Genomic DNA, 72,089 nt, shown 5'->3' with positions numbered 1-72,089 from the left:
ATATGGTGAGAAGGGATTGGGGGATATGGTGAGAAGGGATTGGGGGATATGGTGAGAAGGGATTGGGGGATATGGTGAGAAAGGATTGGGGGATATGGTGAGAAGGGATTGGGGGATATGGTGAGAAAGGATTGGGGGATATGGTGAGAAGGGATTGGGGGATATGGTGAGAAGGGATTGGGGGATATGGTGAGAAAGGATTGGGGATATGGTGAGAAGGGATTGGGGGATATGGTGAGAAAGGATTGGGGATATGGTGAGAAGGGATTGGGGGATATGGTGAGAAGGGATTGGGGAAATGGTGAGAAGGGATTGGGGGATATGGTGAGAAGGGATTGAGGGATAGGGTGAGAAGGGATTGGGGGATAAAGTGAGAAGGGATTGGGGGATATGGTGAGAAGGGATTGGGGGATATGGTGAGAAAGGATTGGGGGATATGGTGAGAAAGGATTGGGGGATATGGTGAGAAGGGATTGGGGGATATGGTGAGAAGCGATTGGGGGATATGGTGAGAAGGGATTGGGGGATATGGTGAGAAGGGATTGGGGGATATGGTGAGAAGGGATTGGGGGATATGGTGAGAAGGGATTGGGGGATATGGTGAGAAAGGATTGGGGGATATGGTGAGAAGGGATTGGGGGATATGGTGAGAAGGGATTGGGGAAATGGTGAGAAGGGATTGGGGGATATGGTGAGAAAGGATTGGGGATATGGTGAGAAGGGATTGGGGGATATGGTGAGAAGGGATTGGGGGATATGGTGAGAAGGGATTGGGGGATATGGTGAGAAAGGATTGGGGATATGGTGAGAAGGGATTGGGGGATATGGTGAGAAGGGATTGGGGGATAAAGTGAGAAAGGATTGGGGGATATGGTGAGAAAGGATTGGGGATATGGTGAGAAGGGATTGGGGGATATGGTGAGAAGGGATTGGGGGATATGGTGAGAAGGGATTCGGGGATATGGTGAGAAGGGATTGGGGGATATGGTGAGAAGGGATTGGGGATATGGTGAGAAAGGATTGGGGGATATCGTGAGAAAGGATTGGGGGATATGGTGAGAAAGGATTGGGGATATGGTGAGAAGGGATTGGGGGATATGGTGAGAAAGGATTGGGGGATATGGTGAGAAGGGATTGGGGGATATGGTGAGAAGGGATTGGGGGATATGGTGAGAAAGGATTGGGGATATGGTGAGAAGGGATTGGGGGATATGGTGAGAAGGGTTTGGGGATATGGTGAGAAGGGATTGGGGGATATGGTGAGAAGGGATTGGGGGATATGGTGAGAAAGGATTGGGGATATGGTGAGAAGGGATTGGGGGATATGGTGAGAAAGGATTGGGGGATATGGTGAGAAAGGATTGGGGATATGGTGAGAAGGGATTGGGGGATATGGTGAGAAAGGATTGGGGATATGGTGAGAAGGGATTGGGGGATATGGTGAGAAGGGTTTGGGGATATGGTGAGAAGGGATTGGGGGATATGGTGAGAAGGGATTGGGGGATATGGTGAGAAAGGATTGGGGATATGGTGAGAAGGGATTGGGGGATATGGTGAGAAGGGATTGGGGGATATGGTGAGAAAGGATTGGGGATATGGTGAGAAGGGATTGGGGATATGGTGAGAAGGGATTGGGGATATGGTGAGAAGGGATTGGGGGATATGGTGAGAAGGGATTGGGGGATATGGTGAGAAAGGATTGGGGATATGGTGAGAAGGGATTGGGGATATGGTGAGAAGGGATTGGGGGATATGGTGAGAAGGGATTGGGGGATATGGTGAGAAGGGATTGGGGGATATGGTGAGAAGGGATTGGGGAAATGGTGAGATGGGATTGGGGGATATGGTGAGAAGGGACTGGGGGATATGGTGAGAAAGGATTGGGGGATATGGTGAGAAGGGATTGGGAGATATGGTGAGAAAGGATTGGGGATATGGTGAGAAGGGATTGGGGGATATGGTGAGAAGGGATTGGGGGATATGGTGAGAAAGGATTGGGGGATATGGTGTGAAGGGATTGGGGGATATGGTGAGAAGGGATTGGGGGATATGGTGAGAAGGGATTGGGGGATATGGTGAGAAGGGATTGGGGGATATGGTGAGAAGGGATTGGGGGATATGGTGAGAAGGGATTGGGGGATATGGTGAGAAGGGATTGGGGGATATGGTGAGAAAGGATTGGGGAGATGGTGAGAAGGGATTGGGGGATATGGTGAGAAGAGATTGGGGGATAAAGTGAGAAAGGATTGGGGGATATGGTGAGAAGGGATTGGGGGATATGGTGAGAAGGGATTGGGGATATGGTGAGAAGGGATTGGGGAAATGGTGAGAAGGGATTGGGGATATGGTGAGAAGGGATTGGGGGATATGGTGAGAAAGGATTGGGGATATGGTGAGAAGGGATTGGGGGATATGGTGAAAAGGGATTGGGGGATATGGTGAGAAAGGATTGGGGGATATGGTGAGAAAGGATTGGGGGATATGGTGAGAAAGGATTGGGGTGTATGGTGAGAAGGGATTGGGGGATATGGTGAGAAAGGATTGGGGGATATGGTGAGAAAGGATTGGGGGATATGGTGAGAAAGGATTGGGGGATATGGTGAGAAGGGATTGGGGGATATGGTGAGAAGGGATTGGGGGATATGGTGAGAAAGGATTGGGGATATGGTGAGAAGGGATTGGGGATATGGTGAGAAAGGATTGGGGAATATGGTGAGAAGGGATTGGGGGATATGGTGAGAAGGGATTGGGGTGTATGGTGAGAAGGGATTGGGGAATATGGTGAGAAGGGATTGGGGGATATGGTGAGAAAGGATTGGGGGATATGGTGAGAAAGGATTGGGGGATATGGTGAGAAGGGATTGGGGGATATGGTGAGAAAGGATTGGGGGATATGGTGAGAAAGGATTGGGGGATATGGTGAGAAAGGATTGGGGAATATGGTGAGAAGGGATTGGGGGATATGGTGAGAAGGGATTGGGGTGTATGGTGAGAAGGGATTGGGGGATATGGTGAGAAAGGATTGGGGGATATGGTGAGAAAGGATTGGGGGATATGGTGAGAAAGGATTGGGGGATATGGTGAGAAGGGATTGGGGGATATGGTGAGAAAGGATTGGGGGATATGGTGAGAAAGGATTGGGGATATGGTGAGAAGGGATTGGGGATATGGTGAGAAAGGATTGGGGAATATGGTGAGAAAGGATTGGGGATATGGTGAGAAGGATTGGGGATATGGTGAGAAAGGATTGGGGAATATGGTGAGAAGGGATTGGGGGATATGGTGAGAAGGGATTGGGGGATATGGTGAGAAGGGATTGGGGGATATGGTGAGAAGGGATTGGGGGATATGGTGAGAAAGGATTGGGGGATATGGTGAGAAAGGATTGGGGGATATGGTGAGAAGGGATTGGGGGATATGGTGAGAAGGGATTGGGGGATATGGTGAGAAGGGATTGGGGAAATGGTGAGAAGGGATTGGGGGATATGGTGAGAAGGGACTGGGGGATATGGTGAGAAAGGATTGGGGGATATGGTGAGAAGGAATTGGGGGATATGGTGAGAAGGGATTGGGGGATATGGTGAGAAGGGATTGGGGGATATGGTGAGAAGGGATTGGGGAAATGGTGAGAAGGGATTGGGGGATATGGTGAGAAGGGACTGGGGGATATGGTGAGAAAGGATTGGGGGATATGGTGAGAAGGAATTGGGGGATATGGTGAGAAGGGACTGGGAGATATGGTGAGAAAGGATTGAGGATATGGTGAGAAGGGATTGGGGGATATGGTGAGAAGGGATTGGGGGATATGGTGAGAAGGGATTGGGGGATATGGTGAGAAAGGATTGGGGATATGGTGAGAAGGGATTGGTGGATATGGTGAGAAGGGATTGGGGGATATGGTGAGAAAGGATTGGGGATATGGTGAGAAGGGATTGGGGGATATGGTGAGAAAGGATTGGGGGATATGGTGAGAAGGGTTTGGGGGATATGGTGAGAAAGGATTGGGGATATGGTGAGAAGGGATTGGGGGATATGGTGAGAAGGGATTGGGGGATATGGTGAGAAAGGATTGGGGATATGGTGAGAAGGGATTGGGGGATATGGTGAGAAAGGATTGGGGATATGGTGAGAAGGGATTGGGGGATATGGTGAGAAGGGATTGGGGGATATGGTGAGAAAGGATTGGGGATATGGTGAGAAGGGATTGGGGGATATGGTGAGAAGGGATTGGGGGATATGGTGAGAAGGGATTGGGGGATATGGTGAGAAGGGATTGGGGATATGGTGAGAAGGGATTGGGGGATATGGTGAGAAAGGATTGGGGGATATGGTGAGAAGGGTTTGGGGATATGGTGAGAAGGGATTGGGGAATATGGTGAGAAGGGATTGGGGGATATGGTGAGAAGGGTTTGGGGATATGGTGAGAAGGGATTGGGGGATATGGTGAGAAGGGATTGGGGGATATGGTGAGAAAGGATTGGGGATATGGTGAGAAGGGATTGGGGATATGGTGAGAAGGGATTGGGGATATGGTGAGAAGGGATTGGGGATATGGTGAGAAGGGATTGGGGGATATGGTGAGAAGGGATTGGGGGATATGGTGAGAAAGGATTGGGGATATTGTGAGAAGGGATTGGGGATATGGTGAGAAGGGATTGGGGGATATGGTGAGAAGGGATTGGGGGATATGGTGAGAAGGGATTGGGGGATATGGTGAGAAGGGATTGGGGAAATGGTGAGAAGGGATTGGGGGATATGGTGAGAAGGGACTGGGGGATATAGTGAGAAAGGATTGGGGGATATGGTGAGAAGGGATTGGGAGATATGGTGAGAAAGGATTGGGGATATGGTGAGAAGGGATTGGGGGATATGGTGAGAAGGGATTGGGGGATCTGGTGAGAAAGGATTGGGGGATATGGTGAGAAGGGATTGGGGGATATGGTGAGAAGGGATTGGGGGATATGGTGAGAAAGGATTGGGGATATGGTGAGAAGGGATTGGGGGATATGGTGAGAAGGGATTGGGGGATAAAGTGAGAAAGGATTGGGGGATATGGTGAGGAAGGATTGGGGATATGGTGAGAAGGGATTGGGGGATATGGTGAAAAGGGATTGGGGGATATGGTGAGAAAGGATTGGGGGATATGGTGAGAAAGGATTGGGGGGTATGGTGAGAAGGGATTGGGGGATATGGTGAGAAAGGATTGGGGGATATGGTGAGAAGGGATTGGGGATATGGTGAGAAAGGATTGGGGATATGGTGAGAAGGGATTGGGGGATATGGTGAGAAGGGATTGGGGGATATGGTGAGAAGGGATTGGGGATATGGTGAGAAAGGATTGGGTATATGGTGAGAAGGGATTGGGGGATATGGTGAGAAGGGATTGGGGGATATGGTGAGAAGGGATTGGGGGATATGGTGAGAAAGGATTGGGGGATATGGTGAGAAAGGATTGGGGGATATGGTGAGAAAGGATTGGGGGATATGGTGAGAAGGGATTGGGGGATATGGTGAGAAGGGATTGGGGATATGGTGAGAAGGGATTGGGGGATATGGTGAGAAGGGATTGGGGAAATGGTGAGAAGGGATTGGGGGATATGGTGAGAAGGGATTGGGGGATATGGTGAGAAGGGACTGGGGGATATGGTGAGAAAGGATTGGGGGATATGGTGAGAAGGAATTGGGGGATATGGTGAGAAGGGACTGGGAGATATGGTGAGAAGGGATTGGGGGATATGGTGAGAAGGGATTGGGGGATATGGTGAGAAGGGATTGGGGGATATGGTGAGAAGGGATTGGGGGATATGGTGAGAAAGGATTGGGGATATGGTGAGAAGGGATTGGTGGATATGGTGAGAAGGGATTGGGGGATATGGTGAGAAAGGATTGGGGATATGGTGAGAAGGGATTGGGGGATATGGTGAGAAGGGATTGGGGGATATGGTGAGAAGGGATTGGGGGATATGGTGAGAAGGGATTGGGGAAATGGATGAGAAGGGATTGGGGGATATGGTGAGAACGAATTGGGGGATATGGTGAGAAAGGATTGGGGATATGGTGAGAAGTGATTGGGGGATATGGTGAGAAAGGATTGGGGATATGGTGAGAAGGGATTGGGGGATATGGTGAGAAAGGATTGGGGATATGGTGAGAAGGGATTGGGGGATATGGTGAGAAGGGATTGGGGGATATGGTGAGAAAGGATTGGGGGATATGGTGAGAAAGGATTGGGAGATATGGTGAGAAGGGATTGGGGGATATGGTGAGAAGGGATTGGGGGATAGGGTGAGAAGGGATTGGGGGATATGGTGAGAAGTACCTGGGGATATGGTGAGAAGGGACTGGGGATATGGTGAGAAGGGTCTGGGGATATGGTGAGAAAGAATTGGTGGATATGGTGAGAAAGAATTGGGAGGTATGGTGAGAAGGGACTGGGGATATGGTGAGAAAGGATTGGGAGATATGGTGAGAAAGAATTGGGAGATATGGTGAGAAGGGACTGGGGATATGGTGAGAAAGGATTGGGAGATATGGTGAGAAAGGATTGGGAGATATGGTGAGAAAGGATTGGGAGATATGGTGACATGGGATTGGGAGATATGGTGAGGAGGATATGAAGGACTGTGAGAAGGGATAGGGATATGATGAGAAGGGTCTGAGCAATATTGTTAGCAAGGATTGAAGGATATGATGAGGATGGATTATGGGATAGTGTGAGAAGGAACATAGGAACACAGGAACAGGGGTAGGCCATTCAGCCCCTCAAGCCTGTTCTGCCATTCATTTGAATCATGGCTGACCTGTACATCAATTCCATTTACCCGCATTTACCCTGTGAGATGGAATTTAGTTATGATGAGAAGGGATTGAGGTAAGTGGTGGGATGAGATTGGAGGATGTGTGGAGAGGGTGTCCCGATGCAGTTCAGGTCAATTTAAAAAGGTCCAACATGTTGTTCAAAATTCGAATGTTTTGACACTGCTGGTTGACTAAAGACAAAGTCTTGTTGCTGATCGAGGTGAACAACGTGAATGTTGGGGAATTGTTTCTCTTTATGTGTAAATTGTTCTTTACATGAGAAGTGCTACAGAAGTTAGGTCATAGCTCAGTGTCACTCACCAGCTATGATTCCTACGTCAGGTGCAGCACCGGTTCGATACAGAGTAAAGCTCCCTCTACACTGTCCCATCAAACACTCCCAGGACAGGTACAGAATGGGTTAGATACAGAGTAAAGCTCCCTCTACACTGTCCCATCAAACACTCCCAGGACAGGTACAGCACGGGTTAGATACAGAGTAAAGCTCCCTCTACACTGTCCCATCAAACACTCCCAGGGCAGGTACAGCATGGGTTAGATACAGAGTAAAGCTCCCTCTACACTGTCCCATCAAACACTCCCGGGACAGGTACAGCACGGGTTAGATACAGAGTAAAGCTCCCTCTACACTGTCCCATCAAACACTCCCAGGGCAGGTACAGCACGGGTTAGATACAGAGTAAAGCTCCCTCTACACTGTCCCATCAAACACTCCCAGGGCAGGTACAGGGTTAGATACAGAGTAAAGCTCCCTCTACACTGTCCCATCAAACACTCCCAGGGCAGGTACAGCACGGGTTAGATACAGAGTGAAGCTCCCTCTACACTGTCCCATCAAACACTCCCAGGGCAGGTACAGGGTTAGATACAGAGTAAAGCTCCCTCTACACTGTCCCATCAAACACTCCCAGGGCAGGTACAGGGTTAGATACAGAGTAAAGCTCCCTCTACATTCCTCACTGATGAGCATGAAATTCCCCAAAAAATATTTTTTTAAGTTTTTGAAACGGCATTAGAAAAGACTGTTTCAAAATGAGGTCAGATCAAATAATGTGAAACTCTCAGCTTGCTACTCTCGCCTCTGGGTCAGAAGGTTGTGGATTCAAATCTAACTCATGGGCTTGAGTTCACAGTGAAGGCTGCCACTTCAGCACAAGACTGAGGGACTGTCAGACTGTCGGAGGTGCTGTTCTTCAAAAAGATATCAGACTGGGCCCTGTCTGCAAGTTCAGGAGGATGTTTAAAATCCCACCGCACTATTGGAAGAAAAGCAGGGAATTTCTCTCTCTCTTTTTCTGTCATTGAATATTTTTAAGGCTGAGTTCGATAGATTCCTGATTACCAAGGGAGTCAAAGGTTATAGTAGGTCGACGGGAAAGTAGGGTTGAGGTCACAATCAGATCAGCCATGATCTTATCAAATGGCAGAGCAGGCTCGAGGGGCCGAATGGCCTACTCCTGCTCTTAATTCGCATGTTCGTATGTCAGTCTCACTCCCCTCTTTCTCTCTGTCATTCTTTCGTTCTCTCTCTCTCTCTATTTACCTCACTCTCCTTTCCTTCTATTTTTCCACCTTTCCCTCTCTTTCCCTCTTTCTTTCTTTCCCTCTTTCTTTCTTTCCCTCTCTTTCCCCCTTTCTTTCTTTCCCTCTCTTTCTTTCCTACGTTACAACAGTGACTGCTCTTCAAAAGTACTTCATTCTCTGGGACGGGCTTTGGGACGTCCTGAGGTTGTGACAGGTGCTACGTAAGTGCAATGACTTTCTTTCTCTGTATCTCTCTCTATTTCCCTCTGTCTCCCTGGCCCTCTGTTTCTACCTCTGTCTCTTTCTCTTTCTCTCTCTCTCTCTTTGCCGCTCTGTCTCTTCCTTTCCCTTGTTCGCTCTCCCTTCCCCTCCCTCCCTCTTTCTCTCTCTCTGCCTCTTTTCTCCTCTTGCTCTTCATCTCTTTCAATCTCTGCCTCTTTCGCTCTCTCTCTCCCTCTCTTTCTCTCTTTTCCCCTCTCTGTCTGTCTGTCTGTCTCTCTCTCTCTCCACATCTATCTTCTGAGGTACTGTAGCGAGGCGCCTTCCTTCCCTTGCATTGATTTCGAAGCCGCTGCTGATCTCCCGGTTGGTGCTGAATGCTGATGAATTCCTGGCCTGATCCCCTCACTCGGCGCTGGCTCTCTCGGCAGGGTTAAGCGAGCGAGGACGCAAAAGTGCTGAGCCAGAAAACAGCGGCAGCTTTTTAAAATTTGACGTCCATGCAGAGTGTGACAGCACAGATTAACCCAGCTCCAGAGCCCTGTGATTCTGGCAGATTCTGAAAGCAGAGGCATCTCTCCTTCTCTCTCTCCCCCTCTCTGTCAACCAGCCAATGGCTGTAACCTGAGATTATCCAAACGCTCGTGACTGCCTTTATTTATTCACGCTCTAGTCTGCTCCTCCATAGTAATCCCACGCTGCCCCGTCCCTCTTGCTCCCCGCTCCTCACTGTGTCCCAACCAAAGGGGTGAATTTCCCCCGGACGTCTTCCCGCTCCTTCGCTGTGACTTTGGGTCACGGACACCCTGGAGAAACGGCCTAAACACTGTCTACCCGACTATTCCAGGGTTTTCCCTCGAAATTACGGCAAAGAAATGGGAGAAACCCCGAGAATGATCACATGGTTAGGTGTCAGCCTTGGTTCAGTGGGTAGCGCTCTTGCTTCTGAGTCACAAGGTCGTGGGTTCACAATCCTAGTGCAGAGATGTGAGCCCATAATCCAGGCTGACACTCCAGTTCAGTACTGAGGGGGTGCTGCACTGTCGGAGGTGCCCTCTTTTGGATAAGACGTTAAACCGAGACCACATCTATTCCCTTAGGTGGACATGAAAGATCCCGAGGCACTATTTCGAAGAAGGGGAGTTCTGCCTGGTGTCCTGGTCAATATTTATTCCTCATCGAATATCACTATTCCGTATCTAACCCGTGCTGTACCTGCCCTGGGAGTGTTTGATGGGACAGTGTAGAGGGAGCTTTACTCTGTATCTAACCCGTGCTGTACCTGCCCTGGGAGTGTTTGATGGGACAGTGTAGAGGGAGCTTTACTCTGTATCTAACCCGTGCTGTACCTGCCCTGGGAGTGTTTGATGGGACAGTGTAGAGGGAGCTTTACTCTGTATCTAACCCATGCTGTACCTGCCCCGGGAGTGTTTGATGGGACAGTGTAGAGGGAGCTTTACTCTGTATCTAACCCGTGCTGTACCTGCCCTGGGAGTGTTTGATGGGACAGTGTAGAGGGAGCTTTACTCTGTATCTAACCCATGTTGTACCTGCCCTGGGAGTGTTTGATGGGACAGTGTAGAGGGAGCTTTACTCTGTATCTAACCCGTGCTGTACCTGCCCTGGGAGACTTTGATGGGACAGTGTAGAGGGAGCTTTACCCTGTATCTAACCCATGTTGTACCTGTCCTGGGAGTGTTTGATGGGACAGTGTAGAGGGAGCTTTACTCTGTATCTAACCCGTGCTGTACCTGCCCTGGGAGTGTTTGATGGGACAGTGTAGAGGGAGCTTTACTCTGTATCTAACCCGTGCTGTACCTGCCCTGGGAGTCTTTGATGGGACAGTGTAGAGGGAGCTTTACTCTGTATCTAACCCATGTTGTACCTGTCCTGGGAGTGTTTGATGGGACAGTGTAGAGGGAGCTTTACTCTGTATCTAACCCGTGCTGTACCTGCCCTGGGAGTGTTTGATGGGACAGTGTAGAGGGAGCTTTACTCTGTATCTAACCCGTGCTGTACCTGCCCTGGGAGTCTTTGATGGGACAGTGTAGAGGGAGCTTTACTCTGTATCTAACCCGTGCTGTACCTGCCCTGGGAGTCTTTGATGGGACAGTGTAGAGGGAGCTTTACTCTGTATCTAACCCTGTACCTGCCCTGGGAGTGTTTGATGGGACAGTGTAGAGGGAGCTTTACTCTGCATCTAACCCTGTACCTGCCCTGGGAGTGTTTGATGGGACAGTGTAGAGGGAGCTTTACTCTGTATCTAACCCGTGCTGTACCTGCCCTGGGAGTGTTTGATGGGACAGTGTAAAGGGAGCTTTACTCTGTATCTAACCCGTGCTGTACCTGCCCTGGGAGTGTTTGATGGGAAAGTGTAGAGGGAGCTTTACTCTGTATCTAACCCGTGCTGTACCTGCCCTGGGAGCGTTGATCCTGAGTGTTAAATATAGGAGTGTGTTCCATTCCCCAGCAGTACTGACCCCCCAACACACCGAAGAACGCAAAAATAAATGCAAATTTATTTTTATTTTCTCGGCAAGTATTTTGACAACGGCCGGAGGCCTGGTACAGAAAATAAAATAACGGGCTCTATCGGTTAAAATGTCACCCAATTACCCCGTGACCTGCCGACTCTCCCAGATTATTCCTTGGCTCCGGTCCCTCGTCACAGAGCCGATGATAGTTTGGCGGTTTTCCCTCCTGATTCCAAAGTGCTGCAGCTCCCAGTTTATATTTAGGTTCCCGGGCCGGAATCTGGGCTTGGAACCTGATGGAAAGAATTCTGAAGATATGCAGGCTGCCTCAACGCAATGGAAACCGAGTCTGGCCCCCTCCCCGCGCCCCCCCCCAGCTCTCCATTAATCATTATCTGCACCGTGCTCATCAGGAGCTAAACACTGGCAACACCACCAGATGGAGGAAGAAGTTGCTGAAAGTTCGCCAAACATTTTTTATTTGCTGCAGCAGAGGAGAGATACAGGGCTACGGGGAGAGAGCATGGGGGAGGTGGGGCGGGATTAACTTTGAATCGCCCTAGCGAAGAGTCGGCACAGCCACGATGGGCCGAATGGCCTCCTCCTGTTTGAAACAGTGGAGGTCCAAAGAGAGTTAGGGGTCCATGTACATGGATCATTAAAATGTCATGGACAGATACAGAAAATAATTAAAAAGGCTAATGGAATGCTGGCCTTTATATCTAGAGGACTGGAGTACGAGGGGGCAGAAGTTATGCTGCAGCTATACAAAACCCTGGTTAGACCGCACCTGGAGTACTGTGAACAGTTCTGGGCACCGCACCTTCGGAAGGACATACTGGCCTTGGTCGGGAGTGCAGTGTAGGTTTACTAGAATGATACCTGGACTCCAAGAGTTAAATTACGAGGAGAGATTACACAAACTAGGATTGTATTCCCTGAAATTTAAAAGATTATGGGGTGATTTGATCGAAGTTTTCAAGATATTAAGGGGAACTGATAGGGTAGATAGAGAGAAACTATTTCCGCTGGTTGGAGAGTCCGGGACGAGGGGACAGAGCCTAAAAATTGAGCCAGGACTTTCAGGAGTGAAGTTAGGAAACACTTCTACACGCAAAGGGTGGTAGAAGTTTGGAATTCTCTTCCGTAAATAGCAGTTGATGCCAGCTCAATTGTTAATTTTAAATTTGAAATTGATAGATTTTTGTTAATCAAAGGTTTTAAGGGATATGGGGCTAAGGCGGGTATGGAGTTAGGTCACAGATCGGCCATGATCTCAGTGAATGGCGGAACAGGTTCGAGGGGCTGAATGGCCTACTTCAGTGCAGTAAACTTCTACGGTTCTCCAGGATGCCGTCCTGCGGGCGCAGACAGGCCCCCCCCCCCCCCTTGCGCACGTGGCAACTTCTCGCATACGAGTTCTCACGGTCATCGGTGACCGGCTATTCCACTGTAGAAGCCATCACCGCTGCCATTCAGTCCTTTTCCCCATTTGATGTAACCTGGAAGTTTCCTCTACTCCAACCGAATACAAGTTGGCACTCTTCCCCCCCCCCCTCTCCAAGTCCCTCAGCTCATGCTAATACTCTCTTCTCCCCCCTGCCTAACCTTCACCCTCCCCCCAGTTAGTGCCATATTCACTCCATCTCAGGTAATGCTGGCCTCCCCACCCCTAAAATGCCACTCTCAGCTTCTCCACTTCTTTCCCCCCCAAACCACCGCTCCCAGCTTCTGTCCCAATCCTTTGCACCTTCTTGCCATCCACGTCCTGTCCCTTCCCGCTCTCCTTCATCCCCGTCCATTTTTTTCTCCCTCGTCCCCTCACATCTCTCCTCAGACCTCTCTCCCCTTACTGCCTGGAAAGGCATTCCTACCTCTGCAGGTTACAGGAGGGATTCCCATTCCTGTGAGATTTTCCCCCCTGCAGTGCGGAGGGGCAGAGAGATTCAGGGGTCCAAGTACAGAACTCACTAAAAGCTAGTGGACAGGTACAATAAATTATTAGAAAGGCTAATGGGATGTTGGCTGGAATACAAAGGGGTGGAAGTGATGTTACCGTTGCACAGAGCTCTGGTTAGACCCCCATCTGGAGACACTGTGCACAGTTCTGGGCACCGCCCCTCAGGAAGGATATATTGGCCTTGGAGGGGGTGCGGTGCAGATTCACCAGAATGATACCGGGGCTAAAAGGGTTAAATTATGAGTACAGGTTGCATAGACTAGGCTTGTATTCCCTCAGGTATAGAAGATTAAGGGGTGATCTAATTGAGGTGTTTAAGATGATTAAAGGATTTGACAGGGTAGATAGAGAGAAACTATTTCCTCCGGTGGGGGGAGTCCAGAACAAGGGGGCATGACCTTAAAATTAGAGCCAGGCCGTTCAGGGGTGATGTCAGGAAGCACTTCTTCACACAAAGGGGAGTGGAAATCTGGAACTCCCTCCCCCAAAAAGCTGATGAGGCTGGGGGTCAATTGAAAATTTCAGAATTGAGATTGATAGATTTTTGTTGGGTAAGGGTATTGAGGATTACAGAACCAAGGCGGGTAAATGGAGTTAAGATACAGATCAGCCATAATCTAACTGAATGGCAGAACAGGCCCGAGGGGCTGAATGGCCTTCTCCTTTTCCTATGTTCCAAGGCAGGGATCATATCAGCTCACAGCACTGGGGGGTGGGGCTGAGGGGGGAAAGTGCAGGTTCACACTCACTTTGCACACTCACTCTCACTGCGCAACCTCACTCTTACTGGGCAAACTCCACCCTGGACATTTGTCACACTGCTTGTCCGACATCCAGTACTGGATGAGCAAAAATTTCCTCCAACTAAATATTGGGAAGACGGAAGCCATTTTCTTCGGTCCCCACCACAAACTCTGTTCCCTCGCCACCGACTCCATCCCTCTCCATGGCCACTGTCTGAGGCTGAATCAGACCGTTCGCAAGCTTGGTGTCCTATGTGATCCTGAGATGAGATTCCGACCCCATATCCACCCCATCACCAAGACCGCCGACTTCCACCTCCATAACATCGCCCGTCTCCGCCCCGTCTCAGCTGATCTGCTGCTGAAACCCTCATTCATGCCTTTCTTACCTCTAGACTGGACTATTCCAATGCTCTCCTGGCCGGCCTCCCATCTCGTACCCTCCATAAACTTGAGCTCATCCAAAACTCTGCTGCCCGTATCCTAATTCGCACCAAGTCCCGATCACCCATCACCCCTGTGCTCGCTGACCTACATTGGCTCCCAGTCCAGGAATGTCTCAATTTTAAAATTCTTATCCTTGTTTTCAAATCCCTCCATGGCCTCGCCCCTCCCTATCTCTGTAACCTCCTCCAGCCCTACGACCTCCCGAGATCTCTGCTCTCCTCCAATTTTTGCCTCTTGCGCATCCCCGAGTTTAATCGCTCCACCATTGGTGGCCGTGCTTTAGGAACATAGGAACAGGAGGAGGCCATTCAGCCCCTCGAGCCTGTTCCACCATTCAATGTGATCATGGCTGATCTGTGACCTAACTCCATATACCCACCTCAGCCCCATATCCCTTAATACCTTTAGTTAACAAAAATCTATCAATCGCAGATTTAAAATTAACAATTGAGCTAGCATCAACTGCTGTATGGGGCAGAGAATTCCAAACTTCTATCACCCTTTGTGTGTAGAAGTGTTTCCTAACTTCACTCCTGAAAGGTCTGGCTCTAATTTTTAGACTCTGTCCCCTAGTCCTAGACTCCCCAACCAGCGGAAATAGTTTCTCTCTATCGACCCTATCAGTTCCCCTTAATATCTTGAAAACTTCGATTAAATCACTGTCTAGGCCCTAAGCTCTGGAATTCCCTCACTAAACCTCTCCGTCTCTCTACCTCTCTCTCCTCCTTTAAGACGGTCCTTAAAATCTACCTCTTTGACCAAGCTTTTGGTCACCTGTCCAAATACGTCCTTATATGACTCAGTGTCAAATTTTGTTTGATAATCACTCCCGTGAAGCACCTGGGGACGTGTTAATACGTTAAAGGCGCTATATAAATGCAAGTTGTTGTTGTTGTGTAACACACTCCTCCCAGTGTATTATCCTGTGTAATACACTCCACCCTGTGTATTATCCTGTGTAACACACTCCACCCTGTATATTATCCTGTGTAACACACTCCACCCTGTGTATTATCCTGTGTGTAATACACTCCACCCTGTGTATTATCCTGTGTGTAACACACTCCACCCTGTGTATTATCCTGTGTAACACACTCCACCTTGTGTATTATCCTGTGTGTAACACACTCCACCCTGTGTATTATCCTGTGTGTAACACACTCCACCCTGTGTATTATCCTGTGTAATACACTCCACCCTGTCCGTTATCCTGTGTGTTATTCGGCGTGTAACACTCTCCACTCTGCGTATTATCTTGTGTGTAATACACTGCACCCTATGTGTTATCCTGTGTGTAACACACTCCACCTGTGTATTATCCTGTGTGTAATACACTCTACCCAGTGCGTTATCCTGTGTGTAACACACTCCACCCTGTGTATTATCCTGTGTGTAACACACTCCACCCTGTGTATTATCCTGTGTGTAACACATTCCACCCTGTGCGTTATCCTGTGTGTAACACACTCCACCCTGTGCGTTATCCTGTGTGTAACACACTCCACTCTGTGTATTATCCCGTGTGTAACACACTCCACCCTGTGTATTATCCTGTGTGTAATACACTCTACCCAGTGCGTTATCCTGTGTGTAACACACTCCACCCTGTGTATTATCCTGTGTGTAACACACTCCACCCTGTCCGTTATCCTGTGTGTAACACATTCCACCCTGTGCGTTATCCTGTGTGTAACACACTCCACCCTGTCCGTTACCCTGTGTGTAACACACACCACCCTGTTCGTTATCCTGTATGTAACACACTCCACCCTGTATATTATCCTGTGTGTAACACTCTCCACCTGTGTACTATCCTGTGTGTAACACACTCCACTCTGCGTATTATCCTGTGTGTAACACACTCCACTCTGTCCGTTATCCTGTGTGTAACACACTCCACCCTGTATATTATCCTGTGTGTAACACTCTCCACCTGTGTACTATCCTGTGTGTAACACACTCCACCTGTGTATTATCCTGTGTGTAACACACTCCACCCTGTCCGTTATCCTGTGTGTAACACACGCCACCCTGTCCGTTATCCTGTGTGTAACACACTCCACCCAGTGCATTATCCTGTGTGTAACACACTCCACTCTGCGTATTATCCTGTGTGTAACACACTCCACTCTGCGTATTATCCTGTGTGTAATACACTCCACCTGTGTATTATCCTGTGTGTAACACACTCCACCCTGTCCGTTATCCTGTGTGTAACACACTCCACTCTGCGTATTATCCTGTGTGTAACACACTCCACTCTGCGTATTATCCTGTGTGTAATACACTCCACCTGTGTATTATCCTGTGTGTAACACACTCCACCCAGTGCATTATCCTGTGTGTAACACACTCCACTCTGCGTATTATCCTGTGTGTAACACACTCCACTCTGCGTATTATCCTGTGTGTAATACACTCCACCTGTGTATTATCCTGTGTGTAACACACTCCACCCTGTCCGTTATCCTGTGTGTAACACACTCCACCCTGTCCGTTATCCTGTGTGTAACACACTCCACCCTGTGCGTTATCCTGTGTGTAACACACTCCACCCTGTGCGTTATCCTGTGTGTAACACACTCCACCCTGTGTGTTATCCTGTGTGTAACACACTCCACCCAGTGCGTTATCCTGTGTGTAACACACTCCACCCTGTGCGTTATCCTGTGTGTAACACAGCGTTGAGTTTGCTGCATCCTTCACTGGCTTTCCTCCATGAGAATTACAGGGACCTGAGCTCTGAAATGGCTGACACTCGCTTGTCATTTCCACCCCCCCCCAGTACCCCGGTTCGCAGGAATGCAGTGCCGCACTGCGGAGAGAGAGGTTTGTGCGAGGAGCTTGTTCCCTGTCAGCCAGTCGCCGAGCCTGTCAAAAATGGCTTGGCTGAGAATAAATGAAAAAACGTAAAGGAGGGTTTGGGTCCCAGCGAGTACACAGTGATAAGCAGCGGGAGGCCCTGGTTTGACAGCACTCGCGATATTGTTCTGTCTGAGCAGCTTGCTCGGCACAAATTATATTGATTGGCAAGGACATCTGAAAAATATGAACAGAACACAAATACTGAATGTAAATTAATAGCAAACAAACCAAAATATTAAAAGCGAGACACGCATTTTTTTTAAAAAAAAAGAAACACCAGTCAAATTCTGTGTTTAAATGTAAAGTGCTGATTTATTTTTGAAGAAGCAACACACTCCTTTGCTTTCAGAGCTGCACAGTACCGAGCCATTCCACTCAGTAATACAACACGGCCCTGCTGAGTTTAACAAACACACCAGCGAACTGCACTTTAGTGGAATAACATAAAAAGACAACTTTTGTCTCCGCCCCCTCTCCACATCCCATTTGTCTAACCGCAGAATGACTTTACGTTTTTGCGCCGGCTGATTATTGCGTGATTTATTTAACGACTCTACGCATTTATACAGGGCCTTTGACGTGGAACGAAAAGGTGCTTCGCAGTGGCGTGAGGGGCGCCCGAGCCGAAGGAGGAGACGTTAGGAGGGGTGAGCCAAACCTGCTCAAAGAGGAGGAGAGGGAGAGAGGCGGAGAGGTTTAGGGAGGGAATTCCAGAGTGTGGGGTCCAAGCAGGTGAAGGCACGGCCGCCAATGGCGGGCTGAAGGGAGGAGTGGGCCATTCAGCCCCTCGAACCTGTTCCCGCCATTTAATTAGATCATGGCTGATCTGCACCTCAACTCCATTTACCCGCCTTTGCTCTATATCCCTTGGTACCCTTACCCAAATAAAAGTCTATCGATGTCAGTCTTGAAAGCTCCAATTGACCCCCAGCATCCACAGCCTTTTGGGGGGAGAGAGTTCCAGATTTCCACTCCCCTTTGTGTGAAGAAGTGATTCCTGATTTCCCTCCTGAACGGCCTAGCTCTGATTTTAAGATCGTGCCTCTTTGTTCTGGATTCCCCCCCCACCAGGCGAAATAGTTTCCCTGTACCCACCCTAAAGAATAACTTGATCATTTAACACCTCATTTTCTTTGGGTTCTGGGCACCGCACCTCAGGAAGGATATATTGGCCTTGGGTGCAGCACAGATTCACCAGACTTATAGGGAGAGGTTGGATAGACTGGGACTTTTTTCCCTGGCGAGTAGGAGGTTTCGGGGTGATCTTATAGAAGTCTATCAAATAATGAGGGGCATAGATAAGGTAGATAGTCAAAATCTTTTCCCAAAGGTAGGGGAGTCTATAACGAGGGGGCATAGATTTAAGGTGAGAGGGGAGAGATACAAAAGGGTCCAGAGGGGCAATTTTTTCACTCAATGGGTGGTGAGTGTCTGGAACGAGCTGCCAGAGGCAGTAGTAGAGGCGGGTACAATTTTGTCTTTTAAAAAGCATTTGGACAGTTACATGGGTAAGATGGGTATAGAGGGATATGGGCCAAGTGCAGGCAATTGGGACTAGCTTAGTGGTATAAACTGGGCGACATGGACATGTTGGGCCGAAGGGCCTGTTTCCATGTTGTAAACTTCTATGATTCTATGATTCTATGATTCTAATGATACCAGGGATTAAGGGGTTAAATTATGAGGTCAGGTTGCACAAAATTGGCTTGTATTCCCTTGAGTTGAGACGGTTGAGGTTTTATCTGACTGAGGTGTTTAAAATGATAAAGGTATTCGATAAGGTCGATACACAGGAACTACTTCCTCCGCTGGGGGGGGGAAATCCAGAACAAAGGGGGCACGAGAAATCAGGAAGCATTTTTCCACACAATGGGCAGTGGAAATCTGGAACTCTCTCCCCCAAAAAGGCTGTCGGCGTTGGGGGGTCAATGGGAGCTTTCCAAGATTGAGATAGAATCTTGCTGGGTGGAGGTGTCGAGGGATCTGGAGCAATGGGGTTGAGGTACAGGTCAGCCACGGTCTGACTGAACGGCGGAGCAGGCTCCAGGAGTGGGAATGGCCTCCTACGTTCCTGTGTATCCGACTGAGATCCGCTTGGGAACAGGGCAGGGATTCATCCCAAAACTCCCCTGCCCTCCATGGCCCAGGCCCCTTAATCAGAGAGCGATCTGACCAGCCCGAAATCTTTTCCTCAATCTTCTCCCATTATGCCTCTATCAGACGGGGCCACCCAGTGGCCTGGAGGAGAACTGCTCCCGTCTCCAAAGGGTTACGTCAGAGTGATGGGGTTGTGATTTGTGCAGGTGTTCAGACCGTTTGGGGCTGCTTTTGCTTGCCCCCAAAAGGCTGTTGCATAGATTTTTTTTTTGTTGGATAAGGGTATCGAGAGATACGGAGCAAAGGCGAGTAAATGGAGTTGAGATACAGATCAACCGTGATCTAACTGAATGGCGGAACAGTCTCGGGGTGGGGGGTGCTGAATGGCCTACTGCTATATTCTTATGTTGCCGTGTACCCTTATCTAACAAAAATCTGTCAATCTCAGTCTTGAAAGCTCCAATTGACCCCCAGCATCCACAGCCTTTTGGGGGAGAGAGTTCCAGATTCCCACTACCCTGATTACGCTCCTGAATGGTCTCGCTCTGATTTTAAGATATTGCCCTCTAACCTGATTACACTCCTGAATGGTCTAACTCTAATTGTGCCCTCTTATTCTGGATTCTCCCCACCAGGGGAAATGCCTTCTCCTAAATGGCCTGCAACCAAGGATAAAAAAAGGCCCACCTACCCTTTACGACAAGGGAGGGGCCACCTGCACCCCTCAGATGCTGGATCTCAATCCAGTATTCAGAGTCGGAGCTCTGGTCTCCGCAAGTCAAGGATGTCTGGTGTTGGCAGCCTGAACCCAACCCTTCTGACTCAGAGGCGGGCTTTGCTAATAGAGGCGTAGAGTACAAAAGCAAGGAAGTTATTGCTAAACTTTTATAAAACACTGGTTAGGTCTCAGCTGGAGTATTGTGTCCAATTCTGGGCACCACACTTTGGAAGGACGTCAAGGCCTTAGAGAGGGTGCAGAAGAGATTTACTAGAATGTTACCAGGGATGAGGGACTTCAGTTATGTGGAGAGACTGGAGAAGCTGGGGCTGTCCTTAGAGCAGAGAAGGTTTAAGGGGAGATTTGATAGAGGTGTTCAAAATCATGAACAGTTTTGATAGAGTAAATAAGGAGAAACTGTTTCCAGTGGCAGAAGGGTCAGTAACCAGAGGACACAGATTTAAGGTGATTGGCAAAAGAACCAGAGGTGACACGAGGAAACATTTTTTTTACGCAGCGAGTTGTGATGATCTGGAATGCACTGCCCGAAAGGGCGGTGGAAGCAGATTCAATAGTAACTTTCAAAAGGGAATCGGATAAATACTTGAAGGCAAAAAATTACAGGGCCATGGGGAAAGAGCAGGGGAGTGGGACTAATTGGATAGCTCTTTCAAAGAGCCAGCACAGGCACGATGGGCCGAATGAATGGCTTCCTCCTGTGCTGTACCTACTCTGATACTACCCCTGAGCCCAGTGGTCACTCCGTCCAGATGTGAGTCCCCCGCTAGATATTATCCCAGTATTCAGAGACCTAATTTTAGTCTCCACTTGCCAGGACTGTCTGGAGTTTGAACCCTTCACCTTCTGCCTCAGAGGTGGAGACTCTAACACTAATGCAAAGGGCTCAACTTTGAGCACGAGCGGTAGAATTGTGGGGGAGACCAAAACTAGGGGCCATTAATATAAGATAGTCATTAATAAATCCAATAGGGAATTCAGGAGAAACTTCTTTACTCAGAGAGTGGTGAGAATGTGGAACTCACTACCACAAGGAGTAGTTGAGGTGAATAGCATAGATACATTTAAGGGGAAGCTAGATAAACACATGAGGGAGAAAGGAATAGAAGGATATGCTGATAGGGTGAGATGAAGTAGGGTGGGAGGAGGCTCGTGTGGAGCATAAACACCAGCATGGACCTGTTGGGCCGAATGGCCTGTTTCTGTGTAATTCTATGTAAACTATATTAATAAAGAGACGAATCCTCTTGTCTCATCCTTCGAACATTCCAAGGACGTGAGAAAATTCCACTCGGAATAATAAACTCTGACTAAGACCATCAGCAGTCTCCTGTCCTTCCCTCCACTCAATGGCTCTTTGTAGTTGGTGTCCTGTGACCTCCTGTCCTCTATAATCCAGATCCTGTTGCTTTAGGTGCTGTCAAACATCACTTTAATTGCTGCCCAGCGAGCTTTCTGATCACCAAACCCTTCCCTTATATAAAGTTTACTTTACAAGGACTGAGTGGGGCCTTTGCTGAACCTCTTCTGTTTGATTTATTGTATTTTATTTCTGTTCCCTTTCCTGGCTCTTGCTGAGGGGCAGTTGCTTCAGCACCAGGTTTCCCATTGCTCCTGTGCGAGCTGTGACCAGAGTGGTCTTCTGGCCCCTCGCTCCCCTCCATCACCCCCTGGATCCCACCAGAAGCGGGCTGGACCAGGAAATGAGCTGGCACGCCCAGTCCCAGGAGCAGCGGCAATCTCCATCCGAACCATCGGAGATCAGCTTCTGGAAGGTCACATAGAATTTACAGCACAGAAACAGGCCACTCGGCCCAACTGGTCCATGCTGGCGTTTATGCTCCTCCCTCCCGACTTCATCTCACCCCATCAGCATATCCTTCTATTCCTTTCTCCCTCATGTCTTCATCTAGCTCTCCTTTAAATGCATCTACGTTATTCGCCTCAACTATTCCTTGTGGTAGCAAGTTCCACATTCTCACCACTCTCTGGGTAAAGAAGTTTCTCCTGAATTCCCCATTGGATTTATTAGTGACTATCTTATATTTATGACCCCTAGTTCTGGTCTCTCCCGGGGGGGGGGGGGATGAGGGGTTAAAAATGAAGAGGTGAAATGTACCTACCTTGTATTCAGCATGACCCCCAGGACGCCCACTGACCCTTTGGGGTTAGGGGTCAGGCAATGACGTTATGTGAGTGTTATTAATTGTATCCATGTGATTTATATCAATTGGTGTTAATTGTATTCATGTGGTGCGTATCAATTGGGGACTGTCTTGTATCCATTTATATGAGAGCTGATCTAGGGTGTGGAGTGGGTAATGTGGGTCTCTGTGAATAGAGGCTTGGAAGCAACTGAGGACCAGGCTCCAGTATTCCATCCTTCACCACTGGGCTATCCAGCTTTGCTGAGGCAAAATGAGGCGATTGGCCAGTAATTGCCCCTCCCACCTCATTAGCGACGAGTCCACACCAAGTGCGGGCACAGGCCCAGCCCCGACCTTTCACCTCCCCCTCCCCCCTCCCACTCATCTCTCCCCCACCCCCACCCCTCACCAGGAAATACCTGGAAATCCCATGGCAACGAGAGGAGGTGGAGACCTTGTGAAGTGGGCCTTCGCCCCTGCCTACTGACCTGCGCATCCTGGGGAAATGGGCATTCCACAGGCGCACGGCTCAGGAAAATTGTCCCTGGTGATGAGGGCTGGATATTCGACTGTGGAGGCGGTGTCACAGCTGAGACCGATCCCGGTCACACACCCCCCCCCCCTTACCCACTTTCCAGCAGACCTCGCTGGATAGAGATCAGGGACAGGTGCCTTGGCGGGGTATATCCCTTCTTAACTCAGAGGTGCTAAGGTCAATTATAGCACTCAGGCCTCCATCAACATTGCATGTTATATCCCAACAAAGTCTGTGTCTATTACATTATCACGGGTTAGACTCCCACTCAAGCCTGTTACCACAACAACAACAACTTGCATTTAGTAGTAAAACGTCCCAAGGCACCTCACAGGAGCGATTATCAAACATAATTTGACACCGAGCCACATAAGGAGATATTAGGACAGGTGACCAAAAGCTTGGTCAAAGAGGTAGGTTTTAAGGAGCGACTTAAAGGAGGAAAGAGAGGTGGAGAGGTTTAGGGAGGGAATTCCAGAGCTTAGGGCCTGGGCAGCTGAAGGCACGGCCGCCAATGGTGGGGGCGATGAAAATCGGGGATGCGCAAGAGGCCAGAATTGGAGGAGCGCAGAGATCTCGGGAGGTTGTAGGGCTGGAGGAGGTTACAGAGATAGGGAGGGGCGAGGCCACGGAAGGATTTGAAAACCAGGGTGAAAATTTTAAATTCGAGGCGTTGCTGGACCAGGAGCCGATGTAGATCAATGAGCACAGGGGGGTGATGGTGCTAGTTAGGTTACGGGCAGCAGAGTTTTGGGTGAGGCCGGCCAGGAAACAATAATGGCAAACTTTCTAACATATAGACTGAGACGGCAAAGGTGCTTTTTTAAACTTGTATTTTGAAACTGTCTCTTTAAGGGGTACCAATGGTGAGACTGTCTCTTTAAGGGGATACTGATGGTGAAACTGTCTCTCTAAGGGGTACCTATGGTGAAACTGTCTCTTTAAGGGGTACCAATGGTGGGACTGTCTCTTTAAGGCATACCAATGGTGAGACTGTCTCTTTAAGGGGATCTGACGGTGAGACTGCCTCCCTTTAAGGGGTATCGATGGTGGGACTGTCTCTTTAAGGGGTACCGATGGTGGGACTGTCTCTTTAAGGGGATCTGATGGTGAGACTGTCTCTTTAAGGGTCCTCTTTTGAGACCATCTTTGAAATTCTTGCTGTCCATTAAGCAATCTCTTACGAGCACCGGTTAGATTGGAGGAGCGGATGTGAAGAAAGTTCCGGAGACACAGCCACTGGTGCTTTCTCTGCCAGCAGAAGCCCTTCATAAATCTTAATTGTTTGGTTAAGGGAAGTAGTATAAGCAAATTGTGTTTGCTCTCGGTCATTACATTGATGTGATCGGGCAGGGAAAGGGTTAAGACAACTGTCAAAACAAAGCTGTAAATACACTCTCGTTACATTTGTCACATTGTTTGCTATGAGAGCTGGGGTAATTACTCCAGAAGTAATGGGTGCCACTTGATGACAGCTGCGAGATCTGGTCTAAAGTAAGACGTGCAATTCTTGTCATTGTCGTCTCCATAGCAACCTCTTTTTTTTTAGTCTTCCCCACCTGTCACGAGCCGTAGCAGAAATGTGAAAGTCAAGTAATCAGATCCCCGGTGGCCTGACAAACTCGAGAACCAAGTGTACTTGACCACTTGAGTTTGAAGCCTGAGGCCTACCTACCTCCAGCACGCTCACCTCTCGCTTTCTTTCCGTTGCTGGGGCGATTTTTTCTTCGACATTGAGTCATAGAGTCATAGAGTCATAGAGTTATACAGCACGGATAGAGGCCCTTCGGCCCATCGTGTCCGCGCCGGCCATCAGCCCTGTCTGGTTGGGGCTGTTTTCTCCAGAAAAGAGAGGACTGAGGGGTGACCTGAGAGAGGCCTTTAAAATTATAAAGGGTTTCGATAGGGAAAATGTAGAGAAGATGTTTCCACTTAGGAACATAGGAACAGGAGGAGGCCATTCAGCCCCTCGTGCCTGCTCCGCCATTTGATAAGATCATGGCTGATCCGTGATCCAACTCCATATACCTGCCTTTGGCCCATATCCCTTAATACCTTTGGTTGCCAAAAAGCTATCTATTTCAGATTTAAATTTAGCATCAATTGCCGTTTGCGGAAGAGAGTTCCAAACTTCTACCACCCTTTGTGTGTAGAAATGTTTTCTAATCTCACTCCTGAAAGGTCTGGCTCTAATTTTTAGACTGTGCCCCCGACTCCTGGACTCCCCAACCAGCGGAAATAGTTTCTCTCTATCCACCCTATCTGTTCCCCTTAATATCTTATAAACTTCGATCAGATCACCCCTTAACCTTCGAAACTCCAGAGAATACAACCCCAATTTGTGTAATCTCTCCTCGTAACTTAACCCTTGAAGTCCGGGTATCATTCAAGTAATCATTCTTGTGGGGAGACTACAACTAGGGGCCATAAATATAAGATAGTCATTAATAAATCCAATAAGGAATTCAAGAGAAACTTCCTTACTCAGAGAGTGGTGAGAATGGGGAACTCACTATCACATTTTTTTTTTATTATTCGTTCACGGGATGTGGGCGTCGCTGGCAAGGCCGGCATTTATTGCCCATCCCGAATTGCCCTCGAGAAGGTGGTGGTGAGCCGCCTTCTTGAACCGCTGCAGTCCGTGTGGTGACGGTTCTCCCACAGTGCTGTTAGGAAGGGAGTTCCAGGATTTTGACCCAGCGACAATGAAGGAACGGCGATATATTTCCAAGTCGGGATGGTGTGTGACTTGGAGGGGAACGTGCAGGTGGTGTTGTTCCCATGCGCCTGCTGCCCTTGTCCTTCTAGGTGGTAGAGGTCGCGGGTTTGGGAGGTGCTGTCGAAGAAGCCTTGGCGAGTTGCTGCAGTGCATCCTGTGGATGGTGCACACTGCAGCCACTGTGCGCCGGTGGTGAAGGGAGTGAATGTTTAGGGTGGTGGATGGGGTGCCAATCAAGCGGGCTGCTTTATCTTGGATGGTGTCGAGCTTCTTGAGTGTTGTTGGAGCTGCACTCATCCAGGCAAGTGGAGAGTATTCCATCACACTCCTGACTTGTGCCTTGTAGATGGTGGAAAGGCTTTGGGGAGTCAGGAGGTGAGTCACTCGCCGCAGAATACCCAGCCTCTGACCTGCTCTCGTAGCCACAGTATTTATATGGCTGGTCCAGTTAAGTTTCTGGTCAATGGTGACCCCCAGGATGTTGATGGTGGGGGATTCGGCGATGGTAATGCCGTTGAATGTCAAGGGGAGGTGGTTAGACTCTCTCTTGTTGGAGATGGTCATTGCCTGGCACTTATCTGGCGCGAATGTTACTTGCCACTTATGAGCCCAAGCCTGGATGTTGTCCAGGTCTTGCTGCATGCAGGCTCCGACTGCTTCATTATCTGAGGGGTTGCGAATGGAACTGAACACTGTGCAGTCATCAGCGAACATCCCCATTTCTGACCTTATGATGGAGGGAAGGTCATTGATGAAGCAGCTGAAGATGGTTGGGCCTAGGACACTGCCCTGAGGAACTCCTGCAGCAATGCCCTGGGGCTGAGATGATTGGTCTCCAACAACCACTACCATCTTCCTTTGTGCTAGGTATGACTCCAGCCACTGGAGAGTTTTCCCCCTGATTCCCATTGACTTCAATTTTACTTGGGCTCCTTGGTGCCACACTCGGTCAAATGCTGCCTTGATGTCAAGGGCAGTCACTCTCACCTCACCTCTGGAATGAGGTCTGGAGCCGAGTGGTCCTGGCGGAACCCAAACTGAGCATCGGTGAGCAGGTTATTGGTGAGTAAGTGCCGCTTGATAGCACTGTCGACGACACCTTCCATCACTTTGCTGATGATTGAGAGTAGACTGATGGGGCGGTAATTGGCCGGATTGGATTTGTCCTGTTTTTTGTGGACAGGACATACCTGGGCAATTTTCCACATTGTTGGGTAGATGCCAGTGTTGTAGCTGTACTGGAACAGCTTGGCTGGAGGCGCAGCTAGTTCTGGAGCACAAGTCTTCAGCACTACAGCTGGGATGTTGTCGGGGCCCATAGCCTTTACTGTATCCAGTGCACTCAGCCGTTTCTTGATATCACGTGGAGTGAATCGAATTGGCCGAAGACTGGCTTCCGTGACGGTGGGGATATCGGGAGGAGGCTGAGATGGATTATCCACTCGGCACTTCTGGCTGAAGATGGTTGCAAACGCTTCAGCCTTGTCTTTTGCACTCACGTGCTGGACTCCGCCATCATTGAGAATGGGGATGTTTGCAGAGCCTCCTCCTCCCATTAGTTGTTTAATTGTCCACCACCATTCACGACTGGATGTGGCAGGACTGCAGAGCTTTGATCTGATCCGTTGGTTGTGGAATCGCTTAGCTCTGTCTATAGCATGTTGCTTCCGCTGTTTAGCATGCATGTAGTCCTGAGTTGTTGCTTCACCAGGTTGGCACCTCATTTTTCGGTACGCCTGGTGCTGCTCCTGGCATGCTCTTCTACACTCCTCATTGAACCAGGGTTGATCCCCTGGCTTGTTGGTAATGGTAGAGTGAGGAATATGCCGGGCCATGAGGTTACAGATTGTGCTGGAATACAATTCTGCTGCTGCTGATGGCCCACAGCGCCTCATGGATGCCCAGTTTTGAGCTGCTAGATCTGTTCTGAATCTATCCCATTTAGCACGGTGGTAGTGCCACACAACACGTTGGATGGTGTCCTCAGTGCGAAGACGGGACTTCATCTCCATGAGGACTGTGCGGTGGTCACTCCTACCAACACTGTCATGGACAGATGCATTTGCGACAGGTCGATTGGTGAGGACGAGGAGTAGTTGAGGCGAAGTTTATAAGATATTAAGGGGAACAGATAGGGTGGATAGAGAGAAACTATTTCCACTGGTTGGGGCTTTTAGGAGTAGGGGGCACAGTCTACAAATTAGAGCCAGACCTTTCAGGAGCGAGATTAGAAAACATTTCTACACACAAAGGGTGGTAGAAGTTTGGAACTCTCTTCCGCAAACGGCAATTGATACTGGCTCAATTACTAAATTTAAATCTGAGATAGATAGCTTTTTGGCAACCAAAGGTATTAAGGGATATGGGCCAAAGGCAGGTATATGGAGTTAGATCAAAGATCAGCCATGATCTTATCAAATGGCGGAGCAGGCACGAGGGGCTGAATGGCCTACTCCTGTTCCTATGTTCCTATGAATAGCACAGATGCCTTTATGGGGAAGCTAGATGAACTCGTGAGGGAGAAAGGAATAGAAGGATGTGTTGATTCGGTGGGAAGAGGTCATCAGAGTGGGAGGAGGCTCGTGTGGAGCATCTACACCAGCATAGACCAGTTGGGCCGAACGGCCTGTTTCTGGGCTGTACATTCTATGTCATTCTACGGGTTCTGGGATGCGGCCTGCTCGAGAGACGCACCGCACGCTTCGGAGTCATGTCACGTCTCGAATGGGATACGGGGAAAGGGCAGAAGGGAATCAGAACCCTGACCCCTGCAGGTCGCTCTGTGCCTTGTTGGCAGCTGATTGCAGGGTGGAATTCAGAGCGGCAGAGAAGCAATTCCTCACTCAGGCCTTGCCTCTCCTAAAAGCACGATATATTACGAGGGGAGAGCAGTGACCGCACTCCAGGCGTGTGTCAGCCTTGGCTCAGTGGCCTAGCACTCCCTTTCGCCTCTGAGTCAGAAGGTCGTGGGTTCAAGTCCCACTCCAGAGACAAATGATTTTTTTTTTAGAAACTGAGTAATACTTTTGTTTATTAGTTATAGAAATATTGGAGATGGGGGGAAAAAAGGCTGTTTGACCGGGCGGGGCGGTTGGAGAGGCGAGAGGTCATGTGATAAAACCTCCAGGAATATGTCCAACCAGAGTTGGCAACCTCTAATTCACAGCCAAGCTCAGAAGGAGGAGAATCCGTCCTCCTCCCTGCATCCTCACTGCGTTGAAATGGTGGGATTGAAATTCCTTACTGAGCTTAGGAATTCCGGACCTGCTGGACTGAAAGGTAACAGCAGCGGGATCGTGAGATCGTGGCTAGTCCCAATCCAGTTTCCTTTCCCAATTGTCTCCCCTCCTCTCCTGAGGGGACCTGGGGTACAGGCGCTGGCAACGCTTGGGGAACTCCGGCCCCGACTGCCCGTTCTCGGTGCGCGAGCCTAGTCAGTGGGTGACGGCAGGCTATTCGACTGTAGGAGGCATCCAAGACAGCGCGCAACCCGATCCTGAACTCACCTGACCTCCAGAGTTTGCAGCTGGGTTCCTGGATAGAATCATAGGCCTCAGTGTTAACCCTCCCTATGACGGGCGGGAGAGGGTCAGGGGCGGGGGGAGAGGGAACGAGAGTTAAAAATCGGGGAACGCGTCCACAACCCGCCGCCATTTTTTGCAGCAGCAGGTAGTGAGCCGTGCGAGTGTCATAGAAACATAGAAAATAGGAGCAGGAGTAGGCCATTCGGCCCTTCGAGCCTGCTCTGCCATTCAATTTGATCATGGCTGATCCTCTATCTCAATACCATATTCCCGCTCTCTCCCCATACCCCTTGATGCCTTTTGGAGAGGCGGGACACTTCATTATAATATTTAAATCAGGCTCCCGGGACGCAGTTGGGAGCCTGATTTAAATTTATCTGCTGCCGGCCGGGTTTCCCAGGATAAAGGGAGGCGGGAGCTGCCAACTCCAGAAGGTTCGAGCTTTTTAGCACACTCCTCGTGGGCAGGAGGAGCAGGAGTGCTCCCCACTCCACCCGGCCCCTCGAGCAAACCTTCTGCCGATCGCGGCCTCTCCGCGCTCCTGCAAGCTCCACTATCTCCCATCTCCTGCCTCTGGTTTTCCAGCCTGTCAATCTGGCCGGCTGCCGGGTGGGAATGAGAAAATGATAATGAGTTCCTGTTGTTAATACCGGCAGGACCTCCGCGTCCCCGGGCTTTCCAGGTTTTAGACGCACTACCGCACTCCCCCGCTCCCTCCCTGCCCCCTCCCCGTAAATATCAGAGACATAGAATCTTACAGCACAGAAGGAGGCCATTCGGCCCATTGTTCCTCTGCCAGCTTTTTGAAAGTGCTATCTAGTTAGTCCCACAACACAAACACATATAAACATACATGCACTCAAACACACATACACACATGCATGAACACACACAAACATACACGCACACAAAGGCACACACAAACATACACGCATCAACACACACAAACACACATGCATACAAACATACACGAACAAACACACACAAACATACATGCACACAAAAATGCACACAAACATACACACATAAACACACACAAACATATGCGCACACACAAACACAATCAATCATACATATAAACACAATCACACACACACAAACATATGCACACAAACACGCACGAACACTGGGCCAAACACACACAAAAACAAACATACACACATGCGCACACACGCAAACACACACACGCACATACACAAACACAAGTATACACACGCAAACACACACACACATGAAAACAAACACAAAACTACACAGGCACATGTACAAAGTATCTTTCTCCAATATTGACCTTCCCCTGAATCAGGGTTAAGTAAGATGGAATTACTCTCAGACAACATTTCTGTAAGATGATCTGCCACATTTCACTCATGTAGGGCACGACGAACCCTGATGGACGAGGTCTCCGAGCTAAACCACTGCTTGGCCGTTTATTTATTTTTGCCCTTGAGTAATAGAATGCACTGATCCACTGTGAACAAAAAAAAAGTCGTCCCGGTCGCACATCGAGAAGATTTCCAGTCTACCTTTGCTGTTTTCATTACATGTGAGCAGAGTCTGGAGTCCTTCTTGTTGACACGTTGAAATGTAGTGTTGATGAGTTAATCTGGCAGCTGAAGTCGCTCTTCAACTTTCACCCCATATTTAGAAGGTGCAAAACCTGTATCTGTCCATTTACTTAGGAACATGAGCGTACCTGACCACTGCTCTACAGAAGGCTCCGGGCGCTTGGGTCAATTGTAATTTTTAAGACTGAGATCAGTGGATTTTTTTTTTGTTCGGTAAGGGTATCGAGGGATGTGGGGGGGAAGAGAGAGAGAGAGAGAGAGAGAGGACAGCCTTTCCATGAATGACAATACACAGAGCACCAAGCACAGACCATCCAGTAAATTAATCATCCAGTGAATGGACACAGATAATCAAGAGTCAAGGTCTCTACTGCAACATCTTCATACGCCTTTCGATAAAATTAGTTTTCCAACTCACTAAACCACGGCGAGCTTCAGTCAGATGCACTTTCTATCTGATATTACCTCTGTGACTATTTTTTCTTTCTACCAATTCTCACTTCTGGTTTTTTCACTCCATCTAAGTTTATCTGGTGAGGAGATTCACTTGTCTGGTATATAGAGGACACATGGTCACTATCTGAACTCTCCCGCCGATATCATCTGCACTGATAAGGTCTGATAAATGGGGAATAAATGAGTGATTTAATTCAACAGGTCATAATTAGAATTTATTGCAGGTTGAGCATTTGTTGAAGTTGCTCCTGACACTGTCTTTGAGAGCCATGCCGAGAGAATCTTGTACCGAGGGACGGGTCTCTCAGGGATTCCTTCTCCTGCGCGCATCGTCACCCTGTGCTCGCTGACCTACATTGGCTCCCGGTCCGGCAAAGCCTCGATATTAAAATTCTCATCCTTGTTTTCAAATCCCTCCATGGCCTCGCCCCTCCCTATCTCTGTAACCCCCTCCAGCACTACAACCCTCCGAGATCTCCGCGCTCCTCCAATTCTGGCCTCTTGTGCATCTCTGATTTTCTTCGCTCCACCATTGGCGGCCGTGCCTTCAGCTGCCTAGGCCCTAAGCTCTGGAATTCCCTCCCTAAACCTCTCCATCTCTCTACCTCGCTCTCCTCCTTTAAGACGCCCCTTAAAACCTACCTCTTTGACCAAGCTTTGACCTGTCCTAATATCTCATTATGTGGCTCGGTGGCAAATTTTGTTTGAGAATTGCTCAAGTGAAGCATCTTGGGATGTTTTACTATATTAAAGGCAGTATATAAACGCAACTTGTTATTGTTGTAAGCTGGCACCCCTTCTCAGCCCCATGTGCTGATTCCAGAGAATTAAGTGGCCATTTTGTACCTACCAACTTGGACAGTGAGTGCTATTCAACCTCGGGAGGGGGGCATCACGGTCAACCATAAGAACATAGGAATAGGAGGAGGCCATTTAACCCCTCGGACCTGCTCCGCCATTCAATGAGAGTATGGCTGATCATGTGACCTAACTCCATATACCCACCTCAGCCCCATATCCCTTAATACCTTTGGTTAACAAAAATCTATCAATCTCAGATTTAAAATTAACAATTGAACTGCCATTTGCGGAAGAGAGTTCCAAACTTCTACCACCCTTTGTGTGTAGAAGTGTTTCCTAACTTCACTCCTGAAAGTCCTGGCTCTAATTTTTAGGCTATGTCCCCTAGTCCTAGACTCCCCAACCAGCGGAAATAGTTTCTCTCTATCTACCCTATCACTTCCCCTTAATATCATATCATCTTGAAAACTTCGATCAAATCGACTCTTGTTCACACCAACCCACTTGTTCACACCAACCCACTTGTTCACACCAACCCACTTGTTCACACCCAATCCACTTGTTCACACCCAGCACACTTGTTCACACCCAGAACACTTTCCAGCAGGAGTCAGTGGGCAGTGATCAGTAACAGGACCAATGATCAACTCACCCCTGCTCCAACCCCCCCGCCTTGTCCTTCCCCACCCGCCCCTGCCATTTCTTAACCAAGTCCAAATATGGATACATTGCCATCCTGCCTGGATTTAATCGACACATCACAGAGCTCAATCCCGGGACCTTCCTGTACTGCACAGCTCAGTAAGATATCAGGTGTTTATATTTACCTACAACCCATCAGCTATTGATTAAGAAGAAAGAGAGAACTTGCATTGATATGGCGCCTTTCACAACCTCAGGACATCCCAAAGCGCTTCACAGACAATTAAATATTTTTGAAGTGTAGTCACTGTTGTGATGTAGGAAATGCGACAGCCAAATTTCGCACAGCAAGATCCCACAAACAGCAATGTGATAATGAGCAGATAATCTGTTTTTAGTGATATTTGTTGAGGAATAAATATTGGCCAGGACGCCAGGGTGAACACCCCTGCTTTATTTTGAATAGTACCGTGATTTCTTAAGTTCTTACGTGTCCACCTGAGAGGGCAGACGGGGCCTCGGTTTAATGTCTCATCCGAAAGACGGCACCTCCGACAGTGCAGCACTCCCTCAGGTAGTGCACTGGGAGTGTCAGCCTGGATTTTGTGCTCAAGACTCTGAAGTGGGATTTTAACCCACGACCTTCTGACTCAGAGGCGAGAGTGCTACCAACCGAGCCACTGCTGACACCTTATAACCCCTGTAGATGAATGCATCAGTGACCATGTCAGTATGGAGGGCCGCAGTACCAGTGGAGAGGTGGACGCCATCGGCATGACATTAAACCGCGTCGGCGTACGGGCAGGGCACACTGCCAATTGCACGAGCATCGTAAGTGTGGGGTGTGGACACATTGTACCAGCTCAGTGACCGTTAACTGGGGAGGGGGGGGGGGTCGTTGGTGAGGGAGAAGTGTGTGGGGAAGTGGAGAAGCTGAGGATACTGCATCAGTAGAGTGGCCTCTGAGGTGAATGGTGAAAAAGGCAAAAGGTTGGAATTGGAGGTGTCGGGCTGTGAGATCTTTATCCAAGTGAGAAAAATGAGCTGAGATACGGAACAGAACAGAGAGTCATTCAGAAGTGGGAGGAAAGGTTAGGGAGCAATGGAGAGGTATGAAATCGGATGAGTGACGAGGCATCGGAGAGATAAAAGAGACAGACGAGGTGACAATATAACTTAACTCAAACCAACTAAAGAGAAGCTGCTCTTATCTCTCTCAAATCCATTCATTCCTCACACCATTGTCCATTTAGAAAGCAGCCCTACAACCTCCCCCAAAACTCAGTTCCGCTGGTTCTGGTCTCCTGTGCAGTGGGTTCTCACACCCACAGCTCCTGGGCTTGTTTCTCTGCTTTTTTTAAGAGTAACTGGGTGTCTGATGCTCGAGGGTCCCATTTTTTGGGAATCCTCAAGCCACACACCAGACGCCAAGGCCTGCAATTATTGCCTGTCCCCAGTTGCCCTGACTGAGCGGCTTGCTCGGCCACTTCAGAGGGCAGGTAAGATTTGTTGTGGGGACTGGAGTCACGTATGGGCCCAGTCCGGGTAAGGACGGCAGTTTTCCTTCCCTAAAGGACATTAGTGAACCAGTCGGGCTTTTTACAACAATCCGACTGCTTCCAGCATGTTATTTCCAGATTTTTTAAACTGAATTCACATTCTCAAAAATCCCATGGTGGGATTTGAACTCACGTTCTCTGGATTAGTAGTTCAGTTACATAACCACCATACTAGTGTACCAAACTCTGACCCAATCTCCTCCCCAGCACTCATCAGACTCATCTCTCCTGTGAGAAAAAAAAATTGCAGGGCTACAGGGAAAGAGCAGGGGAGTAGGACTAATTGGATAGCTCTTTCAAAGAGCTGGCACAGGCACGATGGGCCGAATGGCCTCCTCCAGTGCTGTACCTACCAAGATATTATGATATTTGATCCTTTGACCCCTCTCAGCTCCTGACCACTCAACTACCTTTTTCTCAGCAATGGCTCCCTCCCCACAGGCACTGCTCCCCACCCCCCCCACGCCCCCATTTCAAACCTACCACCATCACTTTCCCTGCTTAGAAAGTCCACCATTAATCCTTCTGTCCTCTCACCCATCAACAACCACCCTTCCTCTTTAAGGTTCTGGAATATGTTATAACCCACCCAACCACATCGCCCTCCCCCCCCAACCCCACCTCCCCACCCGTCCTCGCCTCTCCCATTACTCCCTGTCCAAATCCCTTCCGTCTGGCCACCCCAAAGTGCCCACAGTACCGAGATCACCCTGGTCAAAGGCACATTCTGCGTGACTGTGCCCGCATTGCGTTAGCCCCTGTGCATCCTCCTCAACCTCTCTGATTCTTTCGGCAAATACTTGAACACACCATCTCCGCTCCTCCAAATCACTGCTGGCACTGCCTTGCATGATTCCCATTTATACCTGTCCCAAAGCAGCCAGTGTATCTCCTGCAATGGCTCATCCTCCCATTGCTGCTCGGCCACCTCCTGTGTGCACCAAGGTTCCATCCCTCCTTCATCCTACTCCTCACCTATAGGAAGCCCCTCGTATGCCTTAGCTCAGCTTGCACAGGAGCCCTGATAAGAGCTGACTTTACCTCTCCACCGTGACTTAGAGGCAGCACTCTTGCTTCTGTAGTCCAAAGGTCATAGGTTCAAATCCCACTCCAGAGACTTGAGCACATAATCTAGGCTGACACGCCGCAGTGCTGAGGGAGTGCTGCACTGTCAGAGGTGCTGTATTTCGGATGAGACGTTAAACCGAGGCCCAGTCTGCCCTCTTGACTGGATATGAAAGGTCCCATGGCATTATTTCAAAGAAAAGCAGGGGAGTTCTCCCTGGTGCCCTGGTCAATGTCCCTCAACAAACGTCACTAAAAACAAATCATCTGGTCAAACATTGCTGTTTGTGGGATCTTGCTGTGCGCAAATTGGCTGCTGCATTTCCTTCAAATATTGGCTGTAAAGCGCTTTGAGACGCCCTAAAGTTGTGAGAGCTGCTATAGAAATGCAAAAGTTGGAAAGTGCTGTGACCACAATTTTCATTAACGATTTGGATTCTGGAATCGGAAGGACAATTTCAAAATTTGTGGACGACACCAATTTGGGGGGGGGCGGTGTAGTTAATATAAAGGAAAAATGCAAGAGGATATTAATAAACTTGCAGAATGGGCATGTAATTGGGAAATTAATTTCAATATAGGTAAGTGTGAGGGGGTGCATTTTGGTAGGAAGAATAAGGAGGCCACATACTGCTTGGATAATAAGAGTCTAAATGGGATAGAGGAGCAAAGGGATCTGGGGTACAGATACACAAATCACTAAAAGTAGCAACGTGGGTTAATACGGCCATAAAAAAGGCAAATCAAGCACTAGGAGTTTGTTAAACTTGTATAGAACCTTGGTTAGACCACACTTGGAGCACAGTTCTGTTCTCCATATTATATAAAGGATATAGAGGCATTGGAGAAGGTGCAAGAAAGATTCACAAGGATGAATCCAGAACTGAGAGGATATCCTTATCAGGAAAGGCTGAACAGACTGGAACACTTTTCTCTAGAAAAGAGAGGGCTGAGGGGTGACCTGATAGAGGTCTTTAAGACAATGAAAGGGTTTGATAGGGTCGATGTAGAGAAGATGTTTCCACTTGTGGGGGAGTCCAAAACTAGAGGTCATAAATATAAAATAGTGGCTAATAAATCCAATAGGGAATTCAGGAGAAAGTTCTTTACCCAAAGAGTGGTAAGAATGTGGAATGCGCTACCGTAAGGAGTAGTTGAGGCAAATAGTACAGATGCATTTAAGGGAAAGCTAGATAAGCACATGAGGGAGAAAGGAATAGAAGGATATCTTGATGGGGTTAGATGAAGTAACGGAGGGAGGAGGCTCATGGGGAGCATAAATGCCAGCACAGACCAGTTGGGCCAATTGGCCTGTTCCTGTGCTGGAGTTTCGATGTAACTCGATGATGTAAGTTCTTTCTTCTTTTCTTTCCATCATTATCTTCAATTCCATGACTGTCACTATATTATCCGATTCCTTGTTGGACCCATGACTCATGGATAAGCCGTACCTTCTGTAACTTAACATAGGCGAGGCTGAAGTTCTTCTGCAACATCTTCCAACCCTACGTCCTCACGAACTTCCAATACCTTGACTCGTGGTCCACCTGTATTCCTCTCCCCTCCCCCCATACTACCATTGGTGGCACAGTCTTCAGTCATAGAATCGTAGAAAGGTTACAGCATGGAGTGAGGCCATTAGGCCCATCGAGTCCGTGCCGGCTCTATGCAAGAACAATCCAGATAGTCCCACTCCCCCAATCTATCCCCGTAGCCCTGCAAATTTTTTCTTTTAAGTACTTATCCAGTTCCCTTTTGAAGGCCATGATTGAATCTGCCTCCACCACCCCCTCGGGCAGTGCATTCCAGATCCTAACCACTCGCTGTGTAAAAAGTTTTTCCCCATGTCACCTTTGGTTCTTTTGCCAATCACCTTAAATCTATGTCCTTTGGTTCTTGACCCTTCCGCCAATGGGAACGGTTTCTCTCTATCCACTCTGTCTAGACCCTTCATGATTTTGAATACCTCTATCAAATCTCCTCTCAACCTTCTCTGTTCCAAGGAAAACAACCCCAGCTTCTCCAGTCTATTCACATAACTAAAGTCCCTCATCCCTGGAATCATTCGAGTAAATCTCTTCTGCACCCTCTCCAAAGCCGTGACATCTTTCCTGAAGTGCAGTGCCCAGAATTGGACACAACACTCCAGTTGTGGCCAAACTAGTGTTTTATAAAGGTTCATCATGTCGTCCTTGCTTTTGCACTCTATGCTTCTATTTATAAAGCCCAGGATCCCATGTGATTTTTTAACCGCTTTCTCAACTTGCCCTGCCACCTTCAATGATTTGTGTACATATACCCGAAGATCTCTCTGTTCCTGTACCCCTTTTAGAATTGTGCCCTCTAGTTTATATTGCCTCTCCTCATTCTTCCTACCAAAATCTATCACCTCACATTTTTCTGCATTAAATTTCATCTGCCACCAGCCTGTTTATATTCTCTTGAAGTCTATCACTATCCTCTTCACTGTTCACTACACTTCCAAGTTTTATGTCATCTGCAAATTTTGAAATTGTGCCCTGTACACCCAAGTCCAAGTCATTAATCTATATCAAGAAAAGCAGTGGTCCCAGCGCTGACCCCTGGTGAACACCACTGTACACCTCCCTCCAGTCTGAAAAACAACTGTTCGCCATTCACTTAGCCAGTTTTGTATCCATGTTGCCACTGCCCCCTTTTATTCCATGGGCTTCAACTTTGATGACAAGCCTATTTATCGCACGTTATCAAACACCTTTTGAAAGTCCGTATACACCACATCAACTACATCGCCCTCATCTACCCTCTCTGTTATAGCTTCAAAAAATTCTATCAAGTTAGTTAAACATGATTTTCCTTTAACAAATCCATGCTGGCTTTCCCTAATCAATCCACACTTGTCCAAGTGACTGCTAATTCTGTCCCGGATTATCGTTTCTAAAAGTTTCCCCATCACTGAGGTTAAACTGACTGGCCTATAGTTGCTGGGTTTATCCTCACACCCTTTTTTTGAACAAGGGTGTAACATAAAAAATCACGGGATTGGGGGTAATATTCTGGCATGGGTGGAGGATTGGTTATCGAACAGGAAGCAGAGAGTTGGGATAAATGGTTCATTCTCGGACTGGCAACCAGTAGCCAGTGGTGTTCCACAGGGGTCGGTGCTGGGTCCCCAACTCTTTACAATCTATATTAACGATTTGGAGGAGGGGACCGAGTGTAACATATCAAAGTTTGCAGATGATACAAAGATGGGAGGGAAAGTAGAGAGTGAGGAGGACATAAAAAACCTGCAAGGGGATATAGACAGGCTGGGTGAGTGGGCGGAGATTTGGCAGATGCAATATAATATTGGAAAATGTGAGGTTATGCACTTTGGCAGGAAAAATCAGAGAGCAAGTTATTTTCTTAATGGCGAGAGACTGGAAAGTACTGCAGTACAAAGGGATCTGGGGGTCCTAATGCAAGAAAATCAAAAAGTTAGTATGCAGGTGCAGCAGGTGATCAAGAAAGCCAACGGAATGTTGGCTTTTATTGCTAGGGGGATAGAATATAAAAACAAGGAGGTATTGCTGCAGTTATATAAGGTATTGGTGAGACCGCACCTGGAATACTGCATACAGTTTTGGTCTCCATACTTAAGAAAAGACATACTTGCTCTCGAGGCAGTACAAAGAAGGTTCACTCGGTTAATCCCGGGGATGAGGGGGCGGACATATGAGGAGAGGTTGAGTAGATTGGGACTCTACTCATTGGAGTTCAGAAGAATGAGAGGCGATCTTATTGAAACATATAAGATTGTGAAGGGGCTTGATCGGGTGGATGCAGTAAGGATGTTCCCAAAGATGGGTGAAACTAGAACTAGGGGGCATAATCTTAGAATAAGGGGCTGCTCTTTCAAAACTGAGATGAGGAGAAACTTCTTCACTCAGAGGGTGGTAGGTCTGTGGAATTTGCTGCCCCAGGAAGCTGTGGAAGCTACATCATTAGATAAATTTAAAACAGAAATAGACAGTTTCCTAGAAGTAAAGGGAATTAGGGGTTATGGGGAGCGGGCAGGAAATTGGACATGAAGCTGAGTTCGGATCGGTCAATGCCCTGTGGGTGGCGGAGAGGGCCCAGGGGTTATGTGGCCGGGTCCTGCTCCGACTTCTTGTGTTCTTTAGATTTGTGGTTGGGATCAGATCAGCCATGATCTTATTGAATGGCGGAGCAGGCTCGAGGGGCCGATTGGCCTACTCCTGCTCCAATTTCTTATGTTCTTATGTTCTTATGTAACCCCCATTTCTAAGGATGTTTGGAAGATTATGGCCAGTATGTCCACAATTTCCACCCTTACTTCCCTCAGCAACCTAGGATGCATCCCATCCGGACCGGGTGACTTATCTACGTTAAGTACAGCTAGCCTTTCTAGTGCCTCATCTTTATAAATTTTTAGCCCATCCAGTATCTCAATTATATCTTCCTTTACTGAGACTCTGGCAACATCTTCTTACTTGGTAAAGACAGATGCAAAGTACTCATTTAGGTTGGGTGGAGCTAAGAAACAACAAGGGGCAGAAAACATTGGTGGGAGTTGTTTATAGGCCACCAAACAATAGTGGTAATGCAGGGCACGGTATAAAGCAGGAAATTAGAAATGCAGGTAACAAGGGTAATAAAGTAATCATGGGGGACTTTAATCTACATATAGATTGGGCAAACCAAATTAACACTACTACTGTGGAGGACGAATTCTCGGAATGTATACGAGATGGTTTTCTAGATCTGTATGTTGAGGAACCAACTAGGAAACAGGCTATTTTAGATCTAGTATTGTACAACGAGAAAGGGTTAATTAATAATCTTGTTGTAAAGGAGCCCTTAGGGAAGAGTGACCATAATATGATAGAATTCTTCATTAAGTTTGAAAGTGATGTAGTTCAATCCAAAACTAGGGTCTTAAATCTAAACAAAGGAAACTACGAAGGTATGAGGCGCAAGTTGGCTGTGGTTGATTGGGGAACTACATTAAAAGGTGTGATAGACAGGCAATGGCTAGCATTTAAAGAATTGATACATAATTTGCAACAAATATATATTCCTTTAAGGCACAAAAACCCAACAAGAAAAGTGGTCCAACTGTGGCTAACAAGAGAAATTAAAGATAGTATTAAATCAAAAGAAGAGGCAAATAAAGTTGCCAGAAAAAGCAGTAAGCCTGAGAATTGGGAGCATTTTAGAATTCAGCAAAGGAGGACCAAGAAATTGATAAAGGGAAAATAGAATATGAGAGTAAACTAGCGAGAAACATAAATACGGACTGTAAAAGCTTCTATACGTATGTGAAACGGAAAAGAGAGGCGAAGGCAAATGTGGGTCCCTTACAGACAGAGCAGGAGAATTTATAATGGGGAATAAGGAAATGGCAGAGAAATTAAACAAATACTTTGTATTTGTCTTCACGGAAGAATACACAAAAATCCTCCCAGAAATACTAGAGAACCATGGGTCTGGCGAGAATGAGGAACTGAAAGAAATTAGAATTAGTAAAAAAAAGTACTAGAGAAATTAATGGGACTGAAAGTCAATAAATCCCAAGGACCTGATGATCTACATCCCAGGGTTTTGAAAGAGGTGGCTATAGAGATAGTGGATGCATTGGTTGTCATCTTCCAAAATTCTATAGATTCTCGAATGGTTCCTGCAGATTGGAGGGTAGCAAATGTAACCCCACTATCTAGGAAAGGAGGGAGAGAGAAAACAGGGAATTACAGACCTGTTAGCCTGACATCAGTAGTAGGGAAAATGCTAGAATCTATTATAAAGGATGTGATAACAGGACACTTAGAAAATAATAATAAGATTTGGCAGAGTCAACACGGATTTATGAAAGGGAAATCATGTTTGACAAACCCGTTGGAGTTCTTTGAGGATGTAACGAGTAGAATAGATAAGGGGGAACCAGTGGATGTGGTGTATTTGGATTTTCAGAAGGCTTTCGATAAGGTCCCACACAGGAGGTTGGTGAACAAAGTTAGAGCACATGGAATTGGGGGTAATATACAGGCATGGATTGAGAATTGGTTAACAGACAGAAAACAAAGAGTAGGAATAAACGGGTCTTTTTCAGGTTGTCAGACTGTGACTAGTGGGGTACCGCAGGGATCAGTGCTTGGGCCCCAGCTGTTCATAATCTATATCAATGATTTGGATGAGGGGACCAAATGTAATATTTCCAAGTTTGCTGATGACACAAAACTAGGTGGGAATGTGAGTTGTGAGGAGGATGCAAAGAGGCTTCAAGGGGATATAGACAGGCTAAGTGAGTGGGCAAGAACATGGCAGATGGAATATAATGTGGAAAAATATGAAGTTATTCACTTTTGTAGGAAAAACAGAAATGCAGGGTATTTTTTAAATGGTGAGAGATTGGGAAATGTTGATGTTCAAAGGGACCTGGGTGTCCTTGTACACCAGTCACTGAAAGCTAACATGTAGGTACAGTAAGCAATTAGGAAGACAAATGGTATGTTGGCCTTTATTACAAGAGGACTTGAGTACAGGAGTAAAGATGTCTTACTGCAATTATATAGGGCCTTGGTGAGACCGCACCTGGAGTATTGTGTACAATTTTGGTCTCCTTACCTAAGAAAAGATCTACTTGTCATTGAGGGAGTGCAACGAAGGTTCACCAGATTGATTCCTGGGATGGCGGGATTGTCGTTTGAGGAGAGATTGAGCAGACTAGGCCTGAATTCTCTCGAGTTTAGAAGAATGAGAGGGGATCTCATTGAAACATACAAAATTCTTACAGGGCTCGACAGGGCAGATGTAAGGAGGATTTTGATTTAAGCTCTTGAATTCGCTCCCTAAACCTTTCCACCTTGATACGTGTCTCCCCGTCTTCTAAAGCCTCCTTAAGACATACCCGTTTACTTTGGCCAGCTTTACTAACTCTTTTGTACCCATGATGTGGAGATGCCGGTGATGGACTGGGGTTGACAATTGTAAACAATTTTACAACACCAAGTTATAGTCCAGCAATTTTATTTTAAATTCACAAGCTTTCGGAGGCTTCCTCCTTCGTCAGGTGAACGATGTGAAAATGAAATCCTTGAGGATTTCATTTTCACATCGTTCACCTGACGAAGGAGGAAGCCTCCGAAAGCTTGTGAATTTAAAATAAAATTGCTGGACTATAACTTGGTGTTGTAAAATTATCTTTTGTACCCAGCACACTGCAGTTCGAACCTGATTCCACTTAGGACCATAAGAACATAGAGACAGCCGTAGGCCATTCAGCCCCTTGAGCCTGTTCCGCCATTCAATTAGATCATGGCTGATCTGTATCTTAACTCCATTTACCAGATTTCCACTACCCCTTTGTGGAAAAGTGCTTCCTGATTTAACTCCTGAACGGCCGAGCTCTAATTTCAAGGTTATGCCCCCTTGTTCTGGTCTCTCCCACCAGAGGAAATAGTTTCTCTCTATCGATCCTATTAACTCCTTTAATCATATTAAACACGTCATTAGGTCACCCCTTAATCTTCTATATTCGAGGGAATTGAATAGACTTAGTCTATGCAACCTGTCCTCATAATTTAACCCTTTCAATAGGACTATTGGCCTCTACACCTCGAGGGAACGGTGATGGCAAATCAGCCAGGCTTCCACCATCTAGTGGCTCTGCCTGGTTGCAATACCTCCCATGGTCAAACAGCCACTAGACTTTGTGTGAAGAAATGCTTCCTGATTTCGCTCCTGAATGGCCCGGCTCTAATTTTAAGATTGCGCCCCTCCCCACCTCACCCACCCCAACCCTTGTTCTGGGTGTGCCATTCTAACAAGTCGTATTCGAAGAGCAGAATAGAAGGTTCTGGAAAGACGCAGCAGGCGAGAGTAAGGGCAGGCTGACATTTTGGGTACCACCCCCTCCGCTCCGATTACGCGGGTGGACGCGGCAGCCATTTTGCCCGCGGCAGAGATGCCACGAGTGGCAAAAGACCTGAGAATTTCTCCCGAACTCCCGGCCTGACCTCGACGGAAACCCCGGGGAGACCGGCCATTTGGGTCCTTCACGAGGGGAGGGGGCGGTGAAGGGATGTGCCGATCTTCCTCTGAAGTTACGGCGAGACTTCAGGAGGAGCCTCCGCACCGCCCCACCTCCCCGCCACGGAAACTCCCAGGGCTCTTTCTTCTTCTCCAGTTTTTGGAAGAACTCCCCCTACCCTTCTTTCAAATAGTGGGATCCTTAACACTTGTCTGTCACTTGGCAGACGGGGCCTCAGTTCAATCAGAGCCCCCTACTTACATCAAAGTGCGAGTCAGCGGGGTCCCCCAGTCATTGGTCGTAATGATCGCAGGTTACTCCCACAACGCCTGATTTTTTTTTCGAAAGCCCCTTTGTCTTCTGCGTTGGGAGTTGATTAATAAAGTCCTTGTCACCGCCTGGCCATAAATCAAAGCTTCACTCTTTCTGGGTTGTCTGGTCACAAACGCCCTTCCTCAGTTGCACTGCACGAAACAGAGTGCTCCGTCTCACGTTTGGATATTCAGGGTGGTGAGGTGGTCTCTCTCTCTCTCTCTCTCTCTGCTCTCAGGGAGAACCCTGGAACGTTTCATTTGCATTACCCTGTGGTGGCCTTTTTTTTTTGCTACATGATGATTTGAAAGTGCTTGCCGAACGTCCAGAATTCTTCAAGTGTCAACCGTGCCTCAGTGGGTAACTCTCTTGCCTGTGCGTTGGAAGGTCGCGGGTTCAAGTCCCACTCCAGAGACTTGAGTACATAATCCAGGCTGACACTCCCAGTACCAGTACTGAGGGAGTGCTGCACTGTCGGAGGTGCCGTCTTTTGGATGAGATGTTAAACTGAGGCCCCGCCTGCCCTCTCAGGTTGACGTAAAAGATCAGATGGTGCTATTTTGAAGAAGAGCAGGGGCGTTCTCCCCAGTGTACTGGGCCAATATTTATCCCTCAACCAACGTCACTAAAACAGATTATCTGGTCATTATCACATCGTTGTTTGTGGGATCTTGTTGTGCTCAAATTGGGTGCCATGTTTCCTACATTACAACAGTGACTACACTTCAAAAGTACTTCATTGACTGTAAAGCGCTTTGAGACAACCTGAGGTCATGAACGGTGCTGCATAAATACAAATTATTTCTTTCTTTTAAGTGGGACATCCAGAGGCAGAAACTCCACCTCACTTACCTCAAGCCTCTGCCACTGAACTCAGGGCTGATGTGGGGTTGCCAACCCTCCAGGATTGTCCAGGAGTCTGCAAGGGTTGAAGATTAATCTCCAGGACACTGCTGCGAGCAACTCAGGAGAAAAATCATAGGGGCATTAAAAAAAAATTGTATATTATTTCATTTTCTTTGAATATTTTTGTTTATTCCTTTTTAGAGATGGGAGGAAAAAAAGACTGTTTGACCGGGCGGGGCATTTAGAGTTCGGAGGTCATGTGATGAAATCTCCAGGAATACGCCGCACCAGAGTTGGCGACCCTCGGCTGGCATGGGTCCAATTCAAAACTACAATCTGGCAATAGGAGCCAAGGAGCTGAGGCAGAGAGTGAGTGGATGCACGGGTCTGTACCAGGTACCGTGCCTTTCCCCTGATCCCCTCCTCCCTCCCAGCAGCTGCTCGAGCTGGGGAATCAGCAGAGAGCTAACTTGCTCGTTTATTTACCTGCTTGAATCTGGACAGGTCCATTTCGCTCCGCAAGGAGAGAGATCGGCCTCTCTTTTAATGGGCTCGGCATTGTATTTCAAACAAAATAACTCTCTGATGTATATCCATGAATATTATTTCAACAGTAAAGAGCAGATTTACATGAGCAAGTCCTGGCTTATTGACTTGACTGATTGTGGTAAGGATATCTTGTTTTAATACACAGTATAAAACACGTCATTAAACCTTTCAGTACCTATCAGATATCAGTGCAATGTTTTCATAGGAATAATCTTGACTATCTATTTGACCTGAAGTAACATTAAAGGGGCCTCATGGATTTGGAAACATCGCGGGGGAGGGTTAACATGTATTAGCCATGGCTCAGTGGGTAGCAGTCTCGCCTCTGAGTCAGAAGGTGACCTTACCCAGGACTTCTTGTCTCCAGGCCCCCGAAGAGGGAGCGTTACCACAATACTCCCTAACCAGTATCACCATCGGACCCCCCTTAACCAGGACGTTGCACCATCAGGCTCCTTACAGAGAGAGGTGTCCCTTAACGAGTCTCACCACCAATGTCCCACAAAGAGACTCACCATCAGTTCCCCTTAAAGAGAGAGTCTCACCATCAGTTCCCCTCAAAGAGAGAGTCTCACCATCAGTTCCCCTTAAAGAGAGAGTCTCACCATCAGTTCCCCTTAAAGAGAGAGTCTCACCATCAGTTCCCCTCAAAGAGAGAGTCTCACCATCAGTTCCCCTTAAAGAGAGAGTCTCACCATCAGTTCCCCTTAAAGAGAGAGTCTCACCATCAGTTCCCCTTAAAGAGAGAGTCTCACCATCAGTTCCCCTTAAAGAGAGAGTCTCACCATCAGTTCCCCTGAAAGAAAGAGAGAGTCTCACCATCAGTTCCCCTTAAAGAGAGAGTCTCACCATCAGTTCCCCTTAAAGAAAGAGAGAGTCTCACCATCAGTTCCCCTTAAAGAGAGAGTCTCACCATCAGTTCCCCTTAAAGAGAGAGTCTCACCATCAGTTCCCCTTAAAGAGAGAGTCTCACCATCAGTTCCCCTCAAAGAGAGAGTCTCACCATCAGTTCCCCTCAAAGAGAGAGTCTCACCATCAGTTCCCCTCAAAGAGAGAGTCTCACCATCAGTTCCCCTCAATGAGAGAGTCTCACCATCAGTTCCCCTCAATGAGAGAGTCTCACCATCAGTTCCCCTTAAAGAGAGAGTCTCACCATCAGTTCCCCTTAAAGAGAGAGTCTCACCATCAGTTCCCCTCAATGAGAGAGTCTCACCATCAGTTCCCCTTAAAGAGAGAGTCTCACCATCAGTTCCCCTTAAAGAGAGAGTCTCACCATCAGTTCCCCTTAAAGAAAGAGAGAGTCTCACCATCAGTTCCCCTTAAAGAGACAGTCTCACCATCAGTTCCCCTCAAAGAGAGAGTCTCACCATCAGTTCCCCTTAAAGAGAGAGTCTCACCATCAGTTCCCCTTAAAGAGAGAATCTCACCATCAGTTCCCCTCAATGAGAGAGTCTCACCATCAGTTCCCCTTAAAGAGAGAGTCTCACCATCAGTTCCCCTTAAAGAGAGAGTCTCACCATCAGTTCCCCTTAAAGAGAGAGTCTCACCATCAGTTCCCCTTAAAGAAAGAGAGAGTCTCACCATCAGTTCCCCTGAAAGAGACAGTCTCACCATCAGTTCCCCTCAAAGAGAGAGTCTCACCATCAGTTCCCCTTAAAGAGAGAGTCTCACCATCAGTTCCCCTTAAAGAGAGAGTCCCACCATCAGTTCCCCTTAAAGAGAGAGTCTCACTATCAGTTTCTATTGAACAGAGTGTCTCATCAGCAGTACCTCATAAACAGAGTCTCACCCTCACTATTATCTTTCTTGGTGGGAGAAGGATAATTGCGTTCTCTTTGGGATTGAGGTAACTTCAAGATGATACACCTGGCAGATTCCAACCCTCTGCGGCAGACTCGCTAATCCAACACCTGTGCCAGGAAAGTGAACTGTTCTCGGCGAACTGCGGATGTTTGTCCAGCCAGCTCATCCCGTTGGTGGCATCTGGAGGACTATGCCTGTTACTGCAGGGCTGGCTTTCCCAGAGAACCCTGCAACAGTTAGGTTGGCCCAGGCTGGGCGAGCACGGCTCCGTTAGGTTCAACATCTTAGCTGGCAGTACCCACATACTTAGAGCTCTGCCAAGCTGCTCCTACGTTCTCTGGACTAAGTGGGATACTTGCCAACAAGTAGAGTGTCAACCGCGGTAGCACTCTCACCTCTGAGTCAGAAGATCGTGGGTTCGAGTTCCACTTCAGAGACTTGAGCACATAATCCAGGCTGACTCTCCCAGTGCAGTACTGAGGGAGTGTTGCCGTATTTCAGATGAGACGTTAAACCAAGACCCCGACTGCCCTCTCAGGTGGATGTAAAAGATCCCATGGCTTTATTTCGAAGAGCAGGCTAGTTCTCCCCGGTGTCCTGGCCAATATATATCCCTCAACCTTCATCACTAAAACAGATTGTCCAGTCATTATGTCATTGCTGTTTGTGGGATCTTGCTGTGTGCAAATTGGCTGCTGCGTTTCCTGCATTACAACAGTGAATACACTTCAAAGATACTTCATTGGCTGTAAAGCACTTTGGGACATCCTGAGGTGGTGAAAAGCACTATGTAAATGCAAGTTCTTTCTTTTTTACGCTCCATATCAGTCTCTATTCATATGGATTTCCTAGTAAGTCTCAGAGTTTCTTAAACACAAGGATGGATTTCAGTCCATGGCAGGCACCCGCCGAATCAACACAAAAAACAACTTGCATTTGTATAGTGCCTTTAACATAATAAAACGTCGCAAGGCGCTTCACTGGAGAATTATCAGACAAAAATTGACACGAGCCAACAAAGATGATATTAGGAGGGGTGCCTGAAAGCTTGGTCAAAGAGATAGGTTTTAAGGAGCATTTTAAAGGAGGAGAGAGAGGCGGAGAGGTTTAGGGAGGGAACTCCAGAGCTTAAGGCCTAGATGACCGAAGGCACGGCCACCAATGGTGGGACGAAGGGAGTGGTCAGTCTTGCTTGAAGAGGGACAGTCACTGTAAAAAATGGTTGGATGACATCATTGCTTTGAATGTTGGAGCCTGCCCTTCCCGCATCAAACAGTTCCCCAAATGCATGGTGGGAGCGCAACACAAGAACAGCTGAATCAAGATCGGGACTGATCGGCACGGAGTACAATGCACAGCACGCAGCCTATCTTCAGCCCCAGGTCCTGCTCGCTCCTGTATTGCCCATCAGAAGTACTAAGTACCAGCGTCCTAACATACAGCGAAAGTAAGGAGTTTAGCCGCAACACAAAGCAGGGACTCGATGGCTAACTGCACTACCTGGGCTGGTCCTATTCCACATTAGAGCGGTAAGGCCCTCCGGCCTGGCCACTGGTTTGTGCCATATTGGCTGACCTCAGTGATGCTACAGTCGGCTTCAGCATTGCTATGAGGGGAGAAAGAAAATCGGGCAGTGTCCCCGGCCCCGAGTGCAGTCCCAAGTGTGTGTGAGAGCTCCGATACTTTCCCCAGTCAAACAGCCCAGCAACACATTCACTTCCAGGGTCACATATGCAGAATGTCCAGTTGGTTCTGCACAGGAATTGCTCGACTAGAAAAGAGCAGGGTCCATCTAGTTCACCTTCGACCATCCTGGCAGTCGCATGATTCAATGATAATGGAGTCGTTGACTAATCATATAAATTAATCTCTAGCAACGAGTCTACCACAGACCCAGAGGAAAACCCCCAGTGGTGGAGAGCTTTGGGAACCATAGATCCAAAGAAAGAAAAGAAAGAATGAAAGACTTGCATTTATATAGTACCTTTCACGACCTCAGGATGTCCCAAAGTGCTTCACAACCAATGAAGTGTAGTCGCTGTTACAATATAGGAAACGCGGCAGCCTATTTGTGCACAGCAAGGTCCCACAAACAGCAATGTGATAATGCCCTGATAATCTGTTTTACTGAGGTTGGTTTAGGGATAAATATTGGCCAGATGAAAGTCACCAGTTCCCCCCAAGCACGCCACACTTACCACATGTCATGTCACAAATTACTCACAAACTGTATCTCAAAATGTATTTTCTGAAAGAAATCTCTCTAAGTTACATCTGAATGAATCAATACTAACTGTCTCCCCAGGGAGCCTGAGCCGTAGATTGACCTGAGGATGGTGAACCATATCCCGTCCTGCAGGAGATGAGGGGAGGATCCGTGAAATGGAAAGAGGGCAGTGTATTTTCTTGAAGTGCAAACTAGGTCTGACTCAGCCCCACTGCCCCTTCCCCCTTCCCCCTTCCCCCTTCCTTGTAAAGGGAGTCACAGCCTTAAATTCCCATCTGTTGGCATCTGTAGAAGGAGTTAATCCATCTGCAAACACAATGATTGATGGATCCCAGTGAAACCCTTTGATTCCTAATTAAGACAATAAGACAGACAGCACTTAAGATAAAGAGAGAAGAGATACATGGGACTTTAATGTGACATTATCTGACCTCAGATAACAGGCTTGGATTCCCCAATAAAAAGGAAACAGCCTTATAACCAGGCAATTAGAAACCAATAAATAGCTATTAAAGAGACTGGTGATATGGAGCAAAAGAATTACAGCTGCACTGGACTACATCCATTTTGCAAGCTCAGGAAATATTTTCTTGTACAGGCATTTAAGATCCAGCCCGCAGTGTTTGACTTGTCCCACCACGACTTTGCTTCACGCATCTTCTCCAATCCTCCGTAGCTCAATGTCCCAGCTCCCTCCCCCCTTCTCATCCAACCCTGAGAGTCCTCCCCGGACTCGCTCCCCTCCCCTCTGTTCCACCGTCAGTCTCCGAGTCATCGCTCACACCCCACACCTCCCCGCACTCTGGAACATTCTCCGGCAATCCTGCCCCACCCCCATTCACAGACCTCTCTCCCCACCTTCGAGTGTCACCCTCTTTGACGTTGTTTCCAGTCACCGTGGCGACCGTTCCCTCCTACATCCCTGCTTGGGCTCACTGTGTCAGCGGAGGGTAAAATCGGGCGAGGTGTAAAACAGGCGGCTGACTCAATCCTGTCAGTTTCCCAACCAGCAGTTAGGTTAAAATTCACCAGTCTGTTACTACATCCCACTGCCAGAGATTCTTCAAACTAATCAGGCCAGCTGTGGCTCAGTGAGTTACACTCTGGCCTCTGAATCGGTAAGGCGTCTGAGTTCACAATCCTACTTCAGAGACTTGAGTAACAAAATCTAGATTGGCTGTTCCAGTGCCAGTACCAAGGGAGCGCTGCACTGTCGGAGGTGCTGATTTCCAGAAGAGATGTTAAACCCGAGGCCCTCTCAGGTGGACGTAAAAGATCCCACAGCCACTATTGGGAGAAGAGCAGGGGAGTTCTCCCTGGTGTCCTGGCCAATATTTATCCATCACTAAAAAAAACAGATTATCTGGTCATTACCAGATTGCTGTTTGTGGGATCTTGCTATGCGCAAATTGGATGCTGCGTTTCCTACATTACAACAGTGACTACACTTCAAAAGTACTTCATTGGCTGGAAAGCACTTTGGGCTGTCCTGAGGTTGTGAAAGGTGCTATACAAATCCAAGCTCTTTCTAATTTAAGAGTTTTTATATGATGTTGTTATAAGTAAAGTGATTTTTATTTCCCATTTCAGGTACCCAGTGTCCGTATCAAACGCTCCCAGGGCAGGTACAGCACGGGTTAGATACAGAGTAAAGCTCCCTCTACACTGTCCCATCAAACACTCCCAGGGTAGGTACAGCATGGGTTAGATACAGAGTAAAGCTCCCTCTACACTGTCCCATCAAACACTCCCAGGGCAGGTGCAGCATAGGTTAGATACAGAGTAAAGCTCCCTCTACACTGTCCCATCAAACACTCCCAGGGCAGGTACAGCATGGGTTAGATACAGAGTAAAGCTCCCTCTACACTGTCCCATCAAACACTCCCAGGGCAGGTGCAGCATAGGTTAGATACAGAGTAAAGCTCCCTCTACACTGTCCCATCAAACACTCCCAGGGCAGGTACAGCATGGGTTAGATACAGAGTAAAGCTCCCTCTACACTGTCCCATCAAACACTCCCAGGGCAGGTACAGCATGGGTTAGATACAGAGTAAAGCTCCCTCTACACTGTCCCATCAAACACTCCCAGGGCAGGTGCAGCATAGGTTAGATACAGAGTAAAACTCCCTCTACACTGTCCCATCAAACACTCCCAGGGCAGGTGCAGCATAGGTTAGATACAGAGTAAAGCTCCCTCTACACTGTCCCATCAAACACTCCCAGGGCAGGTACAGCATGGGTTAGATACAGAGTAAAGCTCCCTCTACACTGTCCCATCAAACACTCCCAGGGCAGGTAAAGACTATAATTCTGACCAATTAATCTATATTTTGTTGATGTTGGTTGCAGGAGGAAAATTAGCCAGGACACTGGGGCGAATTCCCTACTTTTCTTCGAATAATGCCGTGGGACCTTTTACATCTGGCCTGAGCAGGCAGGAAGGGCCTCGGTTTAACGTCTCATCCGAAAGTCCACCAAAGAATGGGATTCCATTCTCACGACTGCAAGAATGAGGTAGGTATGATTGGCCGGACTGAGGGAGAGGTCAGTGCAGATTATAGAGAATCTGATTAAGAAGGACTGAGTCAATGGGGACGAGGTGTGTAAAAAAATGAGAAATGATTAAGAAAGAGCTACTTGTGCCCCGATGCTCCAGGTGTTTGGAACCTCAGGGACATGTGTTAGACCCCCACCCCTTGGCCCGCAACATCCCCTCCCAGTTTGGCCTTCTCAGTTTGCCTGCAATTGGAGAATAGGGGAGGCTGATGGGAAAGTATCTGGAGAAACGATTAGCAGGTCTTTCATTCCCATCTGGTGTTGCTGCTCCAGTTGAATGCAGTTTCATTTTATTAAGTAGTAAACACACTGACATAGTTAAATATAGACTTTGCAAAAACTCATGGCCTCCAGCCAAGCACCCTGAGTACTGTGGCAAAACACGCCACTCCCAAATAGCAACTGCGCTAATCAGGTGCGGAAAGAAAACAAACTCTATGAGGAGCATCTGCTCCTCTCTTCCTCATACACAAGACCACATAGAGAGAGAGAGAAACAGAGAGCGATAGAGAAAGATAGAGAGAGAGAGACAGAGAGAGAGACAGCGATAGAGAGAGAAACAGAGAGAGAGATAGAGACAGAGAGAGAGACAGACAGAGAGATAGAGAGAGAGATAGACAAAGAGAGGGAGAGACAGACAGAGAGAAAGTAACAGAGAGAGAGAAATAGAGAGAGAGAAACAGAAAGACAGACAGAGAGAGAGAAAGAGAGAGAGAGAAAGAGGGAGAGAGAGAGACAGAGACAGAGGGAGAGAGAGAAACATAGGGGGAGAGAGAGACACACAGACAGAGAGAGAGATAGAGAGAGACAGAGAGAGACAGAGACAGAGACAGAGAGAGAGAAAAAAAAGCACAGAGAGAGACAGAGACAGAGAAAGAGAGAGAGAGAAATGCAGAGAGAGGGAGAGAAAGAGAGAGACAGAGAGAGAGAGAGAGAGAGACAGACAGACAGACAGAGAGAGAGAGAGAGAGAGAGAGACAGAGAAGGAGAGAGCGAGAAACATAGAGAGAGACAGAGACAGAGAAAGAGAGACACTGAGAGAGAGACAGACAGGCAGAGAGAGACAGACACAGAGAGACAGACAGAAAGAGAGAGAGACAGATAGAGAGACAGACAGAGATAGAGAAACAGACAGACAGACAGAGACGGAGAAAGCGAGAGAGAGAGAGAGAAAAAGAGAGAGAAACACAGATAGACGGACAGACAGAGAGAGACAGAGACAGAGAAAGACAGACAGACAGAGACCGAGAGAGAGACAGACAGACAGACAGAGAAAAAAACAGAGACAGAGAGAGAGACACTCAGAGAGAAACAGACAGACAGACAGACAGAGAGATAGAGAGAGAGAGAGACAGACAGAGCGAGAAAGAGACAGATAGAGAGACAGACAGAGATAGACAGACAGAGAGAGGGAAAAAGAGAGAGAAACACAGATAGACAGACAGACAGACAGAGACAGAAAAAGAGAGACAGAGAAAGAGAGAGTCAGACAGACAGACAGAGACAAAAACAGAGTGAGAGAGACAGACGGAGAGAGACAGACAGAGATAGAGGGAGAGAGAGAAAGAGACAGACAGAGAGAGAGACAGAGAGGGAGAGAGAGAGAGACAGAAAAAGAGAGAGGGAGAGAGAGACAGGGAAAGAGAGAGAGAGAGACAAAGAGAGAGAGAGAGACACGGAGAGAGAGACAGACAGAGAGAGAGAGACAGAGACAGAGAAACACAGAGAGAGACAGACAGACAGATGGAGAGAGAGACAGAGAGAGAGATAGAGATAGAGAGAGAGAAAGAGAGAGAGACAGAGAGAGAGAAAGAAACAGAGAGAGCGAGATAGAGAGAGACAGAGAGAAAGAGAGACAGAGGCAGAGAGAGAGTGAGGTGGAGAGAGATAGAGAGAGAGCCATAGAGAGAGAGAGAGAGAAAGAGAGAGACAGAGAAAGAGAGAGTCAGAGAGAGACAGAGACAGAGAGGGAGACAGAGAGAGAGACACACAGAGAAACAGAGAGAGACAGTCAGAGAGAGAGACAAAGACAGAGACAAACAGAGAGATAGAGATAGAGGGAGAGAGAGAGACAGAGAGAGAGAGAGGGAGAGACAGAGAGAGAGAGAGAGAGACAGAGAGAGACAGAGAGAGAGACAGAGCCAGACAGAGGGAGAAAGAGAGGCAGAGAGAGAGAAACAGAGTGAGAGAGAGAGACAAAGACAGAGAGACAGAGACAGAGAAACGGAGACAGCGAGAGAGATAGAGACAGAGAGACAGAGACAGACAGAGAGACAGAGAGACAGATATGGAAATACAGGGGCATAGACAGAGAGAGAGACAGAGAGAGACAGAGACAGAGAGAGAGAGAGAGACAGAGAGAGAGAGACACACAGAGACAGAGTGACAGAGAGACAGAGAGAGACAGAGACAGATACAGAAATACAGGGAGATATAGACAGAGAGAGAGAGACAGAGAGACAAATATAGAAATACAGGGAGATATAGAAAGAGAGATATCGACATAAAAACACAGAGAGACAGATATAGAAACACATGGAGACATAGATAGCTAGAGACAGACACAGAAACACGGAGAGACAGACACAGAAACGCTGAGAGACAGACATAGGAACACATGGAAACATAGACAGAGAGAGAGGGACACAGAAATAGAGAGAGGCAGATAAAGATGATGGCAATGATGGCAGAGCCCAGCACGTAAGTGCAAAAGACAAGGCTGAAGCGTTTGCAACCATCTTCAGCCAGAAGTGCCGAGTGGATGATCCATCTCGGCCTCCTCCCGCGATCCCCACCATCACAGAAGCCAGTCTTCAGCCAATTCGATTCACTCCACATGATATCAGGAAATGGCTGAGTACACTGGATACAGCAAAGGCTATGGGCCCCGACAACATCCCAGCTGTAGTGCTGAAGACTTGTGCTCCAGAACTAGCTGCGCCTCTAGCCAAACTGTTCCAGTACAGCTACAACGCTGGCATCTACCCGACAATGTGGAAAATTGCCCAGGTATGTCCTGTCCACAAAAAGCAGGACAAATCCAATCCGGCCAATTACCGCCCCATCAGTCTACTCTCAATCATCAGCAAAGTGATGGAAGGTGTCGTCGACAGTGCTATCAAGCGGCACTTACTCACCAATAACCTGCTCACCGATGCTCAGTTTGGGTTCCACCAGGACCACTCGGCTCCAGACCTCATTACAGCCTTGGTCCAAACATGGACAAAAGAGCTGAATTCCAGGGGTGAGGTGAGAGTGACTGCCCTTGACATCAAGGCAGCATTTGACCGAGTGTGGCACCAAGGAGCCCTCGTAAAACTGAAGTCAATGGGAATCAGGGGGAAAACTCTCCAGTGGCTGGAGTCATACATAGCACAAAGGAAGATGGTAGTGGTTGTTGGAGGCCAATTGTCTCAGCCCCAGGACATCGTTGCAGGAGATCCTCAGGGCAGTGTCCTTGGCCCAACCATCTTCAGATGCTTCATCAATGACCTTCCCTCCATCATAAGGTCAGAGGTGGGGATGTTCGCTGATGATTGCACAGTGTTCAGTTCCATTCGCAACCCCTCAAATAATGAAGCAGTCCGAGCCCGCATGCAGCAAGACCTGGACAACATCCAGGTTGGGCTGATAAGTGGCAAGTAACATTCACACCAGAGAAGTGCCAGGCAATGACCATCTCCAACAAGAGAGAGTCTAACCACCTCCCCTTGACATTCAACGGCATTACCATCACCGAATCCCCCACCATCAACATCCTGGGGGACACCATTGACCAGAAACTTAACTGGACCAGCCATATAAATTCTGTGGCTACAAGAGCAGGTCAGAGGCTGGGTATTCTGCGGCGAGTGACTCACCTCCTGACTCCCCAAAGCCTTTCCACTAACTACAAGGCACAAGTCAGGAGTGTGATGGAATACTCTCCACTTGCCTGGATGAGTGCAGCTCCACCAACACTCAAGAAGCTCGACACCATCCAAGACAAAGCAGCCGGCTTGATTGGCACCCCATCCACCACCCTAAACATTCACTCCCTTCACCACAGGCGCACAGTGGCTGCAGTGTGTACCATCCACAGGATGCACTGCAGCAACTCGCCAAGGCTTCTTCGACAACACCTCCCAAACCCGCGACCGCTACCACCTAGAAGGACAAGAGCAGCAGGCACATGGGAACAACACCGCCTGCACGTTCCCTCCATAAGAAATAGGAGCATGAGTGGGCCTTTTGGCCCCTCGAGCCTGCTCCGCCATTCAATCAAATCATGGCCGATCTACGATCTCAACTCCACTTTCCTGACCGATCCCCATATCCCTTAATTCCCCCAGAGTCCAAAAATCTATCTATCTCAGCCAACGAAGTACTTTTGAAGTGTAGTCACTGTTGTACTGTAGGAAATGCAGCAGTCGATATGTGCACAGCAAGATCCCACAAACAGCAGTGTGATAATGACCAGTTAATCTGTTTTTAGTGATGTTGGTAAGGGTCAGAAGGTCGTGGGTTCAAGTCCCACTCCAGAGAGTTGAGCACATATTCCAGGCTGACACTCCCAGTGCGGGACTGAGGGAGTGCTGCACTGTCGGAGGTGCCGTGTTCCTAATGAAACGTTAAACCGAGGTCCTGTCTACCCCCTCAGGTGGATGTAAAAGATCCCACGGCACTATTTTGAAGAAGAGCAGGGGAGTTCTCCCCGATGTCCTGACCAATATTTATCCCTCAACCAACATCTAGAAATAGATGATCTGGTCATTAGCACATCGCTGTTTGTGGGATCTTGCTGTGCGCAAATTGGCTGCCGCGTTTCCTACATCACAGCAGTGACTACACTTCAAAAAATGACTTCATTGGCTGCAAAGCACTTTGGGACGTCCTAAGATTGTGAAAGGCGCTGTATAAATGGAAGTCTTTCTTTCCTTATTTCTTTCTTCCCAGCCCGCAGCCCTCCTTAGATAACATTCCTCCTCCTCTTCCCACTCCAATAACACGTAAACCTTTGTTTCCCTGCAGTGTTTCGATGATCCCAGTCTGTAAGTCTATGAGGGAGAAAGGAATAGAAGGTTATGCAGATAGAGTCAGATGAAGTAGGGAGGGAGGAGGCTCAGGTGGAGCAGAAACACCAGCATGGACCAGTTGGGCCGAATGGCCTGTTTCTGTGGTGCGAATTCTCCTCCGATCCCATTTCCGATCAGGTATTTATCCAGCTCCCTTTTTAAACCAGCCTCAACTGCTCAAATGCCTTCAATTCGCCTTCGAAATGCAGCAGCGTACAAGGAATGTGCTATTTAAGTTGACGGGGGTAGGGTGGGAGGAGGAGGTGGGAGGCCTCCCCTGTGATACAATCCCTCGCACCCTCCTCATTCATAAAAAAAAATCCCAGCCATTGCACGCTCCGAGGACCCTCACTTCCCAAGGGCGGACTTTCTGTACCCAAAGTCGTCCTTGAACCTGCCCACTTATATAACTCGGTTCCTGCAGGGTTCCCACAGGGAACGTTATAGCCGGGGAGGGTTACCTGTCGTAATTAACCTTTTCAACATCAGCAACAAATGTATTCTCAGGACACTTTAAAGGACAAGTCCGGCCTCTCGAAATGCTTTTCAAGGTGTAGACATTTCTCTCAGACCAGTCCCATTTCCTGCCCTCATTAATCACCAGGCGACAGGGTTTTGATGAAGTGGTTTATGTATTTATTTTAAACCTTATGCTCCAATAGGCAGATCTCATTGTTTGAATGTTTCTGTGGTTGTGTTATGGAAAAGATCACTGTTGGCCGGAATTGTGTCTCCAAGCCAAGGTTCCGGAATTCTCTTCCCCCAAACGGCTGTGGATGCTGGGGGACAATTGGGGCTTTCAAGACTGAGATCACTAGAATTTTGTTAGAAAGAAAAGCTTGCATTTATATCGCGCCTTTCACGACCTCAGGACGTCCCAAAGTGCTTTACAGCCAATGAAGTACTTTTGAAGTGTAGTCATTGTTGTAAGGTAGGAAACGCGGCAGCTGATTTGGGCACAGCAAGATCCCACAAACAGCTATTTGATAATGACCAGAAAATCTGTTTTAGTGATGTTTGTTGAGGGGTAAATATTGGGCCAGGACACCGGGGAGAACTCCCCTGCTCTTCTTCGAAATAATGCCGCGGGATCTTTTACACCCACCTGAGAGGGCAGACGGGGCCTTGGTTTAACGTCTCATCTGAAAGACGGCACCTCAGACAGTGCAGCACTCCCTCAGTACTGCACTGAAGTGTCAGCCTTTTATGTGTTCAAGACTCTGGAGTGGGACTTGAACCCACGATCTTCTGACTAAATGAGGTAATATAAAGGGAATCCAAAAGTCTTCTACACGCATGTAAACAGTAAACAGGTAGTAAGAGGAGGGGTGGGGCTGATTAGGGACCATAAAGGAGATCTACTCATGGAGGCAGAGGAGATGCTGAGGTACTAAATGAGGTTTTTTTTATTCGTTCATGGGATGTGGGCATCGCTGGCGAGGCCGACATTTATTGCCCATCCCTAATTGCCCTTGAGAAGGTGGTGGTGAGCCGCCTTCTTGAACCGCTGCAGTCCGTGTGGTGAAGGTTCTCCCACTGTGCTGTTAGGAAGGGAGTTCCAGGATTTTGACCCAGCGACGATGAAGGAACGGCGATATATTTCCAAGTCGGGATGGTGTGTGAGTTGGAGGGGAACGTGCAGATGGTGTTGTTCCCATGTGCCTGCTGCCCTTGTCCTTCTAGGTAGTAGAGGTCGCGGGTTTGAGAGGTGCTGTCGAAGAAGCCTTGGCAAGTTGCTGCAGTGCATCCTGTGGATGGGTACTTTGCATCTGTCTTTACCAAGAAAGAAGATGCTGCCACAGTCTCAGTAAAGGAAGATGTAGTTGAGATACTGGATGGGCTAAAAATTGATAAAGAAGATGTAATTGAAAGGCTAGCTGTACTTAAAGTAGATAAGTCACCCGGTCCGAATGGGATGTATTCCAGGTTGTTGAGGGAAGTAAGGGTTGAAATTGCGCAGGTACTGGCCATAATCTTCCAAACATCCGTGGATACGGGGGTGGTGCCAGAAGACTGGATTGCAAATTGCAAATGTTACACCCTTGTTCAAAAAAGGGTGTAAGGATAAACCCAGCAACTATAGGCCAGTCAGTTTAACCTCAGTGACGGGGAAACTCTTAGAAACGATAATCCGGGACAGAATTAACAGTCACTTGGACGAGGGTGGATTGATTAGGGAAAGCCAGCGCGGATTGTTAAAGGCAAAACGTGTTTAACTAACCTGATAGAGTTTTTTGATGAGGTAACAGAGCGGGCAGATGAGGGCAATGCAGTTAATGTGGTGTATATGGACTTTCAAAAGGCATTTGATAAAGTGCCACACAGTAGGCTTATCATCAAGATTGCGGCCCATGGAATAAAGGGGGCAGTAGCAACATGGTTACAGAACTGGCTGAGGGACAGGAAACAGAGAGTAGTGGTGAATGGTTGTTTTTCGGACTGGAGGGAGGTGTACAGTGGTGTTCCCCAGGGGTCAGTGCTGGGACCACTGCTTTTCTTGATATATAATAAATGACTTGGACTTGGATGTACAGGGCACAATTTCTAAATTTGAAGATGACACAAAACTTGGAAGGGTAGTAAACAGTGAGGAGGATAGTGATAGACTTCAAGAGGATATAGGCAGGCTGGTGGCATGGGCGGACACGTGGCAGATGAAATTTAACATAGAAAAATGCGAAGTGATACATTTCGGTAGGAAGAACAAGGAGAGGCAATGTAAACTAGAAGGCAGAACTCTAAAAGGGGTACAGGAACAGAGAGACCTGGAGGTATATGTGCATAAGTCGTTGAAGGTGGCAGGGCAGGTTGAGAAAGTGGATAAAAAAGCATATGGGATCCTGGGCTTTATAAATAGAGGCATATAGTACAAAAGTAAGGAAGTCATGATGAACCTTTATAAGACACTGGTTCGGCCACAACTGGAGTATTGTGTCCAGTTCTGGGCACTGCACTTTAGGAAAGATATGAAGGCCTTAGAGAGGGTGCAGAAGAGATTTACTAGAATGATCCCATGGATGAGGGACTTTAGTTACCTGGATAGGCTAGAGAAGCTGGGGTTGTTCTCCTTGGTACAGAGATGGTTCAAGGAGATTTGATCGAGGTATTCAAAATCATGGAGGGTCTAGTCAGAGTAGATAGAGAGAAACTATTCCCATTGGCGGAAGGGTCAAAGACCAGAGGACATAGATTTAAGGTGATTGGCAAAAGAACCAAAGGTGACACGGGAAAAAACTTTTTTACATAGCGAGTGGTTTGGATCTGGAATGTACTGCCCGAGGGGGTGGTGGAGGTAGATTCGATCATGGCCTTCAAAAGGGAACTGGTAAGTACTTGAAAGGAAAAAATTTGCAGGACTACAGGGATAGGGTGGGGGAGTGGGACTAACTGGATTGTTCTTGTATAGAGCCAGCGGGACTCAATGGGCCGAATGGCCTCCTTCCATGCTGTAACCTTTCTATGATTCTATGATTCTATTTGGGCAGTGATTTAAAAAAACCTAACAGAGAAGAGAAGCTGCCACCCTACCCGGCCTGGCCTACACTCGACTCCTTACGATGGGAATTCCTTTGAGGAATTTCCTGATCGGTCAGCGGAAGCCCCATTTGCCCCTCTTTCTGCCGAAGTTACGGCAGCGGATTGGGAGAATCCCTGAGGAAAGTCAACCCCTTAAGGTCCTCGGTGGTCATTCGGTGGTGAAAAAAAACATATATTGCAAGCCATGAAGCAGGCACATCACCATCACCACCACCTTCTCAAGGGCAACTCGGCCATCCTTCCATGGCCTCACCCCTCCCTATCTCTGTAACTTCCTCCGGCCCTACGAGATCTCTGCCCTCCTCCAATTCTGGCCTTTTGCACATCCCCGATTTTAATCGCTCCACCATTGGCGGCCGTGCCTTCAGCTGCCTAGGCCTGTAAGACGATCTCCTCCGTTAAGACGCCCCTTAAAGCCTTCTTTGACCAAGCTTTTGTCTGATTTGTCTGATTACACTCCTTTGAAGCGCCTTGGATCGTTTTACTATGTCAAAGGCGCTATATAAACGCAAGTTGTTGTTGTGGTCGGGATGGGTAATAAATGTCGGCCTTGCCAGCGATGCCCTCACCCCGAGAACGAATTTCAAAACCCAGTTGTTTTTTTCCGGCCCCTCCCCCACGAGTCCTGAGGTCAACTGTAGCCTCCCAACTGCTTTCCCCGATTGAGATCGGCTAGCACACCAGGCAAAGGATTTATCCACTAACTTCATCATCAGCTTTCCCTGTGTAACTGTGAATCTGTGATTTAGGATTACTACAGGCACACTGCTGATACTCAGCAGTCAGAACAGCTTGGGAGTGGAATTCAATTCAGGCCATCTGCAAAACTGGAATCGTTAAATAAGAGATAGCAACATGTGAACGTCATGGGAAATCTCACTTCACCAGCAGGGAGATGGGATACAGATCGCACATCAGACCAGCAGGGAGATGGGATACAGATCGCATCAGACCAGCAGGGAGATGGGATACAGATCGCATCAGACCAGCAGGGAGATGGGATACAGATCGCACATCAGACCAGCAGGGAGATGGGATACAGATCGCATCAGACCAGCAGGGAGATGGGATACAGATCGCATCAGACCAGCAGGGAGATGGGATACAGATCACACATCAAACCAGCAGGGAGATGGGACACAGATCGCACATCAAACCAGCAGGGAGATGGGACAAAGATCGCACATCAGACCAGCAGGGAGATGGGACATAGATTGCACATCAGACCAGCAGGGAGATGGGACACAGATTGCACATCAGACCAGCAGGGAGATGGGATACAGATCACACCAGACCATCAGGGAGATGGGACATAGATCGCACATCAGAACAGCAGAGAACTGGGATTCATCTCACATCAGACCAGCAGAGAAATCTGATATATCTCACATCAGACAGACAGAGAGCTTAGATGCAACTCACTCTAAAACAAATGGCATCTTTCAATTAGATCACCAAGGGACTGAAAATAAATTGCTGGTAATTTCCGCGGGGGATTCCCAAACTCCCGCCATAACCTCAGCAACGTCCATGGGAACAATGGGCCAAATGGCCTCCTTCTGTGCTGTAAGATTCTATGTTTCTATGAAAGCTGTACCTCAAGCTTGCAGTAAAAAGGCTTGATTCACACATCAGGCCTTGGTGCAAGAGGCCCTGCAGCAACGGGTGGCCCAGTTTGGAGGAGGCAGTTTGGCCCAGTTTGGAGGGGAAAGTTTGGTCCAATTTGGAGGGGGCATTTTGACCCAGTTTAGAGGGGACAGTTGGCCCAGTTTGGAGGAGACAGTTTGGCCTAGTTTGGAGGAGACAGTTTTGTGTTTTGTAGCCAGCTTGTTATCCATTCTGATACCTGTCTCCTGACTCCACCTGCTCTGAACTTAGTCATGAGTCTACTACGCGGTACCTCATCGAAGGCCTAATAAACAAAAGTGATCAAAGAAAGAAAACAATTTTTTCTTAATCCTTGGAGATTAATCTTTAATTCCTGGAGACTCCAGGACAATCCTTCAGGGTTGGCGACCCCTCCCTCAGTACTGCGATAGAGTGACCAGCATTCAAGGCCTAGAGTGGGGGGGGTTTGAACCCACAGAGGCAGGAGTGCTACCAATTGAGCCGAACTGACCAATCGAAGAGGAAGGTGCTGATCAACTTGGGGAGGCTGCAGCAAGTGGCTTCAGCGTTCCCAGACTGAAGAGAGATGAAAAAGTACTTGAGAAACTAATGGGACTAAAAGCCGATAAATCCCCTGGACCTGATGACCTACATCCGAGGGTTCTAAAAGAGGTGGCTGCAGAGATAGTGGATGCATTGGTTGTGATCTTCCAAAATTCCCTAGATTCTAGAACAGTCCCACTGGATTGGAAGGTAACAAATGTAACCCCGCTATTCAAGAAAGGAGGGAGAGAGAAAACAGGGAACTACAGACCAGTTAGCCTGACATCAGTCGTCGGGAAAATGCTGGAATCCGTTATTAAAGAAGTGGTAACAGGGCACTTAGAAAATCGTAATATGATCAGGCAGAGTCAACATGGTTTTATGAAAGGGAAATCGTGTTTGACAAATTTATTCGAGTTTTTTGAGGATGTAACTAGCAGGGTAGATAAAGGGGAACCAGTGGATGTAGTATGTTTGGATTTTCAAAAGGCATTCGATAAGATGCCACATAAAAGGTTGTTACACAAGATAAGGGCTCATGGAGTTGGGGGTAATATATTAGCATGGATAGAGGATTGGTTAATGGACAGAAAACAGCGAGTAGGGATAAACGGGTCATTTTCAGGTTGGCAGGCTGTAACTAGTGGGGTACCGCAAGGATCGGTGCTTGGGCCTCAGCACTGTGGGAGAACCGTCACCACACGGACTGCAGCGGTTCAAGAAGGCGGCTCACCACCACCTTCTCAAGGGCAATTAGGGATGGGCAATAAATGCCGGCCTCGCCAGCGACGCCCACATCCCATGAATGAATTTTAAAAAAGCTATTTACAATCTATATTAATGACTTAGATAAAGGGACCGAGTGTAATGTATCCAAGTTTGCTGCTGATGCAAAGTTAGGTGGGAAAGTAAACAGTGAGGAGGACACAAAGAGTCTGCAAAGGGATATAGACAGGTTAAGTGAATGGACAGGAAGGTGGCAGATGGAATATAATGTCGGGAAATGTGAGGTTATTCACTCTGGTAGGAAGAATAGAAAAACAGAATATCTTTTAAATGATGAGAAACTATTAAATGTTGGTGTCCAGAGAGACTTGGGTGTCCTGGTACAAGAAACACAAAAAGTTAGCATGCAGGTACAGCAAGCAGTTAGGAAAGCAAATGGCATTTTGGCCTTTATTGCAAGGGGGATGAAGTACAAGAGTAAGGAAGTCTTACTACAATTGTACAGGGCTTTGGTGACACCTCACCTGGAGTACTGTGTACAGCTTTGGTCTCCTTATCTCAGGAAGGATATACTTGCTTTAGAGGCGGTGCAACGAAGGTTCACTGGATTGATTCCTGGGATGAGAGGGTTGTCCTATGAGGAGAGTTTGAGTAGAATAGGCCTATACTCTCTGGAGTTTAGAAGAATGAGAGGTGATCTCATTGAAACATATAAGATTCTGAGAGGGTTTGACAGGGTAGATGCTGAGAGGTTGTTTCCCTTGGCTGGAGAGTCTAGAACTAGAGGGCATAGTCGCAGGATAAGGGGTCGGCCATTTAAGACTGAGATGAGGAGGAATTTCTTGACTCAGAATCTTTAGAATTCTCTACACCAGAGGGCTGTGGATGCTGAGTCGTTGAGTATACTCAAAGTTGAGATCAATAGATTTTTGGACTCTAAGGGAATCAAGGGATATGGGGATCGGGCAGGAAAGTGGAGTTGAGGTTGAAGATCAGCCATGATCTTATTGAATGACGGAGCAGGCTCGAGGGGGCGTATGGCCTACTCCTGCTCCTATTTCTTATATTCTTATGTTCTTAGGGGCTATAAATATAAGAAAGTCACTAATAAATCCAGTAGGGAATTCTTTACCACAGAGTGGTTAGAATGTGGAACTCGCTACCACAAGGAGTAGTTGAGGTGAATAGCATAGATGCATTTAAGGGGAAGCTGGATAAACACATGAGGGAGAGAAAGGAATAGAAGGATATGCTGATAGGGTGACTTGAAGTAGGGAGGGAGGAGGCTCGAGTGGAGCATAAACACCGGCATGGACCTGTTGGGCCGAATGGCCTGTTTCTATGTAATTAGTTATAAAAATATTGTAGATGGGGAGGGGAGGGGGAAAGGATTTATTGACTGCCAGTCAAGAATCATCCAATTGGGTAATGAAGAGTCTGTTCAATTGACAATTAGCTGGGAAGGCTATAAACTGTCCAGTTAATTTGGACAAGCGGGCACTTGATTGGGTCAACCAGATATCTATGACTGATTTAATGTGAGTATGGACATGTTGGGCGACCAATGGCGGGGTAGGTTGGCTGAAGGCGAGAGGTCATGTGATGAAACCTCCAGGAATACGTCCAACCAGAGTTGGCAACCCTAATATTGAGGGAGTGATGCATTGTTGAAGGCGATGTCCTTGGGATGAGACGTTAAACTGAGGCCCCATCTGACTATTCAGATGGTTCAGCTGAACATGAAAAGGTTGAAGATGAGCAGGGAGTTTTCCTGGTTTCCTGGCCAACATTCGTCCCCCAACTAACCAACACCCCCAAAAAGTAGATTAACTGGTCTTTGCTGTTTGTGGGATCTAGCTGTGCACAAAATGGCTGCTGCGTTAACTTGGATAACAACAGACCCTGTGTTTCAAAGTAGTTCATTTGATGTGAAGTGCTTTGCGATAAAGAGCCATGTCTTTCCTTTCTGTTGTGTCACTTTATTGGGCAATATCTGCAAAGTTTGAGGATGAAAGGAGGAGAGGAAGAGAAGAAAAATGCAAGTCACTCTGTCTACAGCTTCAGGACAGATCGAATTTTGAGCTGTTGATGTTAAGGCCGAGGCCCATCTCTTCTGTGCTTTGCAGTTGCCCAGGTGACCAAATCTCGGCCTGTATAAATAGGGCCTGCAACACCACAAGGGATAAATGTCTCCTGCGCCAATGTGTTTTGCAGCAACCACTGATTGATTTAAGCTGCTCGCATCCATCTTCATTACAAGGGTAGGGAGCCGGGTCAGAAGGAAAAGGCACGTTTCCCCCGACTTTGACAAAAGTAAATGATCATAATTCAGCAGCTGTTCAGGAATTTCCTCGTCTTTAAGGAATCTTAGCTTCCTAGTACGAATGTCAATGCAACTTAACCTGAAGCTGGCTTCATTCCAACGAGACTCGGTTGGTCAGGCTGAGGAGCGTTTAGGGTTTGGAACACAGCAGAGGATGGACCTTGAATCCTTGGACATGAGGGCATAACCTTAAAATTAAAACCGGGCCATTCAGGGGTGATGTCAGGAATCACTTCTTCACACAAAAGGCTAATGAAATCTGGAGCTCTCTCCCCCAAAAAGCTGTTGAGGCTGGGGGTCAATTGAAAATTTCAAAACTGAGATTGATAGATTTTTGTTAGGTATGGGATTCACCCCTGTGCTCGCTGACCTACGTTGGAACCTGGTCCGGCAACGCCTCAGATTTAAAATTCTCATCTTTGTTTTGAAACCCCTCCATGGCCTTGGCCCTCTTTATTTCTGTAACCTCCTCCAGCCCTAAAACCCTCCGAGATCTCTGCGTTCCATCAAACTCTTACACATCCCCGATTTCCTTCGCCCCTCCATTTGCGGCCGTGCCTTCAGCGGCCAGGCCCTATACTGGGATTCCCTCTCTAAACCTCTCCGCCTCTCTACCTCTCTCTCTCCTCCTTTAAGAAGCTCCTTAAAACCTACCTCTCTGACTGTCCTAATATCTCCTCATGTGTGATAACACTCCTGTGAAGCACCTTGGGATGTTTTACTATGTTAAAGGTGTTATATAAATGCAAGTTGTTGTTTTAATACATAAGAACATAAGAATATAAGAAATAGGAGCAGGAGTAGGCCAATCGGTCCCTCGAGCCTGCTCCGCCATTCAATAAGATCATGGCTGATCTGATCCTAACCTCAAATCTAAATTCATGTCCAATTTCCTGCCCGCTCCCCGTAACCCCTAATTCCCTTTACTTCTTGGAAACTGTCTATTTCTGTTTTAAATTTATTTAATGATGTAGCTTCCACAGCTTCCTGGGGCAGCAAATTCCACAGACCTACTACCCTCTGAGTGAAGAAGTTTCTCCTCATCTCAGTTTTGAAAGAGCAGCCCCTTATTCTAAGATTATGCCCCCTCATTCTAGTTTCATCCATCCTTGGGAACATCCTTACCGCATCCACCCGATCAAGCCCCTTCACAATCTTATATGTTTCAATAAGATCGCCGCTCATTCTTCTGAATTCCAATGAGTAGAGTCCCAATCTACTCAACCTCTCCTCATATGTCCACCCCCTCATCCCCGGGATTAACCGAGTGAACCTTCTTTGTACTGCCTCGAGAGCAAGTATGTCTTTTCTTAAGTATGGAGACCAAAACTGTATGGGATATAGAACCAAGGCGGATAAATAGAGTTTAGCTACAGATCAGCCATGATCTAATTAAATGGCTTAACAGGCTCAAGGGGCTGAATGGCCTCTTCCTGTCCCTATGTTCCACCCAACTCATCTATTGACAATTGCTGAACTCTTCCAGAATTTTCCAACACGGATTGTCCGCAGGATGAAGATTCATTAACATGCCAGTTCTTGAACTGCTGGGGTGGGTCCCTCGACATAGCCCAGAAGTCACATGTGGGCGGCGCCAGTGGACAAACACGTAACGCATTCACGTGACGTTATGTGACGGAGCTGTTAGCCCGTTTATTTTCTAGCGGTTCGACGCCTCTGCTGATAGCGGACAGAGGTTTGTCACGTAAACGTGTTAAGCGTTTGTTCGTTAGTCATTTTCTAACCTCGCATTTGACAAAATTGGGGGGGGGGGGGTGCAATTTTTGTGTCCCTAACACCCTGTTTGCGCTGAAAAACCGGGTCAGTAGTACGACCAAGACAGCGCCTATGGTTGTTTCTTGATATAAGCGGCCAGAGCTCCCGCAGGAGACTCGTTACTAAATGCAAACAGGGGTCAGTCAATGTCGCTGTGGCCTCCAATGCCATTTTCGTCTCTGCCCGTGTTGGTTCCGCCAGTTCCTCATCCCGCCCACAAACCATGAGAGGTGCAAGTCGGGCGAGGCCATTGCCAGCGATATTTAAAGGGATCCTCACCTCCTCTCAGGGAAAACGCTGGGATGTTTTGAGAGAATTTTCATTTGCATTACCCTGTGGAGGTCTTTTTTTTAACTATATGATGATTTGAAAGTGCTTGTAGGATATCTTGCACACTTAAAGTGTCAACCGTGGCTCAGTTGGCAGCTCCCTTTTCTCTGAGTTAGTACGTTAAGGGTTCATGTCCCACTTCAGAGACTCAAGCACCTAATCTAGGCTGACGGTACTGAGGGGGTGCTACACTGTTGGAGGTGCTGTTTTTTTTGGATGAGATGTTAAACTGAGGCCCATCAGCCCTCTTGGGTGGATGTAAAAGATCCCATGGAACTATTTCAAAGAAGAGCAGGGAAGTTCTCCCCGGTGTACTGGCCAGTAATTATCCCTCGACCAACATCACTAAAAAACAGATTATCTGGTTATTATCACATTGCTGTTTGTGGGTTCTTGCTGTGCACAATTTGGCTGCTGTGTTTCCTACATTACAACAGTGACTACACTTCAAACGTACTCCTTTGGGACATTCTGACGTTGTGAAAGGTGCTATATAAATGCAAGTCTTTTTTATTTTTAGTGAATTTTTGTGGTTTTCAAGGTGAAGATGTCAGTGTAAAGAAATGGACTATCTTGTGCACCCTGTGTCAGCTTAAAGTACTTCCGGGTCATGTATTCCTACAATAAATAGCTTACATAGCAACAGTGACTGCATTTCAAAGTAATCCATTGGTTGCAAAGAACTTTTGGACATCCTAAGGCACTATATCAATGCAAATTCTTTCTTTTTCTTTAGACTAGATGTAGAATTTCATTTACACTGTCCCGTGTACACACACACGCGCACACACACATACGGGCATACACATGGGCGTACACACACAGGGACACACACACACACACACATATATGGGCATATACACACACACACACGCACACACGCACATATGGGCATATACACACACACACACACACGCGCACACACACATATGGGCATACACACAGGCGTACACACACAGGGACACACACACACACGCACATATGGGCATATACACACACACACACACACACACACACAGAGGCACTCGCACACACACATACACACACACACACACACACAGAGGCTGGCACGCACACACACACAGGCACACATACAGACACCCACATACAGGCACATACAAGCACACACACACATACGGGCGTACACATGGGCGTACACACACAGACACACAGACACACACACACACATATATGGGCATACACACGGGCGTACACACACAGAGGCACTCGCACACACACACACACATATACACACAGGCACACACACAGACACCCACATACAGGCACATACAAGCACACACACATACACACACACATATCTAAATATACATCTCCATACACACACGTATTAGATATAATCTGTACATATACGTGCACACATGGACCATGAATTAACTTCAGGATATTGCTGCCCAAGTTGATTAAGTTTGGCTTTCCCAGACTTTTTTAATTTGTACGAATGGGCTATGAGGGAAGACATGCAGCAGTCCCTGTGGCCCGGAAACAATGGGTAGAAAAAGCGAAGGGTATCCACCGGGGAGTTTGAAACGTCAGGTACCGGGGTTGTAGGGGGAGGGCAGTCTGGAAAAGTGCAGCCTCTGGCCCATCCCCGCACGTTACATTCCATTAAACAAAAGTCATTTGTTTTAAAATTCCTTGTTCCTTTTTGTCTTGATTTCTAGATATTTTTGGGGGTGGGGGTTTTCTCAGCGTCTGTTTATCATCTTCAAGCTCGTTGTAATGTGCGTTTAACACAAGTGACGCTGGGCAAAATACTTGTAAGAACATAAGAAATGGGAGCAGGAGTACGGTAGCATAGCGGTTATGTTACTGGACTACTAATCCAGAGGCCTGGACTAAATTATTCCAGAGTTATGAGTTCAAATCCTGCTACGGCAGCTGGGGAATTTAAATTCAATTAATTAATTAAATAAAAATCTGGCATTAAGGAAAAAAACTAGTATCAGTAATGGTGGCCATGAAACTACAGAGGGAAACCTGCTATCCTTACCTGGTCTGGCCTATATGTGACTCCAGACCCACAGCAATGTGGTTGATTCTTAAATGGCCTAAGCAAGCCACTCAGTTGTTGAAGAAGGCAGCTCACCACCATCTTCTCAAGGGTAATTAGGGATGGGCAGTAAATTCCGGCCCTGCTATTGATGCCCATGTCCCAAGAATAAATTAAAAAAAGGAGTAGGCCATATAGCTCCTCCAACCAGACCTGCCATTCAATCAGATCATGGCTGATCTTTGACCTCAATTCCTGGATCCTGCCTGATCCCCATTCCCCTCAAGTCCAAAAATCTTTCTATCTCAGCCTTGAATATATTCAATGACTCAGCATCCCACAGCTCCCTGGGGTAGAGAATTCCAAAGATTCACAGCCCTCTGTGTGAGGAAATTTCTCCTCATCTCAGTCCTAAATGACTGAGACTATGTCCCCTAGTTTTAGACTCTCAGCATCAAGCCCTCTTAGAATCTTATATGTTTCAATGAGATCAACCCTCATTCTTCTAAACTCCAGAGAGTATAGGCTCAATCACTCCTCATAGGACAACCCTCTCATCCCAGGAATCAATCTAATGAACCTTTGTTGCATCACCTCTAAGGCAACTATATCCTTCCTTAGATAAGGAGACCAAAACTGCACACAGTACTCCAGGTGAGGTCTCACCAAAGCCCTGTACAGTTGCAGCAAGACTTCCTTACTCTTGTACTCCAACCCCCTTGCAATAATGGCCGAGTAAGTTAATAAGTTTCACTCTCTCTTTTTTTTGTTCTTTTTTCTCACTGGATATCTCCGTCGTTTTTTCTCGTGACCTTCTCACCTAAGCCCCATTTTTAACTGAGAACGTGGCCGGGGAGAGGGGATGGAGTCGGCAGAGAAGGTGCAGAGTTTGTGACAGGGGTGGAAAACGATGGTTACAGCCAACATCACCAAAGCAGATGATCTGGTCATTATCACATTGCTGTTTGTGGGATCTTGCTGTGCGCAAATTGGCTGCTGCGTTTCCTGCATTACAACAGTGACTACACTTCAAAAAGTATTTAATTGGCTGTAAAGCGCTTTGGGACGTCCTGAGGTCGTGAAAGGCGCTATATAAATGCAAGTCTTTCTTTTTACTTTGATCTGATTCCAGGCTGGCCTGACCTGTGAACCGCAAGGAGAAGGGGTAAAGTTTTCACTTACCTTAATGTTGACTCAGGGAGAGCAGGACTGCTCCTTCCAGCTCCATGTCAATACAGCGGACCACTGCCTGCCCGGACTGGCCCCTACCCCCTACCCCGTTCACGTCCTCTCCCCTCCGCGTCAAGAAATACGTCCTGGCATCTGTGCTGAGCCTTGTCACATCTGAAAGTTTTGTTCCACTCTCCCGTTAGGTACCTTGTGCTCCTCGATAAGATCGCCCTCCGAACATCAGGCTTTGTCTGAAACTCATCGAGTTTCTCTTCATGGCTCATCCCCTTGGGAGAGGAAGGAGCCTCATTCCTCTTCTCTGCTCGACACATAGGGCTCTGGATTGACCAGATCTGTGAGCAATATTCCAAGTTCAGCCTGAACAGAGGACTGTGCCCCTCGCTTCAACAATCCCCCCCCGAAACTCCGAGGGTCTCCCGCTGAATTTCAGGGGCTCTGGATTTAAATATACATTTTCTTTGGGCAAACTGGACCTTATTAACTTTACACCTATCTAACCTGTGGCAGGATTACACAATGTGGATTACACAATGTGAACTACACAATGTGGATTACACAATGTGGATTACAAAATGTGGATACACAATGTGAACTACACAATGTGGATACACAATGTGAACTACACAATGTGGATACACAATGTGAACTACACAATGTGAACTACACAATGTGGATACACAATGTGGATACACAATGTGGATTACACAATGTGAACTACACAATGTGGATACACAATGTGGATACACAATGTGAACTACACAATGTGGATACACAATGTGGATTACACAATGTGAACTACACAATGTGGATACACAATGTGGATACACAATGTGAACTACACAATGTGGATACACAATGTGGATACACAATGTGAACGACACAATGTGGATTACACAATGTGGATACATAATGTGGATACACAATGTGGATACACAATGTGGATACACAATGTGAACTACACAATGTGGATACACAATGTGGATACACAATGTGAACTACACAATGTGGATTACACAATGTGGATACATAATGTGGATTACACAATGTGGATACACAATGTGGATACACAATGTGAACTACACAATGTGGATTACACAATGTGGATACACAATGTGAACTACACAATGTGGATACACAATGTGGATTACACAATGTGGGTGAACTACACAATGTGGATACACAATGTGGATTACAAAATGTGGATTACACAATGTGGATTACAAAATGTGGATTACACAATGTGGATTACACAATGTGAACTACACAATGTGGATACACAATGTGGATACACAATGTGAACTACACAATGTGAACTACACAATGTGAACTACACAATGTGGATACACAATGTGGATTACACAATGTGAACTACACAATGTGAACTACACAATGTGGATACACAATGTGGATGCACAATGTGAACTACACAATGTGGATACACAATGTGGATTACACAATGTGGATACACAATGTGGATACACAATGTGAACTACACAATGTGGATACACAATGTGGATACACAATGTGAACGACACAATGTGGATTACACAATGTGGATACATAATGTGGATTACGCAATGTGGATACACAATGTGGATACACAATGTGGATACACAATGTGGATACACAATGTGAACTACACAATGTGGATACACAATGTGGATACACAATGTGAACTACACAATGTGGATTACACAATGTGGATACACAATGTGGATACACAATGTGAACTACACAATGTGGATTACACAATGTGAACTACACAATGTGGATACACAATGTGGAT

Source organism: Heptranchias perlo, chromosome 1, assembly GCF_035084215.1.
Source record: "Heptranchias perlo isolate sHepPer1 chromosome 1, sHepPer1.hap1, whole genome shotgun sequence".
NCBI classification, from domain to species: Eukaryota; Metazoa; Chordata; class Chondrichthyes; order Hexanchiformes; family Hexanchidae; genus Heptranchias; species Heptranchias perlo.
This window is presented reverse-complemented; position numbering follows the sequence as displayed.